The 72,089-nt window shown below is 31.8% G+C and overlaps 4 protein-coding genes and 1 pseudogene across 8 annotated transcripts; 1 reads left to right on the forward strand and 4 right to left on the reverse strand.

The window, feature by feature from the left end:
- Positions 1 to 259: 259 nt before the first annotated feature.
- LOC114173790 (Threonyl-tRNA synthetase) lies at positions 260 to 11,007 on the reverse strand. Its single transcript, XM_028058392.2, has 19 exons — positions 10,476 to 11,007; positions 10,313 to 10,372; positions 10,116 to 10,205; positions 8,553 to 8,627; positions 8,247 to 8,375; positions 8,055 to 8,144; positions 7,766 to 7,854; positions 7,597 to 7,693; positions 7,060 to 7,146; positions 6,636 to 6,720; positions 5,322 to 5,416; positions 4,663 to 4,695; positions 4,484 to 4,570; positions 3,843 to 3,935; positions 3,143 to 3,235; positions 2,832 to 3,053; positions 2,163 to 2,234; positions 1,433 to 1,504; positions 260 to 538 (listed from the first exon to the last, which is right to left on the reverse strand). Exons 1-19 carry the CDS (start codon positions 10,932 to 10,934, stop codon positions 443 to 445), a joined length of 2,124 nt encoding a protein of 707 aa, XP_027914193.1. The 5' UTR covers positions 10,935 to 11,007; the 3' UTR covers positions 260 to 442.
- A 2,757-nt stretch (positions 11,008 to 13,764) lies between these two features.
- Positions 13,765 to 15,613, forward strand: LOC114171118 (RING-H2 finger protein ATL46 pseudogene; annotated as a pseudogene).
- A 5,828-nt stretch (positions 15,614 to 21,441) lies between these two features.
- Positions 21,442 to 34,613, reverse strand: LOC114173151 (AP-1 complex subunit gamma-2-like). The gene is made up of 18 exons (XM_028057397.2): positions 34,326 to 34,613; positions 32,833 to 33,135; positions 32,520 to 32,661; positions 31,497 to 31,670; positions 30,729 to 30,908; positions 29,473 to 29,627; positions 28,388 to 28,478; positions 28,138 to 28,301; positions 27,569 to 27,623; positions 26,587 to 26,709; positions 26,404 to 26,499; positions 25,661 to 25,788; positions 24,953 to 25,057; positions 24,613 to 24,869; positions 23,993 to 24,229; positions 23,729 to 23,904; positions 22,789 to 22,893; positions 21,442 to 21,996 (listed from the first exon to the last, which is right to left on the reverse strand). Exons 1-18 carry the CDS (start codon positions 34,355 to 34,357, stop codon positions 21,901 to 21,903), a joined length of 2,619 nt encoding a protein of 872 aa, XP_027913198.1. The 5' UTR covers positions 34,358 to 34,613; the 3' UTR covers positions 21,442 to 21,900.
- Positions 34,614 to 53,545: 18,932 nt separating this feature from the next.
- Positions 53,546 to 57,057, reverse strand: LOC114169386 (uncharacterized). 3 transcript variants are annotated; one of them, XM_028054542.2, is made up of 7 exons: positions 56,701 to 57,057; positions 56,542 to 56,622; positions 56,268 to 56,455; positions 55,341 to 55,511; positions 55,005 to 55,217; positions 54,838 to 54,926; positions 53,546 to 54,558 (listed from the first exon to the last, which is right to left on the reverse strand). In XM_028054542.2, the coding sequence occupies exons 2-7, from the start codon at positions 56,574 to 56,576 to the stop codon at positions 53,845 to 53,847; spliced, it is 1,410 nt and encodes a 469-aa protein (XP_027910343.2). In that variant the 5' UTR covers positions 56,577 to 56,622; positions 56,701 to 57,057; the 3' UTR covers positions 53,546 to 53,844. The 3 variants fall into 3 exon arrangements, with proteins under 3 accessions (XP_027910343.2, XP_027910330.2, XP_027910337.2); XM_028054529.2 differs by having other exon boundaries at positions 56,268 to 56,444; positions 56,701 to 57,056; XM_028054536.2 differs by having other exon boundaries at positions 53,546 to 54,549; positions 56,268 to 56,444; positions 56,701 to 57,053.
- A 9,804-nt stretch (positions 57,058 to 66,861) lies between these two features.
- Positions 66,862 to 72,087, reverse strand: LOC114173410 (putative alpha,alpha-trehalose-phosphate synthase [UDP-forming] 9). 3 transcript variants are annotated; one of them, XM_028057786.2, is made up of 5 exons: positions 71,898 to 72,087; positions 71,631 to 71,686; positions 68,010 to 70,022; positions 67,609 to 67,882; positions 66,862 to 67,529 (listed from the first exon to the last, which is right to left on the reverse strand). In XM_028057786.2, the coding sequence occupies exons 3-5, from the start codon at positions 69,992 to 69,994 to the stop codon at positions 67,206 to 67,208; spliced, it is 2,583 nt and encodes an 860-aa protein (XP_027913587.1). In that variant the 5' UTR covers positions 69,995 to 70,022; positions 71,631 to 71,686; positions 71,898 to 72,087; the 3' UTR covers positions 66,862 to 67,205. The 3 variants fall into 3 exon arrangements, with proteins under 3 accessions (XP_027913587.1, XP_027913589.1, XP_085526059.1); XM_028057788.2 differs by lacking the exon at positions 71,631 to 71,686 and having other exon boundaries at positions 71,898 to 72,056; XM_085669933.1 differs by lacking the exons at positions 71,631 to 71,686; positions 71,898 to 72,087 and adding an exon at positions 71,076 to 71,232.
- Positions 72,088 to 72,089: the final 2 nt, after the last annotated feature.

Consider the following 72,089-nt stretch of genomic DNA (forward strand, 5'->3'; position numbering starts at 1 on the left):
GTACAACCATACGACACAAAATGGGTATGAATATCCAACTTAACGTTCTTCATAATACACCAAAAAGACAATCCTGGATCCCTACAAAAACCTAGGCAAGTTGCTAACAATCATCATTGAAGATCAACTCCAAAACGCATATTTTCTTCAAAAGTCAGTCAACAACTTCAAAGAAAATAGAAAATTCAAGAGGCATGTAAACTCGAGGTAGGAACGTAGAAACACCAATACAAGGATCTAATTGACTACGTTCCAGGTATAACCAAAAAACCCGTTATCTTCGTAGTGTGATGGCAATGCAATACACTGATCATTCAAATCATATATAAAACCAGGATAAATAGCAAAGTTAAATTAAAAATATAAATAATGCACACACAAATGTGTAATCTACGGTATTTGGGGCTGAAAATTTTCTTAAACAGTTTTCACAAGCAAAGTATCAATGGTAAGCTGCAGCTTCGTCTCTGAAATGTTTAAGTAGGTTCTCTATACTCATAACGTTATGATCTCCCTTGTCTCTAACTCGCACACTCACCTGGAAAAACAAATCAACTCAGCTTTCCACAGGTAGTAAACAGAATCATTAAAAGATAGCTACATGATCCATAAATAATGAAGCAACAAATGGGCGTAAACACTGATGTATAATTTATTTTACTAATGTAGAAATGAAAAAAAAAATTATATTTGGTCCAATAAGATAATGGTGTTATACTATTAATGTAGTTAACTTCTCCGGACAGATCAGGACCATTGGCATCTCTTAAGAGATAATGCGGGAGAAAGCCTCCAAGATTAGTAGATGATGCAATCTTAATCAGAATTCTTAGAAATGTAACTCAGGTATATACTTGAGCTAAAATGAGGAAAAATGATTAGGTGGTTCTACATTAATATTTAAATAACACATGACCTAAATTGTAAAATTTGAATTGTAATATATAGATATAGATATTGGTTGGATTAGGAACATGGGCACTTAGCGTTCTACTTGATAATTTCACCAAAATGAGAGATACTAGCATCCTTCAGCTCTTCAAATTAAAATCAATCAACACAAAGCTTAAACAGTCTTAACCAAGCTAGTATCCTTAGCCCAACATTGACTTGTTCAGTAGGCCAAAGGTTCTTTCATTCTTAACCCTTTCCGTTTCTGAATTTGACTGATGCTATACGTTTTGCACATGGCATGAGTGTGAATAAAATATTGTGATGAAACTGTTTGTGCATAAGCTCATATAAGCAAGCTTGCTTTCTCCTTTAGACACTTCTAATTAATCCAGACATAATTATCCAAGTGTGAGAAATTCATTAAAAACTGTGTTTACAGTTGTTAGCAACCCTAGGTCAAACAAATATGAAATGTATATGAGGATATGTCACGAGAGAAAAGGACATGATTATTTATGATAAGGGACAAATGAAGAACCTGTCCAGTATTTGCTTCCTCCTCTCCGACAACCAAGATGTAGTTGTATTGTGCTAATTGTGCTTCTCGTACCTGCAGAATGTCACAACTTCTATTTAAAGACAATTCTCTTCAATCAAGAAGCTGGATAAATAATAAAAGTATATAGTACATTGAGAAAAACAACTTACAATTACAGATTTACTAAACATTTAGTATACTAAATTTTTCAAAAAATAAACTCCCAAATATTAAAAACACAAAAACGACTATTAAAGTAGTTTGATATAATAAGTTATAAAAGTGATACTAAGTCATTTGGGACACAACTAGTTTAGTTGCGTTTAAATGAATTACGATACTGTAATTAAGGTTCCAAATGTATAAAAAAAATTGAATAAAATTCATTACATATAAAAAAAATTAAAATATTACAATAGAATAATACATACACTTTGGCAACGTACAAAATCTAGTAACATAAACTCATCAGTAGCTGACTAGTGGCAACAGCTTGGGGCAGAAAAGATACATCCAGTAATACAAAATCCTCTTTGGCAACAAATTAATGTTCTATCTAAACGCTTGTATAAAAAATATGAACCATATAAATGCTGAGTCTCTCCCATTTCAAACTTAATACCAATCATATAACCAATATAAATACTGAGTCTCTCCCATTTTGGGCATTATTATCCTCAGAATGAATATGTAATGAAATCAAACTTCTGGGCCTAAAGGTTTAGGTTACCTTCTTTTGAATCTTCCTATCAGTTGTATCAGCATCAATGTGAAATCCTGCTTGGTGGATCTGATCTTTCACCTAGAAAATTGCAGTCCAAAAAAGTTACATGACCAACAAGCCCTTGCATTTCACATATCAATATATGTAGCATTACAAGTATCCTAACAAATTAATAAACAGAACGATAAAAAGTCAATGGCCTGTTTGATTTAAGAAATGTTTCCTGCCTTTGCCAATAATTACAAAAATGATATATTTCCCTGTTGCCTATTTCCAAATAATTGTACAAGGTGAAATTTTAATGATCATTAGTGAAAATAGAAAGCATTCCAAAAAACCGAACACACTCTAAGATATTCAACTCTTCACGGAGATTGCTTGAACTTTGCGATCAGGTTACAGCTGGAAGTTTACTTGAAAATGAATGTGATGGACTGAACATAATTTAGTTACACAATCGAACTGATTCAATGGTTTCAACATCATACAGAAAAGCTCAGGAATAAACAAGGAAAAGCCAATGTTGCAAAAGCTCCTTGAGAGTACTAGACAGTTAATTTACAGGCATGTAAAAAATACAGGTGCTTCAAGGGATACGTCGTACAACATTTGTACCATTTAATAGTTATAAGCAAATATATAAAAGAATAAAGCATAAAATTCAGAGCTGCGTACCTGTAGTGCATAAGATTGTGATTTTTCAGACACAGGACATACAATTGCTTGACGAGGACTGAGCCAGAAAGGCCATTTACCCTTGTAGTGCTCTAAAAGTATGGCAAACATGCGTTCAACAGATCCTAGAATTGCTCTATGTATCATTACAGGTCTCTCAATTTTGGCTTCATCCTCAGCTGAGAATTCCAACTTAAAACGATCAGGAAGCTGGAAGTCAAGCTGCAAGCAACCACATTCACCTGGCTATTAGATGAAAAGTTATGCAAAACTAAATCATGTGAACAAAAATTTATCTGAGTATGGCGAACCTGCAAAGTTGCACACTGGAATTTCCTACTTAATGCATCAGATACACTGATGTCTATCTTTGGCCCATAGAATGCCCCATCCCCTTCATTCAACTGCAAGGTTTTACACAGAATATAAGCACAAAGATAGTAAAGCTTACAAATGTCACATTTCACAGAAAATAACAAAACAGATTATGAAAATAAAAAATGGGGTATGTACGTGCGAGTTTGCCCATACCAACAATATAAAGAGGAAGAGAAGAAATAGGTGCTGTCATACACAGAATGAAACTGCTAACATAAGCAAATTGGATCATATGGTGCAAAGAGGAATCAAGGACGGCCTGGAGGAATGGGCCTGTAGTAGAGAAAAGGACAAGAGGATCTTGAGGTTGTTAATAGAAACTTCATTTATCATAGGAAGATTGCAGAGAAGAGTGATTAAGTGCAATTATCACCGAATGATGAGAGAATGGTGGGATAAATGTGATGGGAGGATGGGAGAAAACAAGGGGGTAGGCAATGATTGAGTGAATTGAGAGGAATCTATGAATTTCCTTGGTATTGAAGATGAGATGGGTAAACTCCACTTTTGGATATCCAATCTGTATTAGTTCTAATCTAATCAGAATTATAACCGTATTTCAAAAGAATATCCTGAACTATATATCACTGGCATGAAATATTCTATAAGATATACAGAAGAGGACATAATTACCTGCCAAGGCTTGCCAAAATCATCTAAAGCTTCTTTAAGAGCACTTTCAGCTTTATCCCAGGTTGCAATATCTCCTAGGTATTTCTCTGGTCTCTAATCAAGTATCCGACACATGAAACAGTTATTTTTAATTGAAAAAAAAAAACAAGGATTGGTTTGAAAAAACTTTCTATGCTTTTCTCCTTAAGTGGGACGCAGCATAGAAAGACCACAAATTTGCTGTGGAGTTAAAATGAGTATTAATGATTCAGTGCTACATGGAAGTAACGGGACTATAATGAAAGTCCACGTTACCATACCAATTAAATAATAATACATAGTGAATACGTTATTTTGAAAAATTTAATCCAGTGTTAGCACTAATACTGAGAGAACCTACAATAAAAAAAATACTATATTTCTTGGTAAATTTAAATAAGAGACTAGTGTAGCTATAATTATAATTTAATCTACTGGAGAAAACTGTCACATTAATGGGATGGCATAATAAAATCTAAAAACAGTCCACAGGCCACAACAATTAAGATACTGTTGAGAGCCCCTTAAGTTGAGGACTAAGCTTTGAAACTCTGAATTTACTGATTTTGAAAACATTTAGAAAGGTACATGGGCATTAAGAACAATTAAGATTGAAAGCATACCGTTGAAAGCTTCAGCTCATATGTGAAACCAAATATGTTATAGACATAATTGATGAAACTTAATGCGTTCCTCACTTCATCCTTTATCTGTAAAATAAACAAAAATCAGTAGCTCAAACTGCAGCTCAAAAGGGACTTGCAAAGATTTATGTTGCATAAATTTAAAGATAAAAACTCACCTGGGACTCCCTGCAGAAAATATGTGCATCATCCTGAGCAACATTTAAATCAAATGTCATTAACAGTATGAAACTCAAACAGTATAGAACAGAAAGTAAAAAAGATAAGGAAATGATCCATATTTTTCCTTTTAATGTTCTTTTGAGTTGTAACCGTATCATATTTTAAAGAAAGGAAAAACAAGCATCACCAGGAAAAAAATGACATTTTAGCTACACTACTATAACAGCGTATAAACACAACCACGGTGTTTAATTTTAAGATGAGCAGATCAATCTACTGTTTCTGTATATAAAATTGTCAAGCCCACAAACAGTAATCCCCAACTTATTTGATAAAAAATGCATTTTCTACTCCAGTATTCATAATTAATGAGACCGAAACATGCATTCAGAATCTCAAATACCAAATTGATATGTTTGTTATAGTTAGTATTCAATTCGCTATGTTTGCCTGCGAAATTGAAAAACCGAAGAATCTAGCCACAATAATGTATAAATATGTATGTGTTCCTGCCTCTGTACCTTGACATGAAAAGTAATGTATTTCGTGGTTCTATATACTAAGCAGCAAATTAATTTTATTGGATTAACCCAATAAAAAGTGGACCCACTTTCATAAAAACTACTGCTAATCCTGATACAGAAGAAAGATTCACCTGTTGAAATCTCCGAACACGTGTCAATCCACTCAGGGCACCACTAGCCTCATTCCGATGCAAAACTCCAAAATCAGCAAAACGGAGAGGAAGTTCTGAACAACCATTGAAAAGTTGAGATAATATTTCATGTAAAAAAATAAAAAATCAGCTCAATCAAATTCAATTCTTCAAGATGATATACACTGACACTCATGAAGCATATCAACCTTAAAACAAACTACAGATGACGGTCTGTTTGAATATTGTTTTTAAAAACGATTCTTTAATTTTAAAAAGAATAAAACTTGCTTGATGACATTACTTCTCATTTGAAGTTTGGGAAAAATGTTTACAAAATTAGTTTTTTAAAACCAAAAAATCAGAACAGGTTCAAGATGTTTTCTTAATCTGTCTTTTTTTTTTTCTGATTGATGTCTCTCAAGAAAGTGATGTCTTGTAGAAACTCAGCACTGTCATAGTCAACCCTTTTGACCTCTCTTATTTTCATCCATTTTCCATAACCTAAGTAAAGGGTTTGCATTGATGATGTTAAGCCATTCTAACAGCAAGTAGTGATGCTGTGATGGCAGCTGGTTGACAGTGTAAGGCATTCCAGCAGTGGAAGAGTGTGGCGGTACATCTAGGTGGTGGTGAGATGACAAGTCAACAAAACATGGAGACACAGGTGTGACAGTGACATGCTATTCTATTGATGGTGATAAGAGCCTACTAGTACAGCATTGATGATGGTCCTTGGCATGGTTGAGCAGTAACAGGGAGAGATTGTGTTATCAAGATATCATGTTATCAAACATATTGTGTTCTAGTTTTATGTTCTCAAGAATAGTTTTCCTAAACTATTTAAAAAAAACAGCTATTAAATACAAAATTAAAAACTTTCAAACAAGACCTTGGTATTTGAGCTCACTTGAAAATAAAAACAGACTGTATCCGCCTCTCACCACCACAAAGGTATAAATTTATACTCAAGTTCAATTTTATCAAGTTAGCTGATTGAAAATGCAAAGCAACAGTAAGATATAAAGTGGAAAAGTAGAAATTCTAGATGAACCATAGTCACAGTTCCCACCTTGGTCGTCCTGTACACAAATGTGGCTTATCATAGGAAGAGGAAAAACTGAAGCCATAATATAACGACAGTGAATACTTATTTTCCATATAGGCAACTGTAAATTCACTTATCTAGGAGCTCAAATATGTGCATTTTCCTAAATTCAAACTGAAATCTGGACTAGCTCAGCCAATGAACATACAAACATGAAAGATTGATACCATCTGAAAAAGATAAATCTCCATCTAAATGAAAATTACCTCTATATGATCGAACCCTGTGTTTAAACATCAGACAGTGTCCTGGGCAATTCATTGGTTTCAACCCAAACTCTTGTTTGTCAATCTAGTTCACATAAAAAAATACACTTTGGTCAATAACTTGATTGCTTGAAAATTAAATGCCTTCTTGGAAGGGTTTTATACTGTTCAGGTTGGGCAACTTAAAATACGTAGTAGAGATATCCTATACAAATCCCAACAACACTATTAGTTTCTTTTCCTACATCCTAATACATGGTCCCCGCCCACAAAGATCATTCATAAAGGTAATAATTACATGAGCACATACATCAACACAAATCTCATTCGTCCAGATTCCCCCATGATAAAGAGATATGTCCTTCAACTCTCTAACCAACATTCTTACAGAAGCTAGCATTAATAGATATTGGAAAAAACATACCTCTAAAATAAACATATCCTCTCTATAATTTGCAGCATGACCAGATTGCACCCACAGATCCATGTTAAATACATTTGGAGATATGACCTGTTGATTCCATTGGCAAATAAATAAGTACTAAGTGCATGGCCTTTTCGTCACTTCAAGAAACTCCTACAATACAGTAGTGTTGGGCCTATCTTTTTTTGGCTTTTCTTCTTCTTAAGAGGAGAAGCTAAGTCAAACATATTTGAGGAAAAAGTCTTTAAAAATCAAGGAGCTTAACGTTTATAAAAGAAAAGGAAAAGCAGCTTTTAATATATTTAACTGAAGTAGCTTGTCTTAAAAATTATTAGATTATACCATAGCCTCCCCCTCCCTATCATCCTACACAGATCAAAGTGGAACAACGAAATAGAGCTTATAGTTTAAAAGAAGTTTTTAAGCTAAAATAGACAAACAACTTCCACATTGTTTTTTAAAGTTCGTTTGCTAGATTTAACTTCAAAGTGACTTCTAAAATCAACACAATGGGCCAGATGTAGCCTAAAACTCAACCTCTTGATAACCCCTGTCTTTGTACTGATTTCTAATGAAGTCCATGAGTTTGTTGTAGACACGAGTACCATGTGGAAGAAAAAACCAGCTTCCTGGGCTGACAAAACAAAGACAGATCAGTCACATAAGCTTACTAAATGTTGCAATAAGACTAATGGCCCCAACATACCTCCATTCATGATGAAGAATAAGCTCTTGCTTCACACCCAAAATCCGGTGATCATACTTTTTAGCCTCCTCCAGCCGATGCAAGTATTCCTAAAAATTCAATAACAAAATGGGGAAAAATAATCAAATCATAATAACACAGTAAGCCTTAATTCAAAAACACCAGTGTGCATGTAGCATAGCACAGAGGAACTAGAGCACCGCTGATAAATGCTACAGGACACTATTAATGACTACTAGCTAGTTATTTACTTATTCCACAAGAAACTGCAATTGATTATTCAACCCACCTTTAAACTCTTCTGATCAGGATAAGATATGCCATAAACTCTTTGTAAACTTTCACGATCTTTGTCCCCCCTCCAATATGCTGACGAAGCCTAGAATTCCAACCCAATTAAACCAAAGTACTTGCCATTGATACAAATTAAAGGATAAATAAAAATAAACAGTGGTTGCGGGAAAACACAGCTTACACATACCTTTAAACATGCAATTGCTTTGACAAAGGATGTATTAGGAATATGGGGTCCACGACACAAGTCAACCAGGGGACCACATCTGTATACCGTGATAGTTTTGTCGGCAGGCAAATCATTGATAATCTCAATCTGATCAGAATAACCACAAAGCCGAAGCGGCAAATTGTGAATTTGAGATATAAAATATTATAGGCGATAGCAAACAGGAAATATCAGAATTAAGAAGATAATAGATAATATCATTAAAAAAAGAAGCTAACCCCACCCCACCCCACCCCACCCCCAAAAAAAGTACGGTATGCTTGCCTTAAACTTATTATCAGAAAACATCTCCAGTGCCTGATCACGTGTAACTTCAATGCGCTCAAACGGTTGCTTTTCCTGCAAATATAATTTTCAACGTTAACACAAAAGTAATGTTTATCAGAATGATGAGTAACACATACAACAAGAATAACAATAAATGTATTCCATTAACTGAGGCCAGCTAAATTTTCAGAAATATTATTCACTGTGAACTTTTCTTTTCCATAAGTTCTTCCAATATTGTTTTCGATCTTCCTCCACCCCTTTTCATGAGGCTATAAAAACCATTAATTACTCTCCTCACCAGTGCCTCCAGTGACCATCTTTACATGTTTCCAATCCAACTCAACCGATTTTTATCATCATTTTCTAAGTATCTGTCACATCAAAATCCCCTCATTTACAATCATTTTGCATCCCATTCTTTCTTGTCCTGATCCATCTTAGCATACTTGATTTTGCTACTCCAACATTTTTCTCTTGTTCTCCATTTAAGTCCACATTTATTACCATAGAAACGTGCTAACGAAATTCTTGGAAACGATAGATAAAAGAATGGAAAAGAGCAACCATATCAAAACATCTAGATTAAGGAGGAAAATCTGAAATCTCTTTCCCTGTACTAGGAATATTTGAAAGTATGAAATGATATGTTTTGATTTAGACATTAAAGTCCATGTTGAAACTCATTATCAGTAAGTGGGCACCCATCCAGTACATGGGTTCTTCAATAAAAACCATATCAAATGGTGCAAATGACTCAACATTTTGTTGCTTCTGGTAAACTAGAGAGAGTGGAAACATGTGTTGCTGATTTGCTTCCACACATGCATTATAAAAAGGGGATCTGAATTTATTTAGAAATCAAACTTATGTTTGGAGCAAATCAAAAATGGGATAGACTTTATATCTTTTTTTTTTCTAAATTAGCTTTTACTAAGGGTCATATGGTGAACCAATAAAAACTTAAAAATAAAAATCATTTTTTACTAAATTAGAAACCACTTCTAAAACAAAAGCAATTGAAAAATTGAATAAGGTTGGCTCCTCTAAAGTGAGGCTATCTCTAAAATGGGTAAGGGTGTATGATATATCTACCTTATTTAACTGAAAGTGCAAAGAGATCTTAAACAAAAGTTGAAGGAAGGGTACATCTTCGCACTCATATTGGGGAAGATATATCCCTTTAGAAGTGCATTTTCATTAAAAATAAAATCACTTACTATTTTTTTAGCATTCCAAACTCAAGATTTGTTCAACAATTAAACCAATAATTCCAAAGACACTCTTGATAAACATTACATTTCCAGATATAGAAATATATGCAGAGGATCAGAAATTTGGGAAAATCTTTGATAACTATGAAGTGTCTGTAAGTCCACAAAACAAGATTACAAGGAGAAATCAACGTCAAGAGAAAAACATTAAGTACCATAACCATTATTCATCATGGTAACCTCTAAAAATCCCAATAGCCACTGTAGCGTCTAAAGCAGCAGTAAACATTAAAAAAAAAAAAAAAGACATAAATAAGATAATAAAGAAGAAGAAGAAGAAGAATACCGCAACAGCCTTCAATGCGCCAGCTTCAATTTGCTTGAAGTGATCGTCATTGAGACCCAAGTCACCGTAAAACGCATCATAATAGAATCCCTAAAATAGAACATTCACTGTCTAATTCAATGCACACCTCACAAAAACATCACAACATAGTCAAAACCATATAAACACGTTACAACCAACAAAAAACACACACGAACCTCTCCTCTTGTAGTGCAAGGTCCAATGCAGAGCTTGCACCCATACTCCGTCTCAAGAGACTGAAAATAAACAAAAAGAACAATACCAACAACAATAATCACTAATTCATCTTAATACAAATTGAGATAAAAATTAACAAAAAACACTTGAACAGAGCTAGACCTGGCCGAGTATGTGTGCGCTGGAGTGCCAGAACGTGTCGCGACCTTCGTCGTCGTCGAACTTGAAGATCTGGAGCTGGCAATCGTCCTCAAGCGGGCGCGCCATATCCCAGAGCACGCCATTGACTTTGGCGATGAGCGCGTTGTTGGCCAAATTCTTAGAGATTTCGCGCGCCACGTCGAGCGGAGTCGAGAGCCATTTCTTCGCCTCCCTCACGCCGCCGTCGGGAAGAGTAACTTTAATAGGATCCGGCGAGAGCGAGAGGCGCTGCGTTCGCTGCTCCGCCTGAATAGTCTCGAACAGCTTGATGCGCTTCGGAATCGCCGCCTGAAGGTAGGCGTCGTCCTTCGCGTGAGCAACCATGGCGGCAACGGCGGAGGAGAAATGGTTAATAGGAAGACGAAGAAGCCGAGAATGCGGACAAGCGTAACGGCGCAAACGGATTAGAGAGTATAGCATAGCATAGTGTGCTGTGTGTGGGTTTTGGCTTCGAATTTTCCTTTTTCTTTATTAGTAAAACGGAAATAAAGAAAAATGAAAACAAATTGTATGCGCTCACTGAGTTAGTGGGTTCAGTGGGTAAAGAGAAAGGTTTCTAGGGTTTATGGTGAGGTCGAGCCCATAATTTTATCTTAAATTTTTTTTACTATAGGAAAATGATAAAAATATTTTTAAAATACTACAAAAACTCCAGTTACAATTTTTAGAAAAATTCTGAAAAAAATATTTAAAGACGAAAATTTTAAGAATGATAATTTAAAATTGAATTTTAACCAACTTGAAATAATATTGTAGAAAGTAATTCGACAGGGTTGGAAGTGGAAATTGTAGTGGCGCTATGTGGCAGTGTTTGGCAAATGGACATTCTATTGAGGGAATGATTCTAAAGTATCAAGTAATGTGTCAACAAGCATTAAGTTCAAATTGCAAGATAAAGATTTCCGGCAAATGAACTAACTCACTCTGAAAAAGTCAATGGATGGAGTATCTTTAATAATTCTTATATTTTACATTAACTTGTGACATAATAATTTTACATATTAATATCAAATGTTATTTACTTAATTTTAATTTAGTACATTTATATATATATATATTGATTCAATTTAATTTTTATTTATTTTATTTTTGTACCAATTTTCTTTTGAAAATGTAGTAATATTATGTTTTTCGAGATAAAATTTATTATTTATATAAATGTTACATTAATTATTTTTATTAAAAATGACTTTTTAACATATTACATTATTATATATTATTAACTTATATTTCGTTAATCATTACTATTTTTTCATAGAATAATATTATCTATTTCTAATTTGAGACCAAATTTATTATTCGTACGAATGTTATACTAATATTTTTTATTAAAAATGATTTTTTAACATATTACATTATTGTATATTATTAATTCATATTTTTTTAATCATTTTTTTATCATTAAATTTTAATATAAATATCAGTATTTAATTTTATAAAAATATTTATACTTAATTAGTTTTAATAATATAAAAAAATATGGATTAAAAAACATATTTCAATTATTAAAAAAGATCAGAAGAATTAAATGGTAATCAATTTTTTTAAAATTTAAATGAATAAAAAATTTAATTGTCAAGTAAGTTCCATACTTATCATGATAAATACTAAGTTTTAAATCATAACTAAAACTTTTAAATTTTGAATAATAATGAAAATTTTATTTATCAAATAAGTTTAAGACGATAATTAACGAGTTCCAATATTAATATAAAAAAATTCATAAATATTAATGTATATGAGAAAATATGGGATGTCAACTATTATTTTGAAAGGTGGGACAATGAAAATTAAAACAATGGTAAAACAACGTAAGCTCAGTCCCAATATGAAGAAAATAATGGTGCAAAGGGAGTAAAAAATATAGGGTTGCAAGAAGTAATGAATGGTGTGTCCAATAAACAAAACATGGAAGCGCAAAAGTATGGAGAGAAGGGTGCACCTAGAAATTTTGATCCTACAATAAAATAAAACTAGGGGTGAAAATATAATAAATCTAGTCAACTGTGATGTAGTGTTTTTTCCTGAGAGATAAACCCTAACTTTGATCACGCCTTGCTCAAGCCACTGCGCGAGGCTAGTACTCATCAGTCTTCTGTTAACAATAAAGGTATTCCATGATAATATACCTATAAAATTATACCAATAGACAGAAGGTAATTACCCACAAACCACATCTCCTAAAGACAAAAATATGTTACAAATTAGATACACTTACGTTGTCAACAAGTTTTTTTGCCATTGCATAGTTGGTGATGTTAATATCCATGTATTTTATTAATTACTGATGGAATTTTACTGTCAATAATTATTTTTATGATAAAATAAATTCACATATTTTATTAATTTTTTTTTGTTAAATATGTTTTTGTCGTGAATATTGAAATCGGTCTATCTTAACAACTTTAAATTAATTTAGTTTCTCATCTTTTTAAATATATGAGTTTAGTCATTTAAATCATAAATAAATAAAATTTATTTGACGTTTTAAACGTGTTTTTCAATTAACATTGAAGTGAAAATGTGTCAATCTATATAGACAAACTCAAATACTAGCGTTTGAAACGTCAAATAAACTTTTATAAAGACTAAATCCACACTTTTATAAAGTTGAATAACTTAATTAGACTAAAAAGTTAAAGATTTAACCGTTTGTTGTGTTAACTTTTCCCAATAAAAAAAATTATTACATAAAAAATCTTTCATCTAATGTAAAAGCTTAAAACATTTAATAAAAATAACACATTATTATTTTATTCTCACAAAATTTATAAAATTATTTTACCAAACGATCATATTTGAATAGTTCCTAAAATTATAATTTCCAAAAATCATAATTTTGAGGTGTGAATTTTTTTATTCCATACAGCCGTTAACATATTATAAACACTCATGCATAATGAAGATATGTGAATTATTTGTCGAAAAAAAAAGTTTAAATAAGTAAGAGTGTTCACCAAAGACAATTAAAAATGGAAATAGGGTGTATATAGGAATATTTTGAAGGGCTATAAGTATGAATCACCTAAGCCCAATACTTCTAACAGTAGCGAGCTTTGAACATTTGGGCTGAATGGTTCAACTTCATCTTTTGGACGATAAAACACACATTTTGATGAATAATATTGAAGGGGCAATCTACTAAGAAAAACGATGTGGGACATGTATATGAAGCAATAGAACAGCCTCAAGTTGTGAAACGACAAAATGACAATTTTGCCTAACATTTTGCCTTTTTTGGTCAGGTGAGGCCTATAATCTGTACTATGGTGTGCAGTTGTAGGGGACCCAAAAACCTTGGGTTTTGGAAGTGACTTCCTTTTCACATGGCCACTATTGGCATTAGATTTGGAACAGCACAATTAGATGCACTCTTCATCATCACTTCCTTGTTATCATCATCATTAGGGTTTCTTTTTGCCCCAGAAGAGAAACCCATGTCAGGTGTCTGCTAAGATTTCAAATTTTCAACAACTATATGGTTGGTCAACTGCTACTGCAACGTTGACATTTTCTCAGGCATGTTTCCTTAAATGCTTTCTTTTGCCTATCATTGCTTGTTTTCCTCAATGTATGAGTTGGGTTTAATCCCAAAACAAGCAAAGATAATAACTTTGTTCAAAACCACCACATGGGTGGTGGTACTGGTGACACTCTCTCTCTCTCACACACATTCAAACCTCAAACTCTGAACAAGGTCTAATTTGAATTTTAGATATCCTATTCTCAAAATGTATAGGGTTCGCTCTCAAATCCTTCTCAGCAATGGTGCTATCACCAACCCCCCTATTCTTTCTCCATATTCTTCTTCTTCTTCATCATCATCATCATCACCCTTTGTGCCTTATGTTTCCAACTACCAGAAACAATCAGCACCATCCCCAACTTCTTCATCGGGGAACAAAATAAGCCCTGCAATTCTTTTCATCATAGTCATTTTAGCTGTGGTGTTTTTCATCTTGGGTCTCCTTCACTTGCTTGTTAGATTTCTCATAAAGCATAGGTCTTCTAATTCATCAATTTCCCAATCAAACAGATACCCTGACATGTCCGAATCAGATGCTTACCAGAGACAGTTACAACAGCTCTTCCATCTTCATGATTCAGGCCTGGATCAGGCTTTCATAGATGCTCTCCCCGTCTTCTTTTACAAAGAGATTATAGGCCTGAAAGAGCCATTTGATTGTGCTGTTTGCCTCTGTGAGTTCTTGGAACAAGACAAATTGAGATTGTTGCCCATGTGTAATCATGCTTTTCACATTGAATGCATAGATACATGGTTGTTGTCCAATTCAACTTGCCCTCTCTGCAGAGGGACTCTGTATTCACCAGGCTTTGCCTTTGAGAACTCAGCTTTTGACTTTGAAAGTCAACTTGAGGAAGATGAGGTGTCAGGCAGTGGTGGAGGTGGGGTTGGGGCTGCTTCTTTTCACAAAACTGTAGAAAGCCACATAGTGAATGGCAAAAGGGTGTTTTCTGTTAGGCTTGGAAAATTCAGAAGCACTAACAATGGTGTGGAGAGAGGTGAATGTGAGAGCAGTAGTGGGAATTTGGATGTTAGGAGATGCTATTCAATGGGGTCTTTTCAGTATGTGGTGGCTGATTCAGATCTGAGAGTGGCTCTAGGCCCTACAAGAGGTGATGGAGGCAGTGGCAGCATGAGACAACTGAAGGGAAGAACAGCTCCAAATGGAAGTTCTTTCATTGATGGAGATATTGAGGGTAAGAAAATCAACCTTGCAAGGAAAGGTGAAAGCTTTTCTGTTTCCAAGATCTGGCAATGGTCTAGGAAAGATAAGTTATCAGGTTCATCTGATTCTCACTTCCATAATTCTACTTTGCCATGGATGAATAAAGCCAGAGGTACTTGATACATGAAGCTAGTTTGTTTTAACTCATTCATATGTTCATTGAAGGAATCCTTTTGTTGAGCTTCTGCTTCCTCTCACACTTTGATCTTACTTTTTATATTTGTAGTGACAGAACTTGTAAATTGTGCCATAAACATAATCAGGCAATGCTCTTTGAGCAGCAATTAATCTCGAGTATGCAGAAAGAATATAACTCTTAATTCTATCATGCATTGTATTATGTGTTCATATTCATATTCATGATACATATACACTTATTAGAACTCTTTTTCTTTCTATCACACAGAACTTGGTTTTTTGCATCACGCTCCTACAGTATCCTCACACTAACTTTTAGGAGGGGGAAAAACTAAATTTACACTATTCCCTATAAGGACACAAAAACTTAGAGTAAATAGTGTATGTTACACAGTACAAAGAGCTTTTATATTACTATCCAGTCACAATCATCATATAATAAATATATCAGTTTTGCTTATAATCACTTTAGAAGTCATTCTGACAACGTTGTGTAATGCATAGAAATTAAACTCAAATGTTTGAAAAAACCATTTTTGTTTGTAATAACATCTTACCAATATAACCACAAGCAATGAGCAGGGAAAAGAGTAAAGTGAGATAGTATTTGAAAGTGGGACCCTGATGCCATGTGATGTGATTATTTGTTAAAGTGTGAAAAGTGGTTTTGATTAGCAGTTTCTCAGAAGGAGGAGGGAGATAGATGAAAGTGAAGTCAAAATGGGGTTGCTTTTTGGATGCTGTGGTTTTCTCTAGAGGCTTGCTTTTTGGGTTTTTGGGTTAAAAAGAAGTGAAAGTTAGAAAGGGAGGATTCTATTCCTTGTTGTGTTGGGTCATTCTTGTGTGTGTGGAAGTTATCCTTTTTGGATGGTTTGTGGGGGAAACTGGAATGTGGGGTGCACCAGATTTTCAGATCAGGATTGTGGAGTCTTCAGTGGTGGGTGGTGGGGTTGTGTTGTGACTCACTCAGTGTTAGGTCTCAATCAAAAAGATGTTATTTATTTGTTTGCAAATTTCTAGGAATTTGGGATAAAAACTAAGAAAAACGAATTTTTTTGCTGTTTTTGACCATTTTTTTTCATGAGTTTTTGAAGTAACTAAGCAAAAATGTGTTGTTTCATTAAGAATAAAAATATAGAAAGTAAGACTATGTCAAACACATCCTAACATTTTATACTTTTCATGGAAAACTTAGTTATGAGTGAGTAGCTTAATAAGTTGGTGTGACTGCTACAATTGTCAACATTCAATCATTACCAATGAAAAAGCATTTTTTTTTAAATAAATCGATTGTGGATATTGAAATAAGAGTTAAATAGGTTTTGTTTTTAACTTTTGTTCATGTTGAAATTGATTTTTGTAAAGAAGTGTGGTATATTTTATCCTAGTACTTAATAAAATTGTTAATAAATCGTCATAGTAACTTTGCTAATGTTATGTTATTTCAGTTAGATGTTTATACAGGCATGTGACACTGTCAAATCAATAACATTAATTTAAAAGTAATATTATAATTCCTAGTATTGAATTGACATAATAAATATTATTAGGATGCAAATACTAAAATTATATTAAGTATCAATTTTAATATCGATCAATTTTGGAAGTATAAAAACTAATGTAACCCTTAAATAAACTACTTTAATCATATTACTATTTTTACAAAAAAAAAACTATTTATACATTGAGAGGAAAAATAGTTAAGAAAATTCTAAATATAAATACAATTGAAATTGCAAACAACTTTTTTACTCCAAAAACAACAAAAATCCTTAAAACAAAAATCAAACCTATTTAATTGTTCCAATTTACACAGTCAATTTGCTGACTTTTGTATATTTTATCACTGAATTATTATTATTTTACACATCTTACTTATTAAGTGTGTAACAAAGTATCGAAATTGTTTTATCGTTGACTTTTAGAAATTTCGTTATTTTGCTATTGTGTGAGTGTATGTGGCATTAACATTGAAGTTTAATACATGTCTTAAGTTTTGAAAGTCTTAGGTTTACTCAGATGTATAAGTATATACTAACATAAACCGGTTTTGTAGATTTTGATTGAGGTTAGATTTTGTTAGAAATGAAAACGTCCTTTTACTAACTCTGCCAAAGGAACAACCATTTGATTTTGAATATTGTTAGCAATTTGCTTATTTTGTAAAAAAAATAAAAAAATCTCTTTTGACCTGTTTGTTTGTACTCATTCAACATACTCCTAAATTCTCTTCTAGATGATATACTGAAAAGATCATACAGTAATAAATTATGAATAAATTAAATAAAAGATTATAATACTACTTTTACACCAAAATCTCTCAAATAATTTATTTGAATTTTGTTTTAATATATTGTTGAACTTTTTTATTTTTATTTTTACTTAATATAAAATTTTAAACTTATATTTGGATTCCTAAATTCCTAACATAGATATGTATATAAAAAGTTATGCGTTCTACCTTTCACCAAAACCAACTAGTATTAATTTATGAATCACAAAATTAAATTTAGATATTTTGCTTGATGTTTTGAGATACATATATTTTGCTTGATTTCTTTTTATGTTTAATAGCTTCTTTTATTCCAAATTTTGTGAAAATTATTTAATGTAATTTTCTTTTATCTTAACGCAGTCTTTATATTTTTAAAAAACAAGTTATTATGTTCTTTTCTATTGAATTGGTATCAACGAAAATGGTGTACATGGTAGTATAAGTGTGTGTTTGAAAATGCGTTCAGAAAGACCAAATCGATTCTTCGACGGAGAATCAAATATTTGCTTCTTATTGACGTGAATATTTTAGTTAATTTGACGTGAATCTTTTATTTGAAATCAATTATGCGTCAAATTGACGCCAAACCAAACACACTCTAAATGACATGATTGTATTTATAAGATGTGTTATGTCATTTATAGTATCACATTGTCATAATTGTGTCTGTATCAATTTAACGAAATAAATTATATTATTATTTTCTAAATAAGAACTACATCAACACAAACAAAAATTAAGATACCACATTAAGTAATTTCAATAAAAAAATAAGAATAAAAAAACTATAAAACTATTTTTTTTAAAATTCTTTTGGGTCAACCTCCTAAGGTTAAATAAAGGGTAAGAAATAGTGCATACCTTAGTACTGGGGCCTGGGGAAAAGGGAAGGTTCTCTCTATCCTTTCATTATTGTCCCATGATAATGGGGTACATATGTTATATCATCTGCTCACAAACCATACCCTACCAAAGCATCACTCACCCAAATTTAAGATTCAAATATAATAACTAGTACCATTGCTAATTTTGGGTGCACATAAATTATATATTTTTTCTCTCATTTATTTATATTCTAAAATAGTTGTATATTATTTACAACTAGAAGATACATGTTAATTTCATATATAAAGTAGATTTGAAATGAGAAAATAAAAATAAAAAGGGAAAAGAAAACATAGTTTAGTATTGGTGGTTGGATGGATCTCATATAGAAACATACCAACTATGCACTATGTACTTGTTATTTATTAAGAGATATTATATTAGATATCAATTAACACGTTTGTCTCTTTCAACTTGATTCAGTATGATGGATAACAACTAATGTTTTTACTGTTTGAGGCAAAGAAAACAAAGGTGGTAGCTAAACCAGTGATTAAGATGTTGTATTAGATAACACAAAATTGTAGAGAAGACATGTTTTAAAATCAAGAACTTTGGATTTTTTTTTTTTTTTACTTTTTAATAATTTTAAAGATGGGTGAAAATCTTGGTAGGTCTGAAGTGGGTGCATATTGATAGTTTTCGATGATATTGTTTAAAAAATTATTTGGCAGCTCACTACCGCTAAATGTCCATTATTGTAATTAATATTTGTGTAACATTCAAAAGAATTAGTTTATTGAAACAATTATTAGCATGTTTTTATTGAAGATTTTGAACTTGGGTTGCATCGTTTAAACTTTATTGTCGGTGTTCTATTTTTCAAAATTAAATTCCAAGACAATCTTTAGACTTTTAGATATGAAAAAGTAACATGACTAGAGGAACATATGAAAGAGTACAAAGGAAAAGATGTGGAAAAAGGAAAAAAAAAGTAATAAAAATGAAGATGTTTAAATTACGAAAAAGTGAAAAGAAATAAATAGAAGTTTGGGAATAATTTGAAACTTTATTTTTGTTTATGTTTAACCTTTTGGATAATATTAACTTATTAGCTACCATTGTTTATTTAATCTTCCAAATACAATTTAAACATAAACATGGCTAGCGTGTTTAGAGTTTGTAAGAGCGAAAAATTGGCACAGAGCTCGAAGAGGTTTGTGAGAAGAAAACTACGTAGGGATAGAGTGTAGAGAAGGTTGTGTACAGAACAATTGTATTTTCAATTGATTATACCGAAATTTTTTTTATATAGACGTCAAAATAGGTCGAGAAAATTTCTTTTATTTTTTCTTTTTAAATAAGTTGATCTGAATTTGGCTTATTTAATATACAGATTAGATGGGTTCAAGTCCAATTGAAGTTGGATTGATCCATAACCTACCAACGATAACTTTATTAAATTTTATAATTTTTTAAATTTTGTTATTATAATTATTTACTACTATTAATCATATAATTTCACAATTTAATATTTTTAAATACTAAAAGATTGTTCAATAATATTTAAATAGTTTAAATGTTTGATTTATTTGTTTATCAATGTTGATACTTTAATATTTAATTATTATCTTTATAATAATATTTTGATAATTATATAAACATTTTGATTCTATTATTATAAAAAATAAACCGAATCAATTCATTTTTATTTTATATCCACCGATATCTGATAGGTCAAAACAGATTACAAAATTTATAAAATTTGACTCAATAAAAAGTGAATTAGGTTGAATTAAATATTTTTTAATTCAATATGTAATGAATCAACCGGTTTATGTCAGGTTACTCATTTTGATACTCTTAAAATTCCCCATCCTTGCATAATATGAGGGCATAACATAGTTTGAAAGTAAACAAAGACGGGTATCGTCCTCTATTTCTCATATTCATGTTTTCGTTATCTAAATAATGTGCTGATTTTGTGAACAAAATTTTCAAACCAAAATGAGGAATATGTTTAGTAAACGCCTAGTCATGAGTTTTGTACCTTAGGCAATCTTCTCAAAAACTGATACGGTTGGACCATTTTTTTAACAGCTCGTGAACACTTTTTCTATTTGTCCAAAGTTCCATTTAACTAAAAATCTTCTGAAACACTTCTCTGTCATCTTATGTTTCCCCGAGTATTTTCAACACAATTTCATCAATGCAATGCACTCTCGACAGTTTACTAAATAAAATGTTTTCCAGTCTCTTATCTTACGAATAGTAATCAATGTATATTTATTTCTTCGTATTAATAAAATAATACAATACAATAACCTTGGGATCTTACACTAAAAATATATACATTTCATGACTGTTGAATGCATTGAATGACTCTTAGTTATTCACCTTGGATCCGTGAAACTAAAATGTTTAAGGTCGAAGGGTTGAAAGATATTTACAAATAGTAATTAAGAACTTCGAATCCACAGAATTTTAAATAAATGTAACAACTTGAAGTTGGATTTTCGATGAGCCAATTCAAACTGACAGGGCTAACGTGCAGAGGAAATTACCATATTGTACCAGATCACCGACTGAAGCCATCTTAGCTTACCTGACAATTAGAGTATTAGCTAAAATGCGTCGAAATTTCTTGAACTGGAATTGTTTAAACTTACCAAACATCACACACTTTGACTCGTATAAATTTACGCTGTACAACATAATTTTGCATGTTCAGAGTTGCGTAGAGTTTTGAACAGACAATTTCTTCAATTGATCTACAACGAAAGCTCTTAAATACATTTGAGCCTATTGTATTGGTTAGAACTCTTAATTTCCATACACTGAAATGAGCTCTATAAAAAAAAAGGAATCACATACATGTTTTACAAATAATTCTCACTTACAAATTTCAATTGAACAGTCAAACGCCGAGCAAGAGAGCTGGACATAATTTTGAGATTACATTTCATTAATCTTTAGGGGGCAAAGTTACATAAAATCAAATATATCAATCGTCTAAAGGATACCAAATTGCATTCAACAACACTATAACTTTAGACAGAAAGACCGAGCGACTACCTCCGAAAAAATAGCAAGAAAGCACCTCAAGTACCCAACATGACACAACTCTCACCGCCTTGAGAGGCAAAATTTGACTTTGACATTCATACACGAATATTTTTGTACTAATGTACATAAACCACCTAGGTAAAAAAAGGTAGAAGAAAGAAGTGAAGCCACTGAATCGACTTCAAACTTAAGCCAAAAAGTGGTCCAGATGCTCCAACCATACCTTCCTCATTCGAAGGAATGAAACATTAAAACTGCACCAGTAGTTATGGAGGGCTGGGGAAAACGAACGGTTTTGTGCATCACCTTAATGACCCCTGATCATTGAGCTTCACAATTCGCGAGGAAAATTATTGACTTGTCCTTCCTCTAGTGTATCCTTGCCATTTATCTTGTACGCTATCCTTGTACGCATGACAAGCGATTTCTGAAAAAAAGAATAATTGCTAGCAATCAAGTCTTCTCTAAGAAGCACTTACATAAATGTTTTGGGAAATAATATCAGCAAGTGTACACCATAATCATACTCACAAAGCACAAACAGAGAAAAGGAGGGGATGGAGGAGTCTAAATCATTGTGGCCAATCTCAGATAAGGTGGAGTGGCCAACCCCAAAAATGGTCTGGCAGATAGTAAATAGCGGTATAGCCACCATTGACACATTAAAATACAACTAACAACATAATGGCTTATGCTACATAATTACACAACAGATAAAATTAATTCAATATATTCATCATTAGTAACTGAAAGTAAGTCCAGATAATGTACATGAGTAAGGGTCGTCAAATCCACAATCGCAAAGCACAAACATAAAAAGGAGCCATGGAGTGGCAACCCCAAAATTGGCTGATAGCAGGATAGGAACAATGACAGATTACAATACAACTTACAATCAATTATGATACATAATTGAACACCAGAAAAGAAAATGTGATTTACTGTATAATGTGCAGTAAACTAAATATATTGGAGTTCAATCCTACACACTATCCTGGTTGACTTTGATGACCAATCTGAAAAGTAGTGATCAATCAATAACCCACATACTCAAATCGTTAGCAGTTTTGCAGCATGTAATATCAAATATTAACATAAAGCATAAACTAGCATTTCTGTTGCAACATGCCATTGATCAACATTTCGTTTAGAATTTAAGCCATACAAGGACACAGATAATTACAGCAAAACAATAACAAAAGAAAAAAAGACCATCTACCTTCCCATGTTGGCTGTTAGTAATTTTCAAATTTTGGGTTATGGACCCATTTCCAGCTGCGGGAAGAGTACTACTGCTAGCTGGATCTAAGTGCAACTGCAGGAACTGGAAGTCAACAAGAAAATACGTAAGTACTAGATGATGGAAGGTAACCAAGCAGTTAAAACGATTTTGAAATCCCATTGAGCAACCAGTAGAACCGAATACCATTATCACGTTAAGAAGTGAACTTTAAATAGAACTTAACCTTACAAAATTGGCTTATAAGGTGTGGTTTGCGCTCACTTATATAATGTAAACTGACCTACTGACCTTATCTCTAGTCAATGTGAGACTTTCAACAAAGATTAAATATGATGGACCTATGAAAGCTCGATTGTGATAACAAATCAACAATTAGCATAAGCTCATAATCATGTTCAACATGATTGAACAAAACACATAGAAAAGGACAGCCATTTTATCATAGAAAAGTTGGACAAGGGTTTGATTTGTGCTCTGTATGCACCTTCACTAGGTTAACTTGCATATATTCTCAATTAAGGATTGTGAAGTTTTTGAAAGAATAATGTGCTATGGAAAACATCTATTCTCCAGCTTGAGGAAGTGTTGGAAATGGGAGCATTTAATGTTTATTATGCTGAAAAAAAATATATTTCTCTTTCAAGGTGTTTATCATAGTTCAGTGTTCCATAGGAAGTTCAGACGTTTAATTGTTCTCTTGAAAATAGTAGTTGTTATTTATTATCTATGTAATCCTTTGTTTTATAAATAAATCAATCTGCTGAGTGGAAAAGATACTCAGGCACTTTCAGAAAATCACCTTTATCATTTTCTCACAATGTTAAAAGAAGTAAATTAAAATTATATCTTTACAATTACAATGATGAAGATCTTAGCACTTCATATAGAAAGCTCAATAGCATATTGATTGGCATACCTTCGGAACAGCTGCCTGGAAAACAAAATCTGTATATGTATTAGAGGTCAAATTCGTAAATGTAGCCTGGATAACTGTAGTTTGTGGGTTTCCAGGTTGTTTTGAGAAATTGAATGTCAATCTCAAGGAGTTGCTCTCAAACGCAGTTATAGATGGATAAACTGGTCCATTGTTTTCTATTCAAGATAAGAAAGAACAAGAAGTCAGTACTTTGACTAAATATCATGCAATGACATTGCTCAAATACTAAACAAAGTTAACAACCTGTCGGTGGGCTGGGGGCAAAACCATCCAATAAATCCATCATAGGAGCAGCATTCGAAGATGCTTTTGAGGAAAGTGAAACAGATGAGAGATCATCCAATGGTAAAACTGGTGCTTTGTTGCTAGAATCGGAGGATAAGATGTCTACTGTAGATGAGCTGGTTGGGGCAGAAGCTGATCCAATAGACAAAAGGTCCAAAAGAACATCATTGCCACTTTTTGAAGCTTGGCCAGCTCCTAAAAAAGCAAATAAAAGTCAGACATGCTACAAATATGTTTGATGGACTTATTCAGTATTAATAAAAAGTTAAATGGTGTTTCTTGAACAAAATCCAAATCACAACAACCACCACCACCACTAAAGCTTATCCCTTTGGGTAGGGTAGTTTACATGGATCAAACAATGTCATTAGGTTTGATCAAAAACTAAATTTTCAATAAATCCATAAGAGAGAGGTTCTTCATAATTGTTTTTATTATGGATCAAGTGGTTTGGAATGTAAAGAAGGCCTCATGAAACAATGTCAATTATGTTGGATGGGTGAAAAGCGAAGATGTATAAATAAAAATGGTAATTACTAAATACAAAAGATATTGTTTTCAGGCATCGCAATACGAACCAGATTGTTGTGATGCTGGAGCAAGATCAACACCCAAAAGGTCCTGAAGAAAATCTCCACCAGAAGAGCTAGGTGCAGGAGCATCATCTGAACTTAGATCGAGTAGATCTACAAGAGGAGCCACAGGTTTGGCAACACCATTTGGTAGACTAACTGATGGTACAGTTGTAGTTGAAGCTGCGCCTGGCAAAGACCCAGCCCTCCTACCAATAAATGCTGCTTCATCCAAAACTGGCATCCTTTCTACAAGAGTAGACCTGCACAATGACATTCTCTTATGAGAGTGTGGTAGAATGTCATACTATTGATATAATCTACTAAGCAGCTTAATTAACCTTACCTAATATTTTGATGCTTTGCAATAATCGCATTGAATTCAATAGCTCTCTGCTGCAATTCTAGCACAAAGCTCCCTTTGAACTGAACAATAATTTCTCTGATCCTCCTATATCCATATTCAAAAGAGAATAAAATTTCCATGTTAAAAATAAAAAATATAAGAGGAAATAAACTTGCAGTTGGTGCATGAGTCTTAGGCATGGGTAGTAAGAAGGTAGGACAACCATGGAAGAAAAGTTCCCCGATTCCTCTCACATATCAAATTGCAAGCATAGGATTTTAAAACTATCCTGAACACAGTATGGTAAGCTTCTACTAGAATATAATATTCCTAATTCCTCTAAAATAAAAAGGGAAGAAAAAGAAGAAACAACAATATTAGACATAAAACCATTCATGAATCTTCACCTAATATTTAAAATGTTTGGGAGTTGGTTCTTGATATGGTGTTAAAGCCTCTATGATCAATTGGCCATGGGTTCAATACTTTCCAACTCCATTATAATAAATAAATGTTGAATTTCAGCACAAAGTAAGATGCTACATTTAGAGCCCAAAGGGCTCAAGCGTGACAGAGCCTGTTAGATACAAAATCATCCATAAGGTTTCACATACAACTTAAGTTTTTGGGAGCATTGATTCTTGGCAAACTCCAATTTAAGGTAAGCTGTATTAGATAATAACAATTTAAAAAAAAAACAGATCGTACTCTGAACATGAAGGGAAACGTGAAGAGAGTTTTAATAATGCAACCAAAGCCATCGCTTTTGTGGTAAGATCTGATGCATGGCGGTTTATGGCAATCTCTACAATGTCAACTGCATCAGACTCGGTCACCTGCAAGCATGAAAAATTGAAGGCTAATAACTTTTAAAAAATTAGATTCAATGAAAGATTTTATTTTAGATTTTCCTATGTGCTGCTAATATGAGCAGATTTAGGCAACGATTGTTAAAAATCCAATCACTGATAAATAAAGCTGCAACTCTCAAAAAAAAAAAACATGGCCGGAACACAAACTCATTCCTCTGTATAAAAAAAAAAATCCAACTATGCAATAAGAACTAAAATGAAAATGGTAAGTCATAATGCTAACATATATAGTTTTAGTACCAACATATCATGCCCAGATTTCATTGAGTTAGCAAGTACCCAGGAGCAGTTTCTGCCAAAGAGCATGTTAAATAAACTAATCAATCATGTAAACTAAATCCCACCCTCGCTCCCCCACACACACACACTTCAATTAGGGAGAATTATAAAACTATGAAAGTGACAATAAGTATAACAAGGACCAGGGACATTGTTAAGACATCTTTTATTAGAAGGTTCAGACCAATACATTTATAAACTTGTTAAATTATTGCTTGTAATCAAAGTGGTATATCATATTTATGCAACCTGAAGCAACAGTTAGACAAATGAATAAACTTCTCAAGCCGTAGCACTCACTGTTATTGGATCTTCTATGTCAAGCATTCCAACATTGTGGACTAACATGTCACCATACTCCCCAATGCACCACACTGTAACTCGAACTAGAGTCTCCTGAGGAAAAGTATTAGGTAATATTATGTGCATGGCATCAAAAGAAAAGTAATAGTGCCTAGATTTTGTCAAAGCTGAAGTGAGCACCTGTTCAGCTGACGTTTGAAATGCTCTGTACAGTGCTCTTACGGTATATCCATGAAGCTCAGAAGCATTGGTAATCACAACAATTAAGGCATACCATACCTCATCTTTTACAAAATTTCCAGCCTACTAACATAGAATAGAGATCAGAACATGCACCCAATATTAAAAAAAAAAAAAAAGCATAGCTCAATGTGGAGACAGCTAGCACCAAACAACAACCACAATAAAAGGACAGCTCAACACATAAAGCTCCCACGATTCAGTGGTCCTAAGAAGTTAAAATGTAGCCACACCCCTGTGATCACATGGATTGTTTCCACAGCTAGAACTTTGTGGCCACCAGATTATAAGGTAGCGACAACCTTATTGTGTCAAGGCACACCTTCCAGACAACATTCTCAATACACCATCAAATTTATTTGGTAGACATTTTCTGACCAACACATGGCATACAACACAATTCTGACTCAAACAAATTGATGCCATGAAATCGTATATACATGGCAGACTTTTAACATCAATACCTGAACCACCATCAAATCATAAAACGACGACAATAAGTTGGGAAATGTTAACATTATTCTTAGAGCAGATTTTAAGCATGCGAATGATTTCATACAATGTTTCATGCCAATTGGAAGCAAATGAACTATCATATTTCACATACAAGGATTTAGCTCCTCTAGGAGCAGAGTTCACTTCAGAAGAAAAGGCAAGGAATTTTGAGCATAGATGAGAATGGTTGATATTACATGCACATGTATAATCATGGATTTATTAAAATCAACTCCCTTAATTTTAGCATTTATGGTTGACATGTCTCACTTTTCCCTCCAGTGAATCACTTTCACTTTAGAGGAATTAAATCTACATGTAAGCCCACATCACTGCCCATTGGATAGCCTAAAAAGCTAGCATGCTTTGGAATTTTTGCCTTTAAAATTTTAATTCACTGCAAAATTTTGTCTCTTATATTTATTACCTCGGACAGAACCTTGAGCATCTGATCAATGTACCAGATCTTCTCTGGGGAAAACCTGAAACATTAATAAATAAATGCTAGTCAACTAAATTATCTATATGTACGCACGAGAGTGTGTGGTGTGTGTGTGTGTGAGTGTGAAATTTAAAGAAAATCTCTAATTAGTTCTAGATTGACAAGGGGTAACAAAGATAAAGGACCAATGCAAAATGGGTCAAATGGCTTCATCTTTATTTTACCAAAAAAGAGAGTGAGAAGAAAGAACAGAAAATTCCAAAATGTAAAGACTGCAAGGCCAACATAGGAAACATGTTCACAACTACCAACGTGAGAAACAGTTATATCTTCTAAAAGAACTAATGCCATAAAGCATGTTCCTTTGACAAATCAAATGTCCTTTAATGAAGGAATATCATAAGCGATCCAGAAATTATTGGATACTGGAAAAAGAAGAAATAAAGTTCACACAGTTGGCATCCTTCTCTTCTCTCCTTGCCCAAGTTAAAAAAAAAAAATTAAAAAATGAAGTATACTGAAAAATGAATGTCATTCAGCATCTTATGACTCACTTCGCTACAATGGAGCAAATTTTCGCAGTAAGGTCAGCTCTGAAATCCTGATCACTGACTTCAAGATAATCTATAAGTTCTTTTGCCAAGGGCTTCACATTAGTATCATTGACCAAGACATAAACAAGTTCAAGGGCTCTTTTCCGAATTGAAGCATCTGAATCCTGAATGGAAGAGTCAAATGATAAACTCATACGATTCTAAAACAAAGCTATTTTTTTGTTACTAAGTAAGAAGACAAATTTAATACCTTCACACACTCTAAAATTGTTGCACGGTGCCTTTGTACTGCCTGACCATCGGCTGTTACAGCCTTCATTAGCATGTTTAATGCCACATATCTAAAGGAAGAAGGTAGAAGAGTAAGATTCACTTCAATAATTAAATTTAAAAGAAAAACAAAAAACAGAAGGATGGAATGAATATAGAGCTTAAAGAACACTAGATGCAATATTAATTATAACCTTAATAAAGTATTAAAAAAATTGAATGGGCACACGATTTATTTTATAGTAATATAGAAGTTCTATGGGCCTTTTTCCGTCAACAGCCAAAGAACCAATTCAGCCTAAGAACAAATTAAGCCACAGCATAGCATATATTTTTGTAAGCAACATAGAAATTACAAACAAGATTTTGACCAAGTTAGTTTTGTAAGGTTGAATTAGGCTTAATCTCCTTTCTAAGAGTTATAATGAAGCAAATGTTGTCAATATAATTGGGGTCCCCGGTCTTATTCTTTTTTAGAAACTTTTTTTATCAAAGAATTACTTCCGTTTTAAAAAAAAAAAAATCCCTTTCTTTGTTACAAGTTTGATCGGCTTTTAAAAATAATCAGAAACTGGAAATAATCACAAATGGTTAGGATCCTTTTACACATGGTACAATCGGATTTTGTCCATCACAAATGAAATTACATTTTAGAATAGCTTCATGTAAAATTAATTACTTAAAATATGGTGATTTTCTGATTGTGAACAAACCTGTTAACTACTACTTCTTTAAAAATCTCTAGAAAACAATCACTAAACTATTTCATACCAAAATCACTGTTTATCTTAAACAAACTGGTGATTCCTTATTTTTTAAATGTGTTAAATTGGTAAGGCAATAATTTGATTGCTCAAATGTTACTGAATCCAGTTTACTATAGATCAACCCAAAATGCACCATCCTTCAATCACATTTTATGTATACCTCTTACAGTGCTAAATTGTGTTTCTTTTAGCTATTCTAGTGAAGCTTGCAATTTGAACACTCAATCTACTACTGTTAGTAGGTTTTGGTTAAAATTTCTAGTTAGTTACGAAAGAGAAGCAATGACGAGAAATAAACCTGATATTGTTGTCACGGTTTGACAAGAATCTTCCCAGGATATTAATGGCTAGTACACGTAAGCCACCATTATCTTCAATGCTCATTATTGTTTGAACACATTCATATAAAATGGCATTCCCTGCAACTTTATTTGACTCAGTCTTCGTAGCCACCTAAAACAGGCAGCACGTGTAAAATTGTCAACCTAAAATTTCAGAAGAGATGGCCACCAACAACAAGAAATAGTAGATTAAAACTCATCTACCCAAAAAACATTGATTTGGGAAACAGCAAAGAAAACCTAAGAATAGTGAAACAAATGACCTAACTAACTCTTGATTACTATAAAAGTGGTTAACACAATTGATTAAAAAACTTAGCTTAGCCAGTTAACTGAAGAAATTCTAACAGTAACTAAATCACATAGTGTAGCATAAATACTAGTTCCTGGGCAAAATTTTTATATAGAATACAATTATAAACCTCCCTCTTTTCTCTTTGGCCTAATTTATAATTCTTCAAAGAACTAGATAGAAATCTACAGCGAAATTTGAAGAAAGAAGAAAACCCAGCTGCTCAATGGCTTCCATTTCAACAGCTATTTACAATGGAAGACACCTCTTCATACATTCACATGCACACAAGAAAGAAATAAAAGATTTTAATACAAATCTTCAACTTTAAGCACATTTAATATAGTAACCTTACATTAATGCAAAACCAAACTAACCAACCATAGATTACCATAAACCTATAAAAAACCATCTTCCTCTGACCAGTGCCACCCAAACACACCAACATCCAAAACCACAATAAATGTTTGATAACGCCCTTTAATGCATTAGCTGGAGCAGAAGTTTAGTACCATTAACTCCTTGCCCCTAAATGTGGTCATAGGATTATGTACTAGTGATTTAGACATAACTCAACCCTATAAACCAGCTTATGAAATAAGGACTACCCCTACTTATACGCCATATTTTAGTATTATCTCTAGTTGATATGCACTTGCATTTTTCTTGATACATTCCCTCATGTCCAACATTATTGGGCATGGTACATGGATAACATGGTGAGTGACCCTTTTAATGAATCTAAGATAAGCTCCAATACCATACTAAAAAGTGGATTTATGCATAATAACTTAGCCCTACAAAATAGACTTATAAAGTGAGAAATGATATAGGCGTGTCAGATAACCAAGCATCACAGCATGACTAATGAGCTATATAATAATATAATATCATAAAATTCACCATAAACACACAGCTGACCTGGGCAAGTATGTCATTCATGCTGTCACTAGCATCAGCATCACCTTCACCCAGCACTCGCAAAAGTTTAAGCAATCTGATGTGGAGAAATGGGTCTGTGATACCAGCAATATCATACTCTGGTGAATATGGACTATTTGCTAGATCCTTAAGAGTTCTGACCAAACCATCTGTGCACTTCTGTAATAATTTGTTCACAAAAATGATTTGTTACAATAAAAGCTTTCCAAATCATGGTTCAATTTGCAGGAGTTCTTCATATTAAAATGCAATCAGAGGTTAACTTTGACCATAAAGTTACACCTATGAAACTTGCTAATATGCCTTTCCAGTTCAAAAAAGTATATACTATTATTTATACCCAACAGAATAGCTTGCAGAAACTAACACATGGTGCTGTGACCTTAGAAACAGTATGTTATTTTTTTAAACAGTTGAGTTTACAAACACCATAATACTAGCTCACAAAAAAAGGCTTTCCAATATTGCAAGGAAATTTCAAATTAACTACCCAACAAATCCCATGTTCTAGATTATAACTTCATTAAATTTCCTTTAGGTTATAACATAGCCAAGAATTCGTGGATGCTATTAACTCCCAAATACCTAGAAGAATATATAGAGAGATTATTTGACTTGCAGCACAAAATATTTGTCATGCTAAGGTTATAGCAGATAAGTTTACCTTAAATCTTCAATATGCAAAGTGAGTTATAGGTAATTACACTATGTGACGGACAAAATAGTTTAAAAGAGATGAAAAACTACCTTCCTAATATTTTCAAGAGCTTCAGTGCTAATTTTACACAGATCTGTACAAAGCTGAACCCCAGTGATCAAAACCCCATGATGCTTCTCCCTAAGTAAGGCAGTAGCAGGATTGATAAAATTTTCCGCCAAGTCTGGAACTTTCTTTAAGATCCTTATAGAGCATAATGCTGCCTATATAACAGTGAGCACAGTTAACTTGTGAATGAATTTTTTTTTGAATAATTAATCATTAGACATCATTCAAGCAGTTAAATGGGAAAGGTTTTACTAATAACTCCAACATTAAATTACATTGCAAGGTTATAAATATTTAGAAAATGGGGATAGGGAGATTGCTAGTACATGTGATAGACAAGACTATGAAACCAATTGTTGCATGCTAAGTACCTAGGAGGAAATTTGATAGAACTTTTACTCAAAATAATGAAAATGAAAGAAAAAAGTACTAGTCGCAAACAGCTTTTTACTGGTAATCAATGACAAAATTGATATTTTACAACCACTCAATGCTTCACATCCATTCTCGTAACTCCACATTTTTTGTTATGTGGTCAGGCAAGATTATACATAGCAAAATTTACTGTGATGTCAAATAGGTGTAGCACGCTGGAACAGACCAGCCTAACCCTAAGATAAGGATTATTATTTATTTTTATTAATACTACATGATGAAATTACAGATTCTTCGAATGGGCATCAAACACAAAGCATCATTGTATTTGTGCATCAGAATTACTTCCTTGAGCCAAATACAATTAAAAAATTTATAGAACAATAATCATCTGATGATTGAAAATAATTTATAGATGCATGTAAGAGAACTCTTTACAATATATAACTCAAACCCTATAAAAAGAAAGAAATAAAGAACTCTAACAAATAAGCAACCTCTTGCAGAATAATCAAGAGAGTTACAGTACTAATCATCATATGGAAAGGGTAGTATGTAACTGTCACTAGGTAGAAGATACTGTCACTATGAAACCATAAAACCATTCATTGATGTACACTGAAAATTACCTTCTTCCTAATATTTGGATCTCGAAATTGCAACAATCTCTCAACCTCCGGTGCAAGATCACGTGCCATTTCCGCTGAACAAATGTTTCCTAAAGCACAAAGGGCAAGTCCGACTATATACTGATTTGTATGATTAAGATCTCTGTGATTCAGTTAAGGTTCCTCCATGACCAATCATTAATATTCTTCCCTTCCCTCATTTTGTTACAGTAGGTAGAAGAACAAAATAACACATTTGTAAAGTGCAACATAAAAATCAGGAAATATATATAAAAATAAAAATAAATCACAACTTTGACTAACAACTGGATACTGTTTCAAAGAATTGGTGACCAACATGAGAACTTCTTGTCTTTCATCCAGAAGCAACATGAGGCCAAGATAACCTATTCTCTTCTCCGGAAATCCAGGAGATGCTATCAGCTTGAGGCATTCCATTTGACCAAAATGTGTGGGGTAACCAAGCATGTGGATGAACATTAACTTAGCCAGATTCCGATGCCGATAATCAGTATCATTTTCATTTATTGCTGCACGAATGGCAGCACACTCTTTTCTTACAACAGCCCGTTCTTCTGCTGCAGTCTTGCAAGCACGGATTGCCCGGATCATGTCCCTACAAGTTGGGATATTGAGAAATATGAACCCGATGTGTAAAAGATATTGATCAAAATTAAAGTCAAACAGAAACTAGAAATTAAACACGTCTCCCCTTTCCAACTAGCAAGAAACCTGGAAAACTTAAGTGTATTTGATCGTTTAAATCAGAGGAATTCTGAAATAAAAAATGTCAATCACAAATACACAAAAGAAAACACATGCATAATTGCAAGATCACAAAGAAAACAAGACCTTGCTTATGTAAGTGACAGCATAGTATAGTTGTAGTTCCAATTCTTCTACACAATGTTTTTTATCAATGCGTCAAAGTTAGTATGGAAGCAGAGAACAAGAGATACTCTAACTATTAACAAATCAATACAATAGTGCTTACGGCACAGCTTATTGCCCCCTTCCAAACCAGCCGAGTGTGTAAAAATCATGATTTAAATTCATGGGAAGACTCGAGCCCGGCCACATATTGTAACTAAAACCATAGGATGCTAATTTACAAAATCATTGCTTCACAAGGGGGAATAATGTAATATATAAAATAAAATCAGCATGAACAACCTCATGACTATTCACATCAGATTCAAATCCATTATCAAACTGGTAGGTCACAGTACTTGATAGGGACAGCATCACTGACATTCTGTGGATGAGGGAGACAAATAAACTAATAAAGATCTATAACTCAGTCGCTTACAATGTTGCAACTACATATCCCTAAATATACAGAATACATATCGTTCAAGAATTGTTCCAACGCTTCTATAATTAGACGAATGAAACTCTGATGTACAATGTTTATTCAAGTTCGGAGCTAGAACCTAGAGTTCAATATGAACATCCGATTCAGAAACTGAGAGAAAACCTCGACAAGCTAAGCACAACAAAACCAGCCACCAAATGAATTGTTAACATGTATATCACTAATTTCAGCTGAAAGAAAAACACAAAATCGCGACCATGCAACTAAAAGAGCAGTAAATTCCAATAAAATAAAAATGCCGACATAATTTAAGATTCTTCCAAACGCAAAGCCCTACTCAACTACAAAACCAGCACAAAGAAGAACAAACATTCAAACATATTGTACATGATGTGAGAATGTGGTCTTGCGTGTTAGCGTGTGCGTGCGTGCACTAGGCGTTGATCCAATCCATGCGACCAAGCGAAGAAGAGAAGGATTTAATTGCTTACCTCAAACGCGTTCCTGAAGAAAACGGGTTCATGATTGACGGTGATTGTGTACGGCGAGAAGCTCAAATCGGATCCAATTGCGACGAGGAGGAATCGGAGAAGGAGATCAATCGGAGATCCGAATCGGCGAAACGAAGAGAGATTCGGATCTGATACGAAGCGAGTGTTTGCGTTGTGTGTGTGTGTGCGCGAGTTCTGAGAATTTTCAGAGGAAACAAAACAACTCGACACCACCGCACCTTTTCTTTCTTCCACTTTTGCAACGATTTTACAATTTTAACGTTTCTATCTCGAATCTTTGAGAAGGAAAAATATGAAAATGGATTAAAATTACAAATTCCAGACAATTAAAAATGATAATTAATTAGGGACAGATTCGTAAATTTGAACCGCTTTTAGCAGAATTTAAAAAATAAAATGTTCCTCAATCCTCACCCTGAGAAAGAAAGATGTTACTTGAGTATTAATTTAATTGTGAGGAAGATGCCTTTGTTCGAGTCGCGAACCCGTAATTAATTTAGATTTTTGTTTATTTCCAGTAATGTATGCATTTTCAATTTATAAAGAAAGTGTTAGAAAACATTTTAAAAATAAAGTGTGTTAGAAAAGAGTCATCTACACCCTTTTGAGTCATTGGGTGCATTTTGAGTGATTGGGCAATTTGAGACATTGGGGGCATTTTCTTTACTTAAGTCAGGGTTTGTTTTATTTGAAATTGGTAATTGAACATTAAAAGTGTTTATCATTTAAATTTGATCAGTTTGAAAATTTGTGTTTTTATTAATACTAGTAAAAACATATCTTATGTACTTGGTCGCCTTTTTATTGCGTAATTACATTTTATATTAAAATAGTGGGTTTTTTAACAAAAAAGACTGTAATTTTTTTTTCAAAATTATCTATAAGGCAGATTTCAAAAATATTATCGAAATAGATTAAATTATGTTCAAAGAAAAAAATTTCAAATATTATATTCAAAAAATAGACTTATACTTTCATACAAAATTTTTATATTTTTCTTAATTTTATAGTAAAAATATTATTTATTTTGAAATTTTTAGATAATTTAATTTTGAAATATTTACAAATTTTATTTTTTTAACAAATAAATATATGTATTTTTAGTTTTAATTTCTTAATAAAATTAAATAAAAAATATATAATTGTATAAAAGTTTAAGAAAAGGTAAGAAAATTTTTAAAAACGATTTGCTATATTATCAACAAACAGTATAAAATTAAAAAATATGTTTATATAAAATTTTTAAAATATAATAACTAAAAACTTCAAAACATATATAAATAATTAAGAATAAAATAAAGAAACCATATGGTAGAAACACTATTTGTATAAGTTAAAATAAAAATATGCATATAAATGGTAGATGTAATAGTTAAAATAAAAATATACATATAAAATGGTAGATGTAATAGTTAAAATAAAAATATACTTTTTTTGAATACGAGTTTATTTTATGATTTAAAATCATGTTCTTTGAACATAATTTAAACTATTTGGGTAATATTTTTAAAATCTAGATAAATAGTTAATTTTGAGAAAAAAAAATACACTATTTTGATAGAAAAACCTAAAATAGTGATAAAAAAATTATTCATTATTTTTTGTCTAACTACACCTTATTGTCACTGACGTTTTTATTACAATATATTATTGCCTATTGGTCAAACATTAATAGTTTATAGATTATAAATTAGTAAGTCTGAAAAAGAAATGACATATAAAGTATTTAAAAAAAAAAATGTTATCAAGAAATCGTCGAAAATAACACAAGTTATTATATTACATACAAAGTATTATATTAACTACTAACATCAGAAGATTAGAAGATTTAGTAGATATACAACAAAATATAGATATAGGATCTAACTCAAGAATAGATTCTCTAAATCCTAGACAATTATACAACATAGGATGGCTAAGTTCTGAACGAACAAGCCTTTACCGATATAGGAGAATAGAAGATTTTCATCTCCCTGACAACACCTACGAGATAATCCCTTAGATATCTCCACAAACAGGAAGACAATTACAAAGTCAACAAGGAAGATATGTCCACATGGGATTAATTACTATTGGAGTCAGATCCTTAGCCAGACATATGATTGAAGCTAGAGCTTTGATAGTTCTACACGATTCAAGATTTCAGAATAATGATTCACAAAGTATAATAGGGATTTTAGAAGTAGATCTAAATCAACCCTTTTCTCTTATTTATCTTGCTCCAAATTTCACGTTAACACTACAAGATTTTATAAATCATATAAATTTAGAAGTACAAACAGTAGGTTTTGGAACCAATTGGATTGGTGAAAATCTACATTTAGACATAACCTTCATAGGAAGAATAAGTAACCATATTTCTTCTATGTATAGAATAAACACTAGACCATTAGAAGAAGCCATCAGCTCTTATGGCACACAATTCTTACCAGCCCAAGCCTTCACAAGAAGAAATGAAGGACATTTATGGCAAACACATTTACCCAGAGAAGAAAATAACCCAATTACAGCCCCTTCATCTGCTATTCTACATAACAGATCGAGAGGACTTAGCCTAAGTTTTGTAGATTACACAAATGTACCACGTCTCGACTTAGAACAAGATAGGTCAGCCGAAAATAGACATAGCACTTCAGCCATCCCTGATAACGAACACATCTCCATGATGAATATAATACAATACGAAGAAGATGAAAATGATGAAATGACTGATGAAGAATGGAATCATCATCAGGCAATTATAGCCATGTATAGACAAGGATTGGCTTGTAAATAGAAATTATCTTCATGTATTTAGATTACAAATAACCAAAACTTCACTAAATATAAAAAATTAAATATTCCATATATTTATTAAAGTTAGGTTGGTCGGTTGGTTCTATCGACCGGTCATATAATCGAATGTGAATACATTGGTGATGTGAGATTACTTAGAAAAAAGTCTTCAGAGATGTGATCGAATGCGCATCCATGGATCGTGTGAGATTACTTCAAAGAAAATCTTCATTCATATGATCATCAACCGCTCGGTTTCCCCCGGTGCTAACAGTTAAACTATCCTCGAGATTCCATCTTGGTCCTTTACACAAATTATGGGTCACATCGTTCGGTCAATCATGTCTAACAATGTCATAATGAATTAATCAGTCATTTAATTAGCACGAAAAGATTAGTAATCATGATTAAAATGCAATTTGGTCATGATCAAGTCGACCCTAATGACGAACCTATGTGAGAAACTATAAATACATGTTAAAGATATGGTTGTTAGGACTTTTGTCTCGCATCAATTACAACATTTATTATTTTGACTGATCGACCCTTGTAGTAAAAAACATCACACCTAAGGAGGCATGGCGTGGAATGAAGCCATATATTTCTTAGTTCAAAACCTTTGGTTGCATTGGATTTGTTCATGCATCTGACCAGAAAAGAAGAAAGCTTGATGATAAGAGTAATAAATGTGTGTTGTTGGGTGTGAATGAAGGATTTAAGGCCTACAAACTTTATAATCTTGTCAATAAGAATATTTATATAAGCAGAGATGTTAAGTTTCAAGAGGATGCAGCTTGGGAATGGGGAGAAGCCTAAACCAACATAATGCTTGATCCCTTGGAAGAAATCGACCCAACAATTGAGGAAGTAATTTAGACATCTCGGAATGATGCAACAACAACAAATACAATAGTTCTAAAATCAAGTTCAAATGTGTCTAATCTTTCACCAAGAACTGTAGAAATTATAGCTGAAGGGAGGGCCAGAAAACCACCAGCATGGATGAGAGAAAATTATGATCTTTAAGTTGTCAAAATGTTGGTTTACTTGGAGACCTTGGATCTTTGGAAAGTTGTAGAAGAGGATTATGAAGTCCTTATGTTGTCGAAAAATCCTTCCATGACCTATATCAAGCATCATAAGGAAAAAAAAACAGAAAGCAAAGGCAAGGTCATGCCTTTTTTATGGGGTTTCTACCATTGTTTTTACTAGGGTCATGACTCTCAAATCGGCAAAAGCAATTTGAGATTATTTCAAGATGCAATATGTTGGAGATGAAAGAATTTGAAATATGCAAGTGCTTAATTTAATGAGAGAGTTTAAGCTTCAGAGGATGAACGAGTCTAACAAAATCAAGGAATATTCATACAAATTGCTAAGTATTGCTAACAAGATAAAATTGTTAGGAGTTGATTTTGCATATTTCAGAATTGTTGAAAAAATCTTGGTAACTATACTAGAAAGGTATGAGACAACTATAGCTTCCTCGAATTCAAAGGATCTTTCTAAGATCACTCTGGCATATGTGTTACATGCCTTATAGGCCTAGGACCAACAAAAATTGTTGAGACAAGATCGTGTTGTCAAAGGTTCTTTTCTAGTCAAATGAAGTTGAGAAGAATCAAGCATCAAACAATGTAAGTCCAACAAACAATCAATTTAAAGGCAAAGGGGGAAAGTTAACTTATCCACCTTGTCAATATTGTGGTAAAAAAGGTCATCCACCTTTCAAATGTTGGAGAATACTAGAGGCAAAACGCAATAAGTGCAACCATATGCGACATGAAGTTGTAATTTGTAAAAGAAAAAATTACCATGATGAAGAAGCTCAAATTATTGATAAAGAGGAGGGGAACCAACTATTTGTGGCTACACGTTTCTTAAGCAGTGAGTCCAATGAAAGTTGGCTAATTGATAGTGGTTGTACCAACCATATAACTTTGACAAGTCATTCTTCAAAGATTTGAGGCCAACTAATGTCACTAAAGTCAAAATAGGTAATGGTGATTGTATCACAATCAAAGGAAAGGGACAATTTTAATAACAAGTTGTGAAGAGACAACATTTATTTTCGATGTTCTTTTCATTCCTCAACTTGACCAAGACTTATTAAATGTTGGTCAACTTATTGAAAAAGGATTTAAAGTTGTTTTTGAAAACATAATTCTTGATTAAAGATGCAGTTGGACAAAATATGTTTGAGGTAAAAATGAAAGGAAAAAGCTTCTATCTAAATCCCTTGGAGGAGGAGCAAGTTGTTTTCTCATTAAAGAAAAATGTCATATAATTTTGGCACAAAAAGGTTTGGGCATTACCATCACCAGGTGTTGGTGCAATGGAGCAAACAAGGGTTGTCACTTGATGTTCCTAAGCTTGATGATCAAATTTCAAATTGCAACGCTTGTCAATTTGGAGAGCAAAACAGAAAATATTTCTTAAAGATGGCCTAGAGAGCATCAAGGAAGTTGCAATTAATTCACACAAATGTTTTAGGTCCTTGAAGAACATCTTCATTGAAAAAAACAACACAAGGCTGATAGAAAGTTTAAGAAAGAAATAACGAAAGTCTTTAAGAAAGAAATGATGGGTTAATGACTTTCTTCCTTGGCATTGAGATCAAACAAGGAGAACATGAAATCTTCATTTCTCAAGAAAAGTATGCCAAGAAGATTATGAAGAAGTTCAAACTTGAAGAATGCAAAGAAATGAGCACTCCAATGAATCAAAAGGAAAAACTATGCAAGAAAGATGGGACTGAGAAGATAGACCAAGCATTTTTAGAAGCATAATTGAATGTTTGATGTACCTTGCAATAACTCGACCTGACATCTTAAATGTTGTAAGTATTTTATCTAGGTTTATGCATTGTCCAAGTGAAATGCATATAAAGGCCGAAAAAATGGTGATTAGACAATTTTGGTATCAAGTTCAAAAGAACTGAAGAATGTAAGTTAACAAGTTTCTCATATAGAGATTATAGTGGTTCAATTGATGATATAAGGAGTACCTTAAGGTATTGTTTTAGCTTTGGATATGGTGTTTCATCTTGGAGTTCAAATAAACAAGAAAATGTTGCGCAATAAAGAAGTTGAGCTTATTCATAACACAATTGTTGTTAACCAAGTCTTGTGGTTAAAGAAAATTTTATTTGATCTTAACATGGAAGAGAAGGAAAGTGCAAAAGTTTTGGTTGATAATCAAACTGCAATAGACATTTCCAATGATCCTGTCTTTCATGGGAAAACCAAGCATTTTAACACTAAGTTGTTCTATTTAAGTGAGGTATAAAAAGATAGAGTCGTTGTTCTAGTTTATTAAAACTGAAAACCATGTTCTTGATTTGTTTACTAAGCCTTCCCATCACTTATATATATTGTGAATTGGTCTTATCTCTAGTCGATGTGGGACTTCCAACACACCCCACAAAATCGGCTCGTAAGGTGAGGTTTGTACCTCACTTATATATTGTGAATTGGCCTTATCTCTAGTCAATGTGGGACTTCCAACACACCCCTCACGCCGAGGTATATTCATCTCGTGGGTGGGACTAAAAGTGGGTTTTAAGCCTAATTCAACCCCACAAAACCGGCTCGTAAGGTGAGGTTTGTACCTCACTTATATATTGTGAATTGGCCTTATCTCTAGTCGATGTGAGACTTCCAACAAAGAGTTTTTTTTTTTCTTTTTTTTAATACTCATGAATATGAATATAGATTTTGAAAGGTATTTTCATATTCAAAAATGTGTTTTAAAACGATCAATTAAGAAAACATTATATTCCAAATTAGATATTTTAAAAGATATTTTCAAATTTAGAAATACTTCATAAAACACTCAATAAAAAAATAAAACATAAATGACACAAGAAATTTTATTATATATTTAACAAGGAATAATTTGAAAATGAAAGTTTTATCGGGACAAGAAGAAAAATGGGTGCATAATATTTAGGCTTATGATGGTATTTATTTTACCACTTCCATACTTTTTTTTTCTTAAACCTAGGTGTAAGAAAAAATAATTATCATTTGAAAATATTTAAAATTTGCAATTCAGATATTTATTATAAACTATGTAATTTAAAACGCAGAAATGTAGATATGCCGTTCATAATATAGTTTATCCAAAATATATTTTTAGATTATGAAAATATATTTTGAATTACATAATTTAGAATTAAAATATGCATTGTAGATAATGTAATTTAAAAATCTAAATATATATTTTAGACTATGTAATCTCAATAGAGGTGATCATGGATTGGATTTTTAATGATCCAATCCATATCTATTTTGGATCCAAATAATTTGATTAGATTTTCGATCCAAATTCATTTTTTCAAAAAAAGTAGATTGAATTTTTTTAAAATCCAGATCCAAATATTTAGATCAAGTTTAAATCCATATCTAAATATTTGGATCAAGTTCAAAATCCAAAATCCATTTTTGATAAAATAAATTCAAATTAAATTTTTTCAAACTTGTGTCCATAGGGCTGACAACATAGAATTTGACAGATTTTTGTCGGGGCCAATGAGGCCAAATTTTAGCACGGGATGAACTTGGATGACTTTCGAAGGAATTTTGGTCGGGGACGACGTGACCAAATTTGGGCCAAGGTCGACTTGACAAAATTTCAGTCGAGATCGACTTGACTGGATTCGACTGAATTTCGGCTAGGGCGATTTTGCCTAATACGACCAAATTTTGGCCAGAGTCGACTTGGCTAAATATGGCCACATTTGAGCCACGGCCTGATCAGTCAAATTTTGGTCGCGATTGTCTCGGCCAAATACGGTCAAATTTTGTCTAGGTCGACTCAGCCCAATGCAGTCAAATTTGGGTCAGGGTGAACTCAACCGAATACTTCCAAATTTTGTCCAGGACCAACTGGGCCAAATTTCGATCGGGACCAACTTGACAGAATTTGGCCTAATTTAGCCAAATTTTGTCTAGGGTCACGCCAACTCAATCAAATACGACTAAATTTGAGCTAGTTCGTCTCAACCTTTAGCGTAACCTAACCAAAAATATAAACTGAAAATTTGGATTGGATATTTTGGATTATCCATTTTGAAAATCTAGATTTAGAGTATGGGTATACAATCCATAAAATATATAAAATGTTGATCAGATTGATATCCAAATCCAATAAAATGGATTGGATTTTTAATAAAATGAATATTAAATGGATTGGATCATGAAAATTAGATTTTTTTGCCCATCCTTAGTTTAACTTTTCAAATCATCCTCTTCTTCCTTCCGCTCATTTAAGAGTTCAATAAATATAAATTATTGTTGTTATCCTCATAATTTTTATTTTTATATGTTAAATAAACATTAATTATTAGTTTTACCCTCATATTTTTATTCTTTTAATTTTATATATATTTAATCTTTTTTTATTAATACATTTTTTTTACAAGAGTATAATTTAAATTTGTTAGTACAAATTTATGGATACATTAACAATTATTTTATTAAACTTCTAAAATTTACATTTAAATTGTAAGCTTTAAAGTTTATGAATATAAATTTTAGGGGTGGCAATGCGGGCCCGGCGCGGCGGGCCTGAAAATTGAACCCGCAAGCCTGATCTGGCCCAGCCCGCATAGGCCCGCGACCCGCATAAAAATTGAGTTATTGCGCACATGCTTTTTTGTGTACTGTTGTGAGACTGAGAAACCAAACCAGGGAACCCGTAAAAACGCACTATGCCCCTTTCCTCATTTTCGTCTGCCCTAAAAATGCAACCCAATCACGGCCAACGCACTGAGCGCACAGTGCTCCCTTCCAATTCACGCTGCTGACCAACCCAATCACGGCCAACGCCGTTGCCGTCGAACGATCTCCTTCTACCGTCGATGATCACTCTGCACCGCGAACCACCGAAGCGCACCGCGAACCACAGGAGTGCAGGTCTCCTTCCACCGACGACGACCACTCTGCACCACGCCCACCGTAGCGCAGCGAAGGAGCTTCTCCCTTCATCCCTTTCACCTGATTCACGGCCACCGCAGCGTAGCCCAGGAGCACCCGATTCACGATTCACGACCACCTCCACCCCCTTCTTGATTCCCGGCCACCGCGGCGTTGTAGCGACTCTCCTCGACCACTCTGACGATTCACAAGGTCACCGCACCAGCAATCACACAGGTTTTGAGTCTTCCTTTCGATTTCATTCTTGTTGCTTTTTATGAATATGCAATAGCTTGTGTGTGTGATGCTTTATATTGTTACTGCTTGAAATGTGTGTTCATTTCGATGTTGTTGTTGCTGTGTGTTGCCATTGCCCCTGCTCAATTGCTAGTTGTTGCTGATTTGGTTTGGTAATGTGTGTATTTTATCAGGAAATTGAATTAGATTAATTTAGAAACAAGAATGACTGATAAGGATGATGTTAAGTTAGAATGGTTTTAAGTAAAAAAAAAGTCCAAACTGTGCGGGCCAGCCCGTAGGCCCGCGGGCCAACGTATATGCGGGGCGGGCTGGCCCGCATTGCCACCTATAATAAATTTCAAGGTATAGTGTTTATAGACGTCTCACGTCTCATGTCGCACGTCTCACGTTGCACGTCTCATGTGGCACGTCGCACGTCCCACGTCTCACATCGCACGTCTCACGTCTCACATCTCACGTCTCATGTCTCACGTCACTTGTCGCACGTTGCACGTCGCATGTCTCTCATGTTCCACGTTTCACGTCTCACGTCTCACGTCTCACGTCTCACGTCCCACGTCGCACGTCCCACGTCTCACGTCCCACGTTTCACGTCTTACATCTCACGTCTCACGTCCCACGTCCCACTCCTATGTCGCACGTGTCACGTGTCACGTCCCACGTCCCAGGTCTCACGTCTTAAGTCTCACGTTTCACGTCCCACGTCCCACGTCGCACGTCCTATCTCCACGTCTCACGTCTCACGTCCTATGTCCACGTCTCACGTCTTACGTTTCACGTTTCATGTCTCACATCTCATGTCCCACATTTTACGTCCAACGTCCCACGTCTCATGTCCCACGTCCCACGTCTCACGTCCCACGTCTCACGTCTTACATCTCACGTCTCACATCTCATGTCGCATGTCCCACATATCACACCCACGTCTCACCTTCCACGTAACACGTCTCACGTCCCACATCGCATGTCTCACATATCACACCCACGTCCCACCTTCCACGTAGGACTTCTCATGTCCCACATCGCACATCTCACATTATTACACTGAAATACTTGATTCTTTCATAAAATAATGGTGTTTTGGTTTACTGGTTGTAGTATGGCTAAGGTTCTTCTTTATTGTTTATCCTTCTTCAAATTTCTTATTGATCGAAAGAAGAGAAAGGACATTATTTTACCGGAAATAGGAAAGCTAACCTTATGCATCAAAAATAATTTGAAGCTTTTGTAGATGTATGTTATCATTACATGGATGACTTTAGAAAAGTGTTTAAATGTTGGCAGCCAATATTTTTTTTATTGGTTTTCTGTTCTGACATTCAATATGCGAAGAGATGTGTCACAAAATTTTAATCAAGGGTGGGCAAAAAATCTATTTTTTAATCCAATCTATTTTTTCTATTATCTAATCCATTTAATATCTATTTTATTAAAAATTCAATCCATGTAAAATCCATTTTATTGGATATGGATATCAATATGATATATATATATATATATATATATATATATATATTATGAATTGGATATCCATTCTCTAAATCTAGATTTTCAAAATGGATAATCTTATATTCAATCCAAATTTTCAGTTTATATTTTTGGTTAGGTTAAGCTAAAAGTTGAGACTGACTAATCTAAATTTAGTCGTATTTGATTGAGTTGGCGTGATCCTATACAAAATTTGGTCAAATTCTGTCAAGTCGGTCTCGATCAAAATTTGGCCTAGCTGGTCCTGGACAAAAATTTGGAAGTATTTGGTTGAGTTCACCCCGACCCAAATTTGACTGCATTGACCTAAGTTGACCTAGACAAAATTTGACCGTATTCGGCCGAGACAACCGTGACCAAAATTTGGTTGTATTCATCCTAGTTGGCTTCAGTCAAAATTTGGTCGAATTCAATCGAGTTGGCCCCGATTGAGATTTGGCCGAAGCAGCCTTGACCCAAATTTGTTCATATTTGGCTGAGACGGCCTAGGGTGAAATTTAGCCGTATTCAAATGAGTCGGTCATGATCAAAATTTGGCTATATTCAACTAAGTCGGCCACGACTGAAATTCGATCGAATTCAGTCGAGTCGACTCTGGTCAAAATTCGGTCGTGTTGGCCTCGACCAAAATTTGACCGAGTTGGTCCTGGCCTGAATTTGGTCGTATTCGGCAGAGTTGATCGCGACCAAAATTTAGTCATATTTAGGTGACGGTCCTAACCTAAATTTGGCCAAATTCAGTCGAGTTGGTCATGACCAAAATTTGGTCAAGTCGGCACTTGCCCAAATTTAGCCGTATTCGGTCAACTAAGTCTCGAACGAAATTTGACTATATTCAACTTAGTCAACTGTGATCGAAAACTGACATATTCAGTCAAGTTGGTCCCGACCGACGAATTTAGTGGAGTCAACCCTGATCAAAATTTGACTGATCAGGACCTGACCCAAATGTGGCCATATTTGGCCAAGTCGGCTCTAGCCAAAATATGGTCGTATTAGGAAAAATCGGCCCTGGCTGAAATTCAGTCAAATCCAGTCAAGTCGATCTCGACTAAAATTTTGTCGAGTCGACCTTTGCCCAAATTTGGTCACGTCGTCCCCGACCGAAATTTGTTTGAAAGTCATCCAAGTTCATCCCATGCTGAAATTTGGCCTCGACAAAAAGTCTGCCAAATTCTATAGTGTCAGCCCTATCAAAAATGTAATCCACATCCATTTTAGATCCAAATAATGGATGTGGATCCAAATTTGTGTCCATAGGGCTGACACCAAAGAATTTGACAGATTCGGCCGAATACTTCCAAATTTTGTCCAAGATCAAGTAGACTGGGTCAAATCTCGATCGGGACCGACTTGACAGAATTTGGCCTAATTCGGTCAAATTTTGTACAGGATCACGCCAACTCAATCAAATACGACTAAATTTGGGCTAGTCCATCTCAACCTTTAGTGTAACCTAACAAAAAATATAAAGTGGAAATTTGGATTTGATATTTTGGATTATCCATTTTGAAAATCTAGATTTCGAGAATGGATATTCAATCCATAAAATATATAAAATGTAGATTAGATTGATATCGAGATCCAATAAAATGGATTTTAAATGGATTGGATCATAAAAGAAATAGATTGGATCATAAAAATTGGATTTTTTGTCCACCCTTAAATCTCAATTGTAACTATATATGTAATCCATAAATATGAAAATATATTTTAGATTTAATAATCTAACATATGTATTTTTAAATTACATAATTTAAAAATATATACATAATAAGAAATATATTTTTAGTTTTTACGATTGAAATCCAAAATATTCATATAAAGTAATCCAACCTATGGTGCTACATTTATTTCCGATTGTATTTCCCTTGACATATTTCTAAATTTCACAATTGAAAACATGAATAATTTAAACATTCGTAACAAAAGGCTATAAAGGTCATATTGGACGTTTCCAACATCCATAAAGGTTGGGGTTAAATATGTTTTTGGTCCTTTAAATTTAAGTGAATTTTGAAATTAATCCATTTCAAAATTTTGGACCAATTTAATCTTTCATCTTTCAAAATACGTAGATTTAGTCCTTTTAATCAATTTTTGTTAGATTTATTTGATGTTTCGTACGCATTTCATGATTGTATTTGAGTTGTTTATACTGTTTAACACATTTTTTCTTTAATGTTAAGTCAAATACTATTATAAAATGTGCTTGAAATGTCAAATAAATTTAACAAATTTTGATTAAAAGGACTAAATCCACGTATTTTGAAAGATTAAGGACTAAATTGGTCTAAAGTTTCTAAATGGACTAATTCCAAAATTCACTGAAAGTTAACAAATGAAAAACATATTTAACCCTAAAGGTTATTAGAATTATCAAGTTGACTGGTGTACCGAATATGATTTTAAGCTACATAAGACGAAGTAAAAATAAAATAAATAAAATTCACAAGATAAAAAAAAACCCATATAAAATTAATTTGGTTAAAATAGGGATTATGGATCAAATCAAACTCATAAATCAATATTTGTGAGTTAGTCTTAAGTTAAAATAGACAGGGTTAGATCGAGATTAAGTCAAGTATTTTATAATTTAATAATTTTTTTGATTTCTTTTTAATTATTTTAAAATTATTTGGTACGTGTCACATTAGTATTGTGCCACGTGTCAAGTGTGACACATATCAAGTTATTGTCTGAATCTCAATTTGGTTAATATACTTTTTATTATGATTCAATTTCAGTCCATCATTTTTTTTAGAAGTATTTCAATTTCATCATTCGAAATTGAAACTGAATTTAATATAAATGTTATAATGATATTTTAATTAAAATTTATATTTTCATTAAATATTTTAACAATGTTAAGTTTATTTAAATTTCTATTTTATACTAAACTTTACTTATATTTTGTTTTAAAATTTTAAATATATTTATTTTAACTTGTTACAAAATTATTCTAAAAAATTTATATACAAATGTTAGAAATGGTTTAAAAATAAAAATTTATAAATTAAAATATAAAATTTTAAAATAATTTTGTAACAAGTTAAAATAAATATATTTAAAATTTTAAAATAAATAAATAAAGTTTAATGTAAAATATAAATTTAAATAAACTTAATATTGTAAAAAATATGTAATAAAAATATCACTTATAATAAAAATATTATTATAATATTTATATAAAAGTTAAATTTGGTTTCAATTTGGAAGGAATGAAATTGAAATTTTATTAAAAAAATATACTGAAATAGAATCAAAATAACAAGTATATGGATAAAATTGATATTCAGACAATGAATTGACACATATCACCATACTAACTTGACACATGACATAATATTCACGTGACACGTGACATAAATAATTAAAAAAAAAACAAATTAAAAATTAATTAAAAACTTAAAAAATAAATTAAAAAAAATAAAATTATGAGCCTGTACATGATACTTCCTTGTTACCGTTAATACCATATTATCTTACGTATTTTTTTAAATATGAACCTGGAAACCTATATAATATTTATGTCAAAAATATGAACCAGTAAAATATTTTAACATATCTTTTATTTTCAAGTGTGAAGTACCACCACCTACTGTGATTCTGTAATAAATACTTCAAATTTTTTAAAAAGTTTTTTTCCTAAAAGTAGCTAACTGAATTAGAAAGATTTAATCAAACTAATTATTAAATTAGAAGAAGGATGTGATAAAATTGTAAAATGATATACCTATATAGAATTTATTGTATAAATAAAACTTGTGTCTTTTTAGACAAAAAAGAAGAAGTATGTTATTATATAATTATACTTTTAAAAGATAATTAAATTTTATTAAACTTTATAGTGTTTTATCTATTTTTTTAAGAGTTATATATATTTTTTAACGAGTCATTTTATTTGATGTAACTGATCTGACGTATTAATAAAGAAACACAAAAAATAATTTTTGTGGTCTCTCTGAGATTAAATACATATGATAAGTAAAAAAATAATTATAATGAAAGTTATTAAAATATTAAAAAAAATAGTAAAATTAAATTAAATAATGTAAAAAATTAAAATTAGCTAAAGTAGTTTCTGTAAATTAAATATTAATTGAAATAAATTAAAAGCTCATAAAATATACTACTAGATATGTTATCAAATACTTTAAAATATTTTTATATTGATCAAATATAAATTTATAGATTACTTAAATAAACCACTAACTACTTTATTATTGGCCATTAATATTCTAAATGTGAATATAAGTTATAATTAAGTTTTAAATATTTCAAAAATTTGTGTACTTTTAAATAATCTTTCATTAATTTTTTATTTATCGGGTATTAAAAACTTTTACATTTTTCAATTGAGTTTTTGTGGTTTAGTTGTTTGTAAATTAGGTGAATTGATTATTATTTTACCTATCATTATGTTTTATTGTCTTCACATGTTAATAAATATGATATTTTATGATTAATATAAAATAATATTAAAACAATAAAAGTTATTTGTAGTTTTATATTAATATACTATTGTTTTATTAATGACAAAGTATTACATATCTTAACATATGTACAGTACAGGTAAAGAAATAAGACGACGGGACAAAATAATAATATATCATCCAATTAAAAAAAATGTCAAAAATAACTTAATTGAAAAAAAAAATTGAGATGGTATGTGCGTACTTACACCTTATCCATTATTTACTATTCTAAATATTAATTAAATAATTTTAATAGAAAGCGTAAAAATAATGAAATATGTGTTTTAAAAGTGAGTTAAGACACTAAGTTTCAGTAAAAGTTTACATAATGCATTTTTTTGAAGGAATCATAAGCCCATATGTAAATCTGGAGATCAAACTTTTATAAGACTTTTTGCATAAATTCTTAAAAAAATGATATCTCTTTATTGTCCAAATTTCATAGTAGTTTGAAACAAAAATAAATATGAAAACAAATATACTAGCACAATAAATATACACTGTCTTCATTCTTGTACCAATTTAAAAATATAAATATTACAAATACTCGGTCAATAGTAAATTTTCTCACAAACTCTAGACGTGTCATCCCTACATAAAAAAATAGCATACACAATTTAAATCTCGAACCCTAATAAACTTGGGCGTATTCACCTAAACTGCCTCTGCTTCGGATAATTTTTAGATTTAATCAGTCCATCAGTACACATTTTTTTCAGAAATTTTAATTTGGTATCTGTTTTTATACAAGTTTTAATTTCGTCCAAACTTTGAAAAAATGTTTCAATTAGAATTTTTTTTTTAAAATTATTAACGCTGTTAACAGCGTCACGTATCACGTGTCAATATCTGATTTTTTAAATTTTTTTTATTTTTTGGCGCGGGTCAAATCTTTGGTGTGACATGTGACATTATTAGTGTCACGTGACAAGGTACTGTCACTTGTCAGTGTCTCTGCCAAATGTCATTGTCTTGATTTCAATTTAGTTCATACATATGTCTATTTGTTTCAATTTAGTCCTCACATATATTTATTTGTTTCAATTTAGTTCACACTCTATTTGTTTCAATTTTGTCCGAATTTTTTTTACAATATAGAAAAATATTGTATCTCCCTTAAGAACAAGTTTATTATTTATATAAATGTTAGATTGATATTTGTTATTAAAAATGACTTACAAAATTAATTACTCATATTTATATTAAAATTTAGTAGTAAAAATCATTAATAACAAAATATGAGTATAACAATTTCAATAATACTCATATTTTTTATTAAAAATAACGTCATAATATAATAAAAGTCATATTTTTTTACTTAGAGATGATATCTATATATAATTATTTAATGAGTTATATTTGGTTTTTAAGGTAGCTTTATTATTTAATAATATTTTAGTATTGGCAGAATCAAAACAAAATATCTTTGTAACAGCTGCGAAATTTCTTTTCCCGTATCAGAATAAATTTATTGGGTTATGTAAAAGTTAATCCTTCAAGAGAGTACAAAGTTGTTTGTTTTTGTCTTCATTAACAAAAGCTAATCCTTCTTTGGAAAGGAAGATGTCTTCTTCTTCAACTAGTAGATATAATTTCAAGAATTTGTTTCAGAATTCGATTTCCTTACTTACTATATCCCGGTGAGGTAATCTAAAATAGTCTTCATTTTACTTAATGGTCTTGTTTATGTGATTCATTTGTTTTTTTTTTGTTGTAAATCGGTTCTTTGCCTGATTTAGATTCCAGTTACTATTAAGGTATTTTTATAACTCAGAGATATTTTTGTTTTGGGTAAGAAATTTTTTATCTTTGATTGCATGTAATATATATATATATATATATATATATATATATATATATATATATATATTACCGTCTAGTGATTTTTTTTTTGTAAATGTGTTTAGGAATATCTTTCTTTCAAAAAAGGTTTTATTGTTGAATGGGGATCGAAATTGTCATTTGGGACAAACTACTTTACCGATCCAATGAGAAATGTTTTTTATATGGATTTTGAAGAAGGGTTGATTAGGAACAAATTGTTTCGTATATCGTCTAATTTTGAAGAATTCTATGATCTGGATGACGTGCATTATATATGTACTCTGTTTTGTGGAGATCATTATTTTCGATTAAGGATTTTTAATATGGCTAGGGATGAAATCTGATATCCCGACTTAGCAAGTGTTGTTGTTACTAAGGAAAATTTAGTATGGTCTCGATTTTTGTCTTCACTGAGGGTGAAGTTATGTCCAACAAAGGTTAGCTTTTTAAATTGTTTTTCAAGAACTATTTCTTATTGTATGTATTTGTTTGCTATGAATATAATGTTGAGTGTTTTTCTCAAAACAATTATTTATCAAGTTGGATGCGATTTTTTACACATTCTAGGAGAAGAAGGTTCTAAATGATAGGGAGATGGAGTTGATTGATCCAATTATGAAAAGGTGTAAGTTTCAATATTTTGTAAAGCCTAGTGGTAGGCTTTATTTTGAGGAATGAAGTTTACTTAATGCTATCTCGATTCTGGATGGAAAGGATTCGTGAAGGATAATTTATTAGTTGCAGAGGATTCCATAAAGTTAGAGGTCGATAGAGAGTATGGAAGGATTATCCATGTTAATGAAGTTTAGAATATTTGTAATTGTCTAATATTTTGAGATGAAGACGATATATTAAAAATATTATTGTGACTTTTATGTTTTAATAAGTACTATGTAAAACCTATATTAATTTATTATAAAATGTCGGTATAATTTATCTTCTTTTATTATGTTCTTTAACAATATGTTATAATAATAAATGTTGAGAATAATAGAATAATGTATTTTATAAGAATGTCAAAAAAATAAGTTATTATATAAAATCATTTAATTATTATAATATTATAAAAATATCATTATTTAAATCAAATGAATATACGTATTAAGGTTTAAATATTTTTTTTGTCCTCATTTTCGTAGTGTTTGTTGCGGATGGTCCTCACTTTTATCAAATTTATAAAATTGTCTTCATTTTCGTAGTATTTGTTGCAGATGGTCCTCATTTTTACCAAATGTTTAAAATGGTCCTCATTTTCGCAATTCGTGTTTAATTTAGTCCTTTTCTATGACATCGTTTAAATCAGTAACGGAACACTTACAGGTGATACTGTTTATATTACATTGTATTGAGGTATATTACGTGTATTGTATATGTGTAGTAATTAGATATTTAGGGATAAATAGGTGAGTTAGGGTTTATCGTTGAACCACCAACATTGCACAAATTGCTACAAGACTATTGCCTCCAAAGATTATAACCAGAGGTAAAGGAAGAAGATTGGACAGTAACATGGGATTGCAGGAAGAAGAAGATTACAACAACACAAATTCGGAATGGATGAAGAAGATTGCAGCATAACCAACTGCCCAATAATTCATTTTCAAAACCCTAGCTCACCTATTTATCCCCAAATATCTAATTACTATACCTATACAGTACACATAATACACTAATACACCCCAGTACAATGTAATAGAAACAGTGTCATCTGTATAGTGCTTCGTTACTGATTTAATCGACATCACAGAAAAGAACTAAATTAAACACGAATTGCAAAAATGAAAATCATTTTAAACATTTAGTAAAAATGAAAACAATCTGCAACAAATACTACGAAAATGAAGACGATTTTAAACATTTGATAAAAAATAAGGACATCCACAACAAAAACTACAAAAATGAAAACAAAAAGGTATTTAAGCCATATATTAATTATTTTGTTCATTTGAGTTTAATTATAATTATTTAACTCATAAAATGATTTATGTATTAATGACATCCATTGAGTATTTTTAATTATTGAGAATTAAAAATGACGTCATAACATCCCTTTTACTAAAATCTTTAAGAATTTAATAATATAAAATGCCATAATGTCAGTCACATGCAGTGGCTCCCAACATGTCATGTCATCCACTTGTAATGAAATCTGGAGTTGGAGTTAACAGACTCCGGTGGTCACTCCAATTATCATATTCCTCCTTCAATTATTATTACTCTCCATTATTACCACCTCCATTCCTTTGTCACTACTATTAACATCTTCTATTCTATCACCTTCAAAATAATATTAACTTACATTGATGATGTGTTCAGGAATTGTTTGTGTTGGAAGAACTGCAAAATTGGTAACTGAAACACTCATCAAATGCAAGTTCAAGTTCTGACATGCTCAACTAGGAAAAAGGTTTTTGCATGAGATTTTTGCATGAGGACAAAACAGAGAAGAAGTATATGTATACTATATATAATATATCTTATATTTTATGGCAGAGAACTTCTGCTGGACATTAAAACATCATCATCACCAGAAGAATATCAAGAAATAGCATGCCAAAATTTCTTGATCTTACCCTCAAACTGATTAAACACTTGGTATTGTGATGACCACCAGCTTCTCCTTACAAGGATCACACTGTTTAAAAGAAATCATTAATTATACTTCCTGTACTTGATATCACTCTCCCCTCTCTAACCAAAGCTGGATTGGGGATACAGTACTTCTTTACTCCTAATCTTTGTGGTTTTATATACTTAGTGCTTGTTGGTATACCCCATAGAACTGATTCGAGGTCGAATGTGGTGATGATGATCATAGAGAGATTGACCATATTCCACAGGCTTGATAACCACAGTTTCCTGCTTCCTATCATGCACTTGAACTGCCCCGAATACTATCTCATTGGTTTCCTCGTGGCTTTGCTCAAGGTAAGTGTGAGGGATTGATGAATGATATTGATGGCGATGATGATGCTTAAGTTGTTGTTGTTGTTGGTGCTGATGTTTTAGTTGCTGTTGTTGATGAAGATCTCCTTCCCATCCGCTATAGAATGCTCTACTTTGCAATAGTTGTTGCATTTTTTCGGCATCCTTTGACATGAAAGGATATGTTTTGCGTGGAGTTGGGGTTCTGGGATCAATAGAAGGAGGCTCGTCTTCTTCTGGGATCACAAAGCTTTCTTGCACAGGCCAAGCATTTACTTGCTTTTGAGGTTGCTGGAACAACGGTTGGCTTTGAAATTCGTAGCTCTGTGGTCTTTTTCTGAAACCAGGAAATAAACCACCCATTATTTCCACCACTGATGCCCCAGCATTGGTAAGAAGCTTCCCAAGGGATCCAAAGAAACTTTCTTCTTGCTTATCTGATTCATCTTCTGATGGAATTAAAGGAGGCCTCACAGACTTCACTGGCTTTTGATATGAACTGGGTGAAATGCCAGACATTGCTGGATCCTTAGTCTGCAAAAGCTAGAGATGATTAAATGACTCAAGTTTTCCAATAAATTCATGTAATTATTGCATCAACCAACTATGCAGTTTTAGAAAACAAAGCAAGTTTAAATTCTGCAGCTATGGCAAAAAACTAAGATAAAAAAGGATAATTTGAAAAGTGTAGCATAACATGAAATGAGAGATCTAGACCTGTCCATGTATAGAATATTTTACTTTCATAGGTAGCTGCATAATAAAGGAAACTATATCTGATTTACTGTTATAATGTATAAGAAGACAATACTATGCACTCACATCTTGAGATGATACAATTGAACCGAGTCTACGCTGTAACAATGCAAGCATATAACCAAAGAAGCCAGCACCAACAAGCATTGCAATACCTGAAAATTGATGGTAATTAGCCTTAATGTGTAATTAAAAGATTTTCTAGAGAAAGACTCTGGAATGATTTAGTTTACCAAGTGGAAATCCATTTTCGTATTGGTAAGCACAGTCATCAAAGTGTAGTTGAATCTCCCTGATGGCTTGGTTCCCCCGGTCTATGACAAGTAGAGAACAACTACTTCCAACATAAACCACATCAAAATCATTAGAAAATTTAGCTTCTTCACTTGGACCATCAACATGGCCCCCTCCACGGCTCCATTTTCCGCCAGCAATTGTTGTGACACCTGAAAGCAGAAATCTCAACTCAACAAAAACCTCTCACCAATGATTCTATAGTGAGAAGTAGAACAAGGGCCTCGCGAGGGAGAGGAGGAGAAAGAATTGTTCAGTTTTAACATAAGGTTTACCTGAATCACTAATCTTTCTAATTGCCATGTTCAATATATCTGCAACATAGATATTTCCACGATTATCAACAGTTATCCCCTTCGGGTGATTCATCCTAGCTTCCCTAAGCCTTCCATCAACATGTCCAGAATATCCTTCAGCAGATCCTGCCACAAGCTTCGGTCTGCTATCTGCAAAATTGAAAAGCAAATGCTATTAGATTTCCAAGTAAAGAAAAATATATGCATAAAAATGGATTTATGTGTGGCAGAGAAATTTCAACAAAAAGAGAAGTACCACAGATGCAGTGAATTCAAAATGCATTACAGTTACACTGTAAAAGTTTGATGCATGTTTATAAATCTCGTAAGCAAGAACTAAAGTGAGATGATATAATGCTTGGCACATAACACATTGATTCAATCATATGTGATTCTAGAATGTAAAAGGGATTCGAGCAAGGGGAACGTGAATCTGAAATGACGGTTGCCAACTACGATCTATAAACAAGTATTTTGACACGAAAACCAGATGCTTGAGTATCAGACAATGGAGAATAATGATCTTCAAGTTCAACTACACAAAAGAGTTAAAAAAAAATGGTCTAAAAACATTGCAATTGACTTTTGCAAGAAATTTTGAACAGAATGCTGCGGTGAAGTAGGTAGGAAGCAAAACCTCACAAGTTTCTATTGCGAAAAATTCAAGGTTTTCTAATACTGCATAATAGATCACAAAGTAGAGAAGCTCATAATTCTTAAAGTGACAGCAAGTCCAATCTCAAGAAAACCTTAGTCTACTGTTAACACAGTGAAGAGATCACCCACTGATGCTGATTTTACAAATTAAATAAAAACACAATCACACCAAATGACAGATTGGACATGGAAAATGAATCAGATCACAAACTCAATCTATCGAATCAAGCATCAAGCGGACACACTTACACAAAGAAAGCGAGGAGGAAATCCTATAAATGTTACTATTAACCGAATCCAGAATAAGAAGGTCCCCATCAGGCAACACCTCAACCGCATAAGGTTCAATTCCAAGCTTGCTTCCATCAAACACAGTCTCCACACTGTACCCACTCTCGAACTTCATCATCGACTTCACACCAAGCGCTGCAACAACACTCCAATCACACATAACCCGAAAAATTCAAATTAAAGAAAAAAAAAAGAGAAAAGACAATGCAATCTACATTGTGCAGATTCATACCAGTTTTGGTGGGTGCCTTGAGCGACCACACCCATTTGGTGAATGCAGGCACGACGTTGGAGACAAACCCACTAACAATCTCTGAAAAAGGAACAAACTTTGAGCTAAAGAAGTTGAAAGGATGAAAGCAGAGTGATAATAGTAAACAGGGCTACTCACTGGCGGGTAATGTGGTGGATGGTGCTGCTGAGACATTACAGAGTAAAAGAAAAAGCGCGAAAGTGAAAGCCAAATGAAGTTTGGCCATTTCTTGTAGTGGAGGAGGGAAATGCAGGTCTGTGAAAGGAGGGGAACCCTAAATCATGGAGGTGAGAGGGGTGATAGCAGAGAGTGAAAGATTGGGTTTTTAGAGTTCTGAGAGTTGAGTCTAGTGTGGAGAAAGAGAGAATGGAAAAGGGAAGAGGAAAGGCAAAAGAGACAAGAAAAAGAAAATGGAAAAAGGAAGAGAAAGTGGTGGACCATTGGAAGGAAGAGTGATTTTAATGGAGAGAATCATGAACCGCCATTATTGTCTACCTTCGTTTCTCTACTACTAGTCTACGCATGTAACTATGTATCCACGACCGTTAATTCTTTTCTTTAAGGTTAAACATATGGTCGTTTCCCTTGGGAATTGTTCTAAAATACGTTTTATTAATGTAATTACACATTTTATTACAAGTTTAATGTTGTGTTCAATTGATGTTTAGAGATGAATGATCTTAGGGTCATTAAGATTATAGATGAATGAGTTGAGAGTGATTAAGGTGTATAATTGCATGTATTTGGAGAAGAGAAAAAGAAAAAGAAAAGAATAGTAAGATTACATTATTTTCTGATTTTTTATTTACAAATATTTAAAGGTGATTTGTGTAAAATTATTTTTTAGATTTGTAATTTATGTTGATTCACGTGCATGTTATTTTTTTTTACTTATGCTCATTTCAAAAGGTAAAGAAGTAAATATTTTGATTTTTTATTATTTTTTTAATTTATTCATTAAAATATTTTTTATAAAATAAATTTAACTCATCTAAATATAATTTTATATTACTTTTAAATCAATGATAATTTGATTATTTTATTTTATTTTTATTAAACTTAATTTTTAATCTATTATATTAATTAAATTAATTAATCACAAACATCATTTCTCACTCACTTGTATCTCTAAAGATCCTTTAAAGTGAACAATATAAACTTCAACATCTAATTTACTTAAATTCATTCTTTTACTTTTTATAAATATTTAATTTACTTAAATTCATTCTTTTATTTTTTATAAATCAATCTTCACACTTGAATAAATTCCTAAAAGAATGATCGTTGTTGATATTTTATTCCTAAATGTAACTGTCTTCTCAAAGGAAAAATAAATAATAAATAGAGATAAAATAAATGGTAAAAAAATAAAGAAAAGAAGACAAATATAAAAAAAAACGTATTATCTGAAGAAGAAGAAAAGTAAATGAAAAACAATATTATTGTTTTTATATTGTATGTATGTATTATTATTTTATAACTTAGTGCAATTAAATAATATAAGATAGGCCAGAGTGTAAGAGTATATTAGATTAAGGACCACAGTGTAGTGTAGTGTGTGTAGCTAATTCACCCAAATTTCTTTTTCTATGTAGAACTTTTTTAAGTGAATCTCACCTTGTTTTTACAAACTAGGAGTGGTTAAATATTGGAGGTAGATATTTTTCAATAATATATATATATATATATATATATATTTTAATGAGTATTTTAAAAGAATGTTTTCTAAAAACTATTTTCAACTTTAAAACAAAAAAAAAATTATTCACATGATCATGATCATTATCATGCTTTTTCAATGGTAGTACTTCATATTATTCAATGCATTAGTTGATGGAGTGTGCTTTCTTGTTGGTGTATTAAAGGGTGATTTATTTTCATGTATATTGAAAATAGAAATAATAAATACATCCACAACATCTTGTAGAAACTAAAACCATGAAAGTTTTTCCCTAATGTCGTTGAAACAGTGACATTTTTGTATTTTTAATTTATCAAAGTAGATAATAGACAACCCTTCCTCCTCCAACTACCCACATTCAAGAAAATAATAGCTAATAGTTACACTTCTTTTCACTTTTAACAATTTGCATCATTATAGCTACCCTTTTTCTCATAAAAAAAATGTTTTGTGGTCCATAACAGCATGAAGCAACGAATGAACCATATGTTCCATAGCCTTGACTTGTAGTTGTGATAAGCTTAAAAATCTCACAAGGGCAAGGAAATGATTAGCATCATGATGAATTTGTAGAATCACCAAGAACTAGTTATTACCATCAAAATTCTCATTCCAATTTCTTCTTTTTTGTGTGGTGCAACCTCAATTAATGATCATGGGTCAGACCAAGTTATGCATAATCCATGATATGATGGTTTTCAAGACCGAGTTACATTAACCAATAATGTTGGCAATATATAAATACATAGCTGGCAATTATGTCGTGCCACGTGATGATATTATTGTCTTGCATATCAATGTGCTATTGCCAATTCAAGTAATGCTTGAACTCATCAAGATCAGATTCAACATTTGATATAATAATGTATGATCCTTCCAAAAACGGAAAGCAAATAGAGACACTGACAGAGCAAGACAAATGTGGCCAATTTTCTATTCTCTGTTTAGACAAACAACAAAAGGACTTGCCCTTTTACCAATGCAGTTTGAGGAAAACTGAGATGTGTCTTAATGAACTAGCTGGTAGACAAAAAAAAGAAATTTTTTCAGAAATTTATTCTTGCAGCATGCTAATTTCTGAATACTATATTCTCCCAAAATTTCATGAGATGGGTCATTTCGCCTTGAAAAGATTCATCACTGTATCATATTCATCATGTGTGTCTAGTATATATATTCAACCTCTATTTCATTTTCTGTCAATCACTCGTACCATGTTTCACACTAATCATGAAATTGGTTTTCTGTTTAAACAATTGTTGTGAATCTGTAAGTAATTAAAGGTGTTTTAGTGCCAAGATGTCGATTCATCCTAAATATGTTTGTCTTGTTGTGTGGTGTCTTATTTGTTTGACACTTTTTGTGATTCCTATGCCTGGCTTGGATTTCAACAATGAGGTGATTCACATAGATATAGGTTTGTGCAAACTTCCAACACCTACCTACGAATAATAAAATAGTACAATATATTGAAATGACAAATTATGTGCAGTAGAAATAAATTAAAAAAAAATCATAAAAGGGTGATGGAAAATAATCTGATGTTATTGATATAATATTTGAAAGTGGCAAAGTTTGTGGCTTTAGCAAGATGTATTGGAACACAGCTAATTCTTCCCTAATAGAGAGAAAGAAGTCACACAGAGACGTGAACAAATTATTATAATAATATAGTTGTAAATTTCTTTTATTAAATTGGTTTTATAAATATGAATTAAATTTAAATTTTATTATTTTAATATGATGTTAGAATTATTGAAAATATATTGTAATAGATATTTAGATTTCATACATTAATAAACTCTTCTTATTAAAATAATTCTATAAAGATAAATAATATTTAAATTTTAGTACTTTAATAAAAGTTATTAGCATCCAAAGGCATAGGTTGAAAAATGGTAACCATCATTATCTTGAAAAGCAAGTAGCCATAGTTAATGACTCTTTACACACGAGAAGAACAGTAGTGTGAGTAATTTTACATGTTAGTAATTTATATTTAATTTTTTTTTTTATTTTCCACATTTGAAATTCAGAATATAAATGTAAAATTTGAAACGTCAAATTATTCAGACAATAAGATTAATCTAGCATTCACGCTATCATACTTTTTTCTTATTTGAGTGAAAGTAGATTCATTTCTTACAGTTTCACATTAATTAAATAAAAGTAATTAAGAAACGCGTTCCTTTAAAAATAATTAATGGAATTTTTCAATGGATTAATGATAGACAAAACTGATGAATAATTTACTCTGATAACATTTAGGAGTGAAAAAAGGAAGAATCTTGACAAGGAAAGTGATGTTCTGTTTGGTTCCGGACCCAGATTTTGGTCTGAAGAAAACCTGGAAAATGAAATTGGGCTAATAGCAGGCCTTTGGGCTATAATTGTAACTGTAAGAAGCCTGAATTAAGGCCTTCACTGAGACAAGTGTGGTAAATAAGTTATATATGTTAATTTCTTGATGAGAAATAGCATACAAACTCTGCATGAGTGACACCATTCACCAATGAGGAAACTGAGAAGAATCTTTTTAGCTAAAACCACACTCTCATGTCATGACTCCAATCACCTTCTAAGTTTTGAATGAATAATAATAATAATAATAATAATAATAAATAAAATATATACAGCAAAAGATAATGAAGAGAAAATGAGATCATTAAACTCTAACTTGATTTACAAATTAAATAAGTTTAAGTCAGATTAAATGTAGGTCGGCTTGTACCAACAATCTTTTATTATTTTTAAAAAAATTACAATATTATTTAATAATATTTAAATAATTAGATATTTAATTAATTTATTTGATTATATATATGATATCACTTTCAATTTCCAATTATTATTTTTATAACAATGTTTTGTAAAATTGATAATATTTTTATCGGTGCCGGACTTTTAAAATATACTTTGGATGTCACAAACTTTTTTTAGATACATACAGATTTAAAAGAGAAAAATATACTAAAATTTAAAATATATTTTTTATTTATATACTAATTCATAAACATTTAAAAAAGTTTTGTCATAAAGAGAATCACCATTACTTTATTATAATATTATAAATAGATAAGTTAAATTAATTCATCTTAATTATACACTTAATTGTTCTGCAATAAATATATAATAATATAAAATAATAAAACAAAGTATTTTAAATAAAATAAATATATAAAATAAACGAATAAAACAAAATATTTTTAAATGAATGCAGTGAATTACAAAATTTGTAATTTGGTTTATTTATACACCTCTATTTCATTAGCCAGGTAAATTTATTGGTAATTTAACAACTATCAGCCTGCGCAAATTTCAAAATAGGTCTAATCTGATGTGCTATCAGTCTAAAGTTGAGTTTGTTTTTATTTTTATTTTTATTTTGTTTGCTTTTTTATATGGAAAATTATTAATTAAATGTGTAAAATTTATTTTTTCATTTATTTAAGTAAAGACAAAAGAGATTAATACTGTATATATGACAACAACATATATAGAGGAAAAAGAAAATGATTATGATTTCTGCCTATCCACTTGATTATAGATCATATGTTTAAAAAAAATTTCGCCATCAAATTCGTTATAAGATATTTATTTTGAAAGTACAAGACTACGTTAATAATTTAAATATAAGTGTATGTCTATGATAAATAAAAGATAAAAAATAAAATATTATATAAAAAAAAATTTATAAATTTATTACATTAATTTTTTAAAAATCTTTTGCATTACACTGCAGAAGAAAAGAGGAAAAAAAATTATTGTGATATTGGCATGCTACTGAACTACAAATTTTAAAATTAGAATTGGAATTTCATTCGCAATTGCATCAAAATGATATTTGAATGACAAGTTTACTAAAGATAGTTCCTTGCTTTCTATAGTTGAATTGTCAATTAAAATTAAAAGAGAGAAATACTGTTTGCCATTACAATTCTTGTTTTAATTTTTCATCTTTTTCATATATTTTTATTTGTGATTATTGTTTGAATAAAAGATTCACTATGGATGGTTCTTAGTTTTTGTAATTAAATTGTTTATTCAAGGTTTAGAGAAGTTGGAATTTTAGTTTCACCACATCCTCAACATCAAATAGTTCTTTATCCATTTTAGATATTCAGAAAATAGGTATAAGCCGGGGCTTTCAAATTTCACAAGAAAAACACGAATATAGGAGGCTAGAAATGGACAAGAAAAATCTAATTTAAACTAAATTGAATGTGGAATGGTGAAATCTTCTCAGTTGTTCACCCACTTTGATTCTTAACATAAACATATTATTGAAATTTCTTAAATATTATTTCTTAGCTTTTGGTAATTTGATTTTTATATTTAGATTTTTAATTTATTTAGATATCTATACTTGCTTTGACTCAATTGAGTCTAAACATTTATTAAATAAAATTAATGTAATTTTTTCTATTAGATTGATATAAATATTGTTGGAAAGGTATTCACACCTCAATATAATACAAAATTTAATTAGTAATTTAGTTTAACCTATCATATTTTTTCACTCAATTAAATCTTTATATTTTTACATAAAGATAATTGTAACTTTTTTGTCAACATCAACTTTATCGAAACTTAGAAACAAACTCAAAAGGTTCATGTATCCATATTCAACATTGCAATAGACAAAATCGAAGGTCTTAGATTTGTGATATTGGATCTGAAGAAGGTGGTCTTAATGAAATTGTGTAATCGAATAAGAAATAAGAAAGGATTAAAGCGGAAGAAAGGGTTTTTGACTTACACGTAGTCACTTTTTATATTGATATTAACGGTGATTTCACATAAAGGGTCACACTGTCTCTATTTAAACACTATTTAAACAAGGATTAAATATGTTTAGTTCCTAAACTTTAACACAAAATTAGAATTCGTCTATGTTCAAAATTTTAATACAATTTGGTATCAAAACTTTAAAAATGACTTGATATAGTTCTTCTAATGCAACTGCGTTGAATTTCTTTTATGTGTTGTCAAGTGACTTTTTTGTTGATATTTGAACTATTTACACAGCAGTTTGATACATTATAGTACAAATGTCAGTCCTGAAGACTGTTTAGCACGTAAAAAAAAAAAAAACACATTTGGGTTAAGATAATTATATCCCTTCATTTTTAAAGTTGAAAGATCAAAATGTACCAAAATTTTGAACATGTACGAAATGTTTAAGAATTAAAAATATATTTAAGCCTTTAAATAATATAGAAACTAAATTGAATCAAAAAATAATATAGAAAAAGAACAAATTATATACCTATACCAAATTACTAATTAAACTTTTTAGTAAACTAACACATGATAAAATTCAAAATAACATTAATGTCAATTTAACTAAAAAACTACATTAATTCAATTTAATAAATATTAAGAATTAATTGAATTAAAAATAAATATAAAATCAAATGAATAAAAAATTTAATATAAAACAAAATTATTAATTAAAATTTTGTTTTCCAAATAATTATTATGCATCTTTAAAATTATCTTTCTTTAAAAAACATATAAAAATTCGCCTGAGTAGATTATTAAAACAAATATTTGATTTTCACACACAACTACTTTCAATCTAGAAATCAATTAATTTATAGGTTTCAATCTTTGTACGAGTTTAATTTTTTTTATCTCTACTTGTAGAATTTATACTAACACTTGATGTTTTAATAAAAAATAATAAAATAATTTTTTTTATTTTTTTGTCATTTTCTTGCTTTAACTTTATACATGATGTCATTATCTTGTCCACCTTATATTTGCCTCTATGAACGATAAGATTGTTATCTTTAACTTTAACATGCCATTATTCATTCATTCATTAATGGTAGCAGTGACACAGTGCAATGAATCCCTCACCACATTTCTTCATTTTGATTTCACATCACCCTCTCTCTCTCTCTCAACACCCATCACTAACATCCTTATCATATTTACTATGCCATTCACACCATATCAAAACCATAATGTTTCACAATTTAATTTAAGTTTTACTTTCGTTTGATTTGGACTTTCAAGTTAGATTTCGATAATATTTTTATTTCAATTCAATTTTTAAATCAGCCTTCTCATTAACATCTTAAGCGAAAGGAAAAAAGGTGACTTACACTGAGGAGATTAATACTTTTATTTATATCTATTTCACATGTCAAAAATACAATTTTATTATTACTTTTCTATCCTTTTATTGTGTCAATTTAAATACCATTTTAGTCTTTGACATAAATATAAATGGATGTTTTTTTGGTCCTAGTTGTAATTAAGAAACACAAATAAATATATTATTAATTCTGACTTAAAGTCTTGATTTGTTGAGTTCAATTATTCATAATGCAAATTGGTATATGTGTAGTAAATATACTAGTCACACATTTATTGGAGAAAGTTATTCATTAAATTAATATAAATATCATTAAATGTAATTAATACTTAAACTGTTTAAATTAACACATTCAATTAAGATTAAGTATGTTCATTTATTTTAATTATTAATTAAATAAGGAACTGAAATTAGTGATATATTATTTTACTTCATTTCTACAATGTTTCTTACTCCCACAGTTTTTTTTATAAGAATAATCACATTCTCAGAATTGTTATACCTTTTTATTTACATGGATAATATTTTCAGATAATAGTGAAAGTTTTTTTTTTAAATTGGTAAAGTGTTGTTTTTCTTACCAATATCTTCTTTTTATGTTTATAGTAAAACATCGAAGTCTTCAACTATGCTTGACAAATATAATTATATATCAATTGTAGTATACTTTCTTGAACGGAGTAGCACATTTATGTCTTTCTTGATCGGAGTAGCACATTTATGTCGTATTTTTCTTTTATTTCCTTTTTTCTGAAAAAATAAGTAATGTACATAGTATGAAAAAATTTATTTTAGTCTTCACTTATATTTTATATATATATATATATATATATATATATATATATATATATATATTATATTGTTAATTATCTTTTTAAATATCAGTTTTGAAAAATATATCAACAAATTATTTTATTCGGTATATAGGTTCAAATTTTATTCTTATTTATAAAAATTATTTTTTTTATGTGAAAAAAAATCAGAGTCTTTTGCCAAAATTAACTTCTAATTGATATGTTCACATTAAGTTGATAAGGTATACTTGCTAATTGATAAGTTATTATTCTAGCTTTATAAGTTTTAACGATATGAGCTAGTTTATTGATTTAGAAGGGCGTTTGGTATAAATGAGTTGGTAAATATAAAATGAAAAAAATATATATAAGTTTTATCATATGAATTTTAAATAAAAATATATTATTATGTAATATAGCGCTAAACTTTTTAAATTAACTTTTATTGTTTTTTAGAAATTTATTTATTTTTATTTCTTAATTTAAGCTGCTGCTAAATTGAATTTCTTTTTACAAAATTTCATTGAGTGTGTAGTTTTGATATAACACCATGTAATGAAATATTTATTAATATGTAGTGTTAAATTTATTTTAATTTGAATTGTTTAAAATTTTAAAAATATTACAAATAATTTAATAATTGATCATGCATACCAGATTGAAATAAGTAATAATAAATTAAACAAAATCATAGTAAAATAAATATTAGAATATGGAAAATAATTTGAAAGAGAATTAAATAAATTAAAAGTTAAGAGCTGATTCAAGTTGCTTAGAACATAATATTCATTGCAAGCATCATATAGGTTATAAAAATAGGGTCTGGACATCTTACAAGACTTCCTTGTTGAAGTATAATTTAATTTTATATAATTTAAGACACCAAGTCACAAGAATAAGGAACACATTTGTTTGTCTCGAAAATATATACTTTTGCGAATAACCAAATAAAACACTAATTAAAGTGTGAGTTATATAAAATTCTTCCAAAAGTTGCAAGATTTTAATTGTGATGTTTTATCGAACTTTTATAGTTCAAATAAGGTAGTTACATATATTTAGAGTAACAAAGTGAAAGTAAGATTATGATGAATGAATTAATTATTATTTTGATATTTGACGTAATTTTGTGTATTTTAAAACACTAAATCTTTATTTAAAAAGTGTATAAAGTTAAAATTAAAATTAAAATGTATATAAGTATTAAATTTTACTTAGCCCAGTTAAAATGCATATATACACACCTTTGATACTTCTTACAATATTGTGTTCATATTATTTGTTGGTAAAGCCTGAAAATATCCTAATGTTCTCCAGAACTTTGATTGTATCTCATGCTTTTTCTACATGCCATGTCTTTACTCCAAAGCTTTGATAGCATGTCCAATTTGATTCTTAGGGTTTTAGGTCTAAAATTATTAATTACAAAATTAATAATTAAATATTTGGAAGGAAATAAAATGTTATCCAACAATTTGAGTGGATTGAATCAAAGAATATTGTGGTGTTACATCAGAAGAAATTACAAGGAAATATTTAGTGTAAAACCATTTAGCTCAATAGTTAGTATTTAGTATTTGACTTTGTGAGTGAGGTTGGAGTGAAGGTTTAAAGGTTAATTTGAAAGTTGGTTTTGTATGATTGACCTAGAATTAAAGAGTTTTGAATGATTGACTTAGAGTTAAAGTTTACTTGAATGTTAAAGTTGAAGAAAGATATCTGAAATCAGATGAGATGGTGATTATGTATAGTGAAGAAAAATAGTGTAACTGTACAAGCTATTGGTGCCCCATGTTGAACAGGGCAAAGATGTGTATGGTCTACAGTTCTAAGCACAACTAAAGCTAAAGGTGGCACCAGCAAATACAACAATTAATGTAACCATGTACCTGAGAAGAATTGTCAGTTCATTTATGAACCGCACTATAAATGCTTCCAAAGCCACGCAAACCGGTTCAGGTGCAACGAATCCTATCTGCAACACCAAGGTCCCACCATATGAAAGGGTAACACTAATAACCTAACATTCCCTGATTCACATGTCAACAATCCTCCCAATAACTCAAGCCATGCTTTCAAAGGAAACTTGGAATTGTGCTAGATTCCTGGGCTTTGGTTTAGATGAAGCACCGAGGCCATGAAGCAACTTCGTGACATCAGCAGAATCATCCAGATAATATTTCGCCTTACTGGGTTTCTGACCAACAGTGCAGGCAAAGATCTCTGGAACTACCGGTAATGATGGGCATGAAACTGTCCTTAATATGCTCTCAAACATGTCTTCATCGGAAATGTCATCTCCCACACACATAACAAAATCTGGGGGGTTACCACCATTAACCATAGTGGAAAGAATCTTTTCAGTTACCAGGCCCTTGTTTAACCCCTGCAGATAATAGAGGAAGACTTTGATAAATCCAATGAAGCTTAACCAGGGGGTAATATAGAAAACTCAAGAACTGTACCTGTGGCTTGACTTCAACAATATGTTGGCCCCGGGTGACAACTGCAGGTTCATTGGCAAGGACACTTTCCAGATGATTTAACAATTCTTTGGCCTGGCAAGAGCCAAAATCAGGGTCCGCATCTTGATGATGCCACACCAAAGCACTTTCCTTAGTTTCAATATTAGATCCATCAGTTGCCTCCGTATACAATTGCATGACAGGTTCCACAATCTTCTTCCAATCAAGATCAGAAGACAAGTGACTAGTTTCCCACTCAGAGTCTTTGTTCCACCTGCAACCACAAAATGAAGAGTCAGACTTTTTTGTTTTGTTTTGTTTTCGGAGGAACCAAAGAAGGAAGGGAGGTGAGGGGGCGTTCAAAATATGGTACCAAATATTTCTAGAACTTAAATAAATACCTTAAAAAGTATCCATGTTCGGCAGCAAGTCCAATCATTTTGCATGAACTAAACCAATTACTTAAAGAATCTCTTGACCTTCCACTCACAATGAAGAGTGTATTTTTAGGATCATTACACATGTCATTTAGCACGGATATGACTTCAGGGCTGGGGGTCTTGTTTATAGAAGATTTTGATACGATAGTACCATCATAATCAAGAAATATAGCTCGTTTATCAGTTCTTTTGTATGCTGAAACAATGTGATCAACAGACAATTTTCTAAAACCAGGAGAAAGAGAAACAACTCTAAACCCTAGGCCCAAACCCATTCCCCAGCACCTTTTGGTGTAATGATCTTTGCATGCTCTCTCCAAATCCTGCATAAAGCTGCGTGCCCAATACGCCACATCATGAGAACTGATGTACCGGTAGTGTTTCTCGTGCCTCAATTGCTTCTCTGAATCATGCATAGTAATAGCTGAATACAGAGCATCAGCCACAGAGTCTATGTTCCAGGGATTGACCCTGATTGCTCCACTTAGAGAAGGAGAACAACCTATGAACTCAGACACAACTATCGTGCTCGTACGGGGAGAATCACTTTTTCTACTCAAAGCTTTATCCATCTGTGCAGTTCCTTGTCTGCAGACAATATACTTGTATGGGACTAAGTTCATACCATCCCTCACAGCATTAACAATGCAACATTCTGCTACAGCATAATAGGCACTCTTTTCAAAACGAGGAACAGGACGGTCAATGAGAATAACTGGCTGATAATTATTTGAGCCATAAGTATCATTAATCCTCTGGGCAATTAAATATGTTTCCCTTTTTGCTTCCAGAACACCCTTGCCTGAACTCCTAGCAGGATTCACAATTTGTATCAGGACAACTTTGCCCTTCAAATCTCGATTCTGCTCCAGCAGCTGCTCAACAGCTAGAAGTTTTAGACTGATGCCTTTAAAGATATCCATGTCATCAACACCAAGAATCACCTTCCTACCCTTAAACTCTTCCTGAATTTCTTTCAGTTTTGCCGATGTAGATTGGAGATTTAATACAGATTCAAGCCTACCCATATGAATGCCTACAGGCAAAATTTTGATAAATACAGTACGCCCAAAGTAATCAAGTCCTATATGCCCACGTTTAGATTCGTAGTCAAGACCTAGCATTCTTTTGCAACAAGAAAGAAAGTGGCGAGCATAATCAAATGTGTGGAAGCCAATTAAGTCAGTATTCAACAAGCCCCTCAGAATTTCATCCCTTACAGGCAAAGTTCGGTAAATTTCAGATGAAGGGAACGGACTGTGAAGAAAGAATCCAAGTTTAACACGATTATATCGCTTCCTCAGGAATGTAGGCAAAACCATCAAGTGATAGTCTTGAACCCAAACAAAATCATCATCAGGATTGATTATTTCCATAACCTTGTCTGCAAATATTTTGTTTGCAGAAACATAAGCCTTCCAAAGCGTGCGGTCAAACCGCTCACCATGATCAGGGAACATAGGTAGCATGTAATGAAAGAGAGGCCAAAGCTGCTGTTTGCAAAAGCCAAGATAAAAGTTTTTCATGAGATCATGGGGTAAAAAGGTAGGTATGCAGTTAAAGTCCTCCTGCAGTTTCTGAGCAACTACTTCCTGCTCATGGGCCTCTATTTCAACCTTGAGGGATCCCACATAGATCACCTCAGTATCAGAAGGAAAACCATCTTTTAATTGTAACAGAATTGAATCCTCATCCAAACTGAAGCACCATTTACCAGTGTCCGTATCTCTCTTAGCCTGCAATGGCAACATGTTGGCCACAAGGATTTTCCGCTCCCGGTAACCAGAAGAACTAACATCGGAATCACCGTCATATCTACCAGAAGCATCCAGGTCAGAAATAACTCCAGGAACTGTCATAATCCTTGGAATAGTTCTTTGTGTAGGAGGCATATCAAGTAAACCTCCAGCTAAGTCTAGTAGGTTAGCATATGATCCTGACGCCATGAATGATCCAAGGTCTTTTCTTTAATGCCTTGAATAGTATGAATTCACACACAAAAGTCAGTTAATAAATAAATTATAAGAAGAAACACATATTCTAAATGGTATCCTACAAAATATTAACAGTAATTGTGCAGAATTATCTACTATTATTGGCCCTTATGAATCTTTCCAGGCACGTTTGGTGGCTTCGGTTTATAAAGGCACTTGAACAATAGCAATTAGCAAAACTTTTTTCTATTGTGTCAAAATAATAGTTGATAAACAATTCAACAATGCTCACAATAACAAGTTGCAACTTAAAAACATAGATTTCCAGCCTACATAACAACAAATAAGATTTTCTCAACATAACTATGATGAATTGATGATCAAGGCAGTTCGGATTATGGACTATTGACTGATAAACAGCAGAAGATGCTTTACAATAATCCATATGGGAATGCTAACTCTAATAAATGCATCTAATGATAATCATTTTGGACAACATTAAAAGGATCATTAGAATTGCTGAAAACAAAACGTAATTATTTCGCTAGCAATTAACAATAACTAAGTACGAGTAACATTTATTTACCCCTAGGCTCCCCAATCCCAAAGAAAAGTAAAGCAAATGAACAAATAGCCATATTTGTAAACCCTGGAAAGCAAGTCCAAAAATAAAATCTTAACCATGCATGATGTAATTTTTTCAACAGATTGAGGAACATGCCAACTTTAGTACTTACCAAAAGGGAACATTATCTCCACAAAATTCAATCTAAGCCACGCATCCATATAAACATAATTGTAGCACTTCATCGGTATTGACACTAGAACTTAGAAAACAATTGTTGGACTCTAGATCAATAATTCTGCAACGACAAGAATGGGTAGAGGAGGTGTTTTTTAAACAAGAATTTCAATTCTATCAATAAATTAACTGTTCTGTTTAAGGTACATCCTCGAATCATGACGAACCCAATCGATCCATTTTCCATGGACATACATTCAAAGGTAGTACATAACAATAATAATAATAATAATAAAATCAATTCACACAAATTATATTCCCCAAAGGTTGCAGACACAATTGAATACGCACCCATTCTCATAAAATTGACTCCAGAGCCATACAACAAAGCCAGTACAGTTAGCAACAAGCAACACGGAAGAACTCTCTTGAATTTTGAGATTTCAATGAATTAGAAACAAGTTTGAACTCTGTTGAATTTTGAGATTTCAATGAACTGGAAACAAGTTTGAACTAGTCCAAACTTGAAACAACGACAACGGGAAGCCATGATTGTGCTTGATGAAATTGGATAACTACAATCAAATAATAATACACATCGGGCCAAAAAAACTAAACCAAAATACATTGGTGGAGATTCCTTTTAGCCGAAGGGTAAATGCTTTCTGCTGTAGGGGACAATAGCATGTCTTGAAATAGAAACAAAGAGACAAATGGAAAACACGGAAGGCACACATAACACCACTCGTTGAAAAATTCATGTGAACCCCAAGAAGCTCAAACCCGTAAAAGAAAAAAAAAACTTCAAAAATAAATATTAAAAAGTAAACCAGAATAAAAGAAAATACACTCTATCAAACAACCACAAACTAGTAATAATAGATTTAAAAAAAAGGAGACACACACCTTAAGCAAGTTTAAGCTATTAATATTGAATCACCACGTTACCATGCTTCAATAATCTGAAAAATCAAAGTTACAATATATAATTAACAACAACTCGAAATTGCAAAACAAATAAAATAAAATAACAGCATAACAGTCTATTAATAAATAAAAGTAAAAATGCGAAGGATCGGGACTAATAAGAATTTAGCAAATAAAATAAAATAAAAATCAATTCAAATTATAGACCTAGAAAAGAAAGAGAGTGGAAAAGCTGAAGATGATGACCTTGAAAAGGTGACGATGAAAATTTGACGGCAAGTTAACGGCGGAGATTGATCTGAGAGAATATGAAACACAGTGACGGAAAGGGTGTAGACGCTGCTGCTTTGCGTTGCAACGAATTCAGAGAGAGAGAGAGAAAGTGAGTTATTGAGAGTGAAGGAGAAGAAGATTGCGAAGAGGTAATATTTTATAGCA

The sequence above is a fragment of the Vigna unguiculata genome, chromosome 2, assembly GCF_037176805.1.
Source record: "Vigna unguiculata cultivar grain cowpea cultivar isolate G323 ecotype 2 chromosome 2, ASM3717680v1, whole genome shotgun sequence".
Classification (NCBI taxonomy): domain Eukaryota; kingdom Viridiplantae; phylum Streptophyta; class Magnoliopsida; order Fabales; family Fabaceae; genus Vigna; species Vigna unguiculata.

Excerpts from the sequence above, each read along its gene's own strand:
- LOC114173790 (XM_028058392.2), bottom strand. The coding sequence starts at position 10,934 with ATGCTATACTCTCTAATCCGTTTGCGCCGTTACGCTTGTCCGCATTCT. Across the intron at positions 2,235-2,831 it reads CACAATCTTATGCACTACAG|GTGAAAGATCAGATCCACCA; the intron begins GTACGCAGCTCT and ends GCAATTTTCTAG. Across the intron at positions 539-1,432 it reads AGGAAGCAAATACTGGACAG|GTGAGTGTGCGAGTTAGAGA; the intron begins GTTCTTCATTTG and ends TTGTTTTTCCAG.
- LOC114173151 (XM_028057397.2), bottom strand. The coding sequence starts at position 34,357 with ATGAACCCGTTTTCTTCAGGAACGCGTTTGAG. Across the intron at positions 25,789-26,403 it reads ACATAGAAGATCCAATAACA|GTGACCGAGTCTGATGCAGT; the intron begins GTGAGTGCTACG and ends TCATGCTTGCAG. Across the intron at positions 24,230-24,612 it reads TCCAGCATCACAACAATCTG|GAGCTGGCCAAGCTTCAAAA; the intron begins GTTCGTATTGCG and ends TTGCTTTTTTAG.
- LOC114169386 (XM_028054529.2), bottom strand. The coding sequence starts at position 56,788 with ATGGCCAAACTTCATTTGGCTTTCACTTTCGCGCTTTTTCTTTTACTC. Across the intron at positions 55,218-55,340 it reads TAGAAAGATTAGTGATTCAG|GTGTCACAACAATTGCTGGC; the intron begins GTAAACCTTATG and ends TTCTGCTTTCAG. Across the intron at positions 54,927-55,004 it reads CGAAAATGGATTTCCACTTG|GTATTGCAATGCTTGTTGGT; the intron begins GTAAACTAAATC and ends ATCAATTTTCAG.
- LOC114173410 (XM_028057786.2), bottom strand. The coding sequence starts at position 69,994 with ATGGCGTCAGGATCATATGCTAACCTACTAGACTTAGCTGGAGGTTTA. Across the intron at positions 67,883-68,009 it reads GAACATGGATACTTTTTAAG|GTGGAACAAAGACTCTGAGT; the intron begins GTATTTATTTAA and ends TTGTGGTTGCAG. Across the intron at positions 67,530-67,608 it reads TTGTTGAAGTCAAGCCACAG|GGGTTAAACAAGGGCCTGGT; the intron begins GTACAGTTCTTG and ends TATTATCTGCAG.